The sequence below is a fragment of the Salarias fasciatus genome, chromosome 4, assembly GCF_902148845.1.
Source record: "Salarias fasciatus chromosome 4, fSalaFa1.1, whole genome shotgun sequence".
NCBI lineage: Eukaryota > Metazoa > Chordata > Actinopteri > Blenniiformes > Blenniidae > Salarias > Salarias fasciatus.
In genome coordinates this window covers 580,089-649,978 of record NC_043748.1, presented here as the reverse complement: position 1 = coordinate 649,978, position 69,890 = coordinate 580,089, and the positions used below count along the sequence as shown (strand labels likewise).

The window sequence follows — 69,890 nt, the reverse complement described above, 5'->3', positions numbered from 1 at the left end:
AGCATTTTCTCTGTTTCCTTTGATGTTTTATTATCACGTTTGACCTTTTTGGTATAAAATATTTCATGAGTTGATAAGATGAAGAGTGTCTAACTTAAAATATAATTGGATGACAAAAAAAAACACCTTTCCTACATCCTCACCATCATTTATCATGGGCATGACCAGTAATTACAGTACTTCTTCACACTCTATAAATATTTTTCCCGAATATGTACATTTGACTCCTGCCTATGTACATTTAACACCATGTAATCTAACGTTCTATGTTCAAAACCAGCAGTCAACGCTGACTGCATCCACAACTTTAATTAAGGAACCCATTTTTAGAGCCATAGTTCTTTTGCCACAAAGTTTTTACAGGGAAATTTGCTGCTGTGGTTACAAACGTTATTGTTCCTCTCAGAAAAATGATTAGAAATGTAGACATTTTAAAAGGTAAGAAAAATATTCAGCACTTGTTATTGACTATGCAACTGTAGTTTAATCATGATACCTTTGCAACAAATTGCTTTGAGTATTTCTGAAGAAATGCTGATAGGGAGCAGTAAAAATACATTTTCTGAAATGTGCTCAAGTACAAAAAAAGGCAAAAAAAAGAAGACGTCAGCTACATCATGATATTTTTGGGTACAGCGTGTACAGTAATGAGACATGTACAGCAGTGATGCAGAAGCACAGAGTTCTGAGTCAGAAACTACATTTATTTCTAAATAAAAACTTCAATTAATCACTTCAACTTCATTTAAAACACAGTGATTTTAATTAAAAACACTTATTTTGGTAGTATTGCCATTCAATTGATGTTGATTCAACCTCATCATTATTAATTTAAAGAACAGTAACAAGGTACAAATAGTTTATTACATCTGATTTCAACAGTAGTGATTTCTATTTCCACCCTTCCACCCCAATAGAAATGATCTGAAGTGCAGAGATAACGCGTTATGATAACACTTAACCAGGGTATCTGTGAAATCAGACTTGTTTGATTTACTGCAGCTTTGTGTGGCTGATGAGACTCCTGGAGGGGAGAGGTCATCTGGGTTTCAGAGCGTTTAGTCTGACCTCTGGGAGGAACGGCGATCCAGAAGCCTTCAGCTCAGCCTGACTGCCTCCTCTTCCTCGGCGACGCTCCACCTTTACATGTGCGATTCAGAGGAGAACGGCGCGGCCTTTTGGGCTCTTTTGTTCATAAATGTGAGGAGACAGCAGCAGAAGACCCAAACTCCGGCACAAAGGAAGGCATTCAGGGGCATCTGGGAGGTGCTTCAGAATATCATTACTTTTTACTTTCCTTGTAAATTACTCGCACCTCTTTATCCCCTCAGAAGAAAAACTCCTGTGCCAAACCTCCAGAGGTCTTCCATTGTCTGCGGCACGGCGTTTTGGCTTCAATCTGGCGCCTGCGCCTCGTCCCCGGCCTCTCAGATCCTCTCATACGCCCCACTCAGAAGCAACCAATGTTCTCATTATTATTTCAGCACTTGTCAGGAGAGCCGGGCCAGATGAATCCTTACAAACACAGCCATGCATTCACACATGCGGCCGTTCAGCGAGCACACGTCGGACACTGACGTGCAGCGGAGCGGCAGCATCTCAGGAAAACACCATCAATAAGTAAAACTCATTAGATAATTAGACTTTATTGGGGAAGAACAGCTCAGAAGCAACGCAGGCGTGCACGTTAAAGCTGCAGTGTGATCCATGTTTTCCACATTTTAAAGGATTTGAAGTTGTGATCTGATTCTTCTCCAGGAGGATGCGATGATTAAACAGTATATTTTTACTGGATCTTTATGTAACGTGGACATCAGATGATTCAGCTTTGTTGTCGTTACCACATTTGTTTTGTTTTGGTGTTTTTTTTTTCTCTCTCTCTTTTTTCCAAAATGATTCAAGATATTTGTATGCCTTATTCACTCTTCCAAAGTCTGTATGATGTAATGAACACCAAAAGACAAAAATAAACGCATTTGTTCTGATTCTGTTCCTGTGGATGTGTGAACGTGTCTGCCAAACAGCGCCCGGCAAGAAACCGGACTTTTCAGCAGGAGAAGTGAGTTTAGGCGTCAGATATGTTTTAAATGAACGAATTGTCAAGAGTTCTGCAGTGACGGCTCCAATCCAGAGACAGGATCTGGTTCAGGACATTTCATTTGGGCTGAAAACAGTGAGTCAGATGTGGCGACCCCAGAGGAGACGGTGAAAGCCGGGCCTCGTCATCCTTCTGAATTTATGGGTTTCCAGCAGGAGGTGTCAGAAACGCTCCGGCTCATGGAGACGAGGCTTTTTGATCCTCGGATGTCGCCTCTATGTCACTGTGGAGCAGAATCCAGCAAGCGTTGGATTGTTCAGCCACTAACAGGGATCCTGAGCTGTTTCAGATGGTTATGAGACGGATCAGTTCTACCCTGACGAGGATGTGTTGTGGCTTGTAGAAACACGCTCGTTCAGAAGAAATAGAATGTGTGTTACTTCATGTGAGGGAGATGGCAGACTCCAGGCCTCACACACAGGCTGTGGAGACAATTTACTGTCAGAAAAACCACTAGAAAGTGAATATAGCCTAAAAATGGGACCTTTAAAACACATGAGCAAGACATGTTAGATTTTTAATTTGCCATTTGGATTCACATGAAGCACATTCAGTCTGGAAACCATGAAGAAAATGAATACATCCGGAAGACATGACAACAAGCAAAATGTGAATTCAAACTAATGAAGAATCAACAAGCAAACACTCAAACATGTTTCCTTTTCCATTCTTTAGAAACATGCATTTTATTTGTAAAACCATGACGCTGAGGGGTTTTTGCTGGTTTCAAGCTGTTCTGTAAGCGCGGCTAAACCCAGACAGCAGCTGCTGCCATGGAAATACTGCCATTTCTGGTTTTACCAAAACACAAGTAGCTGAAAAAATAAAAGACTGATTATATTCTGGAGAGTTATAAGAGCTCATGCACACTTCGTCAGACTGAGGCATCTTTTACTTTCTGCTGCAAATTAGTAAAGTGAAAATGAGCCAGAAAACCAAGCAGCTAATCCTAAACAGGCTGAGGAGTTCACTTTATTCTTCTCTGAATCATCTGTGCATTAAAATGTTGAACACGGCCCACTGATGCAGGACGGCAGCATTCAGAGCGGCTCCCCTCCTTCATCTCCGGGCTGATTGGAGCCGGTGATGCACAGACAGTTAAAGCATGCATTCCCTCTCCCCGATGAATCTTTGATGTAAATCCTGCCTCCGTGTCTCAGTGACATAACCTCTTCTGACTTGGCTGGATGTCTATATAACACACTTATTCAGCCTTTCTGAACGGGATGACTGCATCTGGTCACCTGCTCGGACCGAGATGCCAAACATGTGACCAGCAGCCTTAAACTGAGGGGGTCGACTGACTAATGGAATATGTTTATGAGACGGAAACCGCCTGTTCTCAGCAGAGCTCACTGGCGTGTCCAGCGGACATCGTTCTCCTCTGAGCAGACCCTCATCCACTTGCTGAGGAGTGAGCGAGGAGCGCTCCTCGCCGCCCGTCTTCGTCCCCCGGTCTGTAATAATCACAGTATTGTTTGGAGAAGGGAGTCTGGTACAGTTGTGGGCTTTAATCTTGAACTGCATAACAAGAAGCCATAATTACGACGAGCCACACCGCACCTGCAGGCGCTCAGCTGTAGTTCATTATAACAAGAACAAGCACAACGAGGGTATTAATAGGCTGATGCTGCGGCGTCGGAGTCGGCGGCGGCGGCGCAGGAACGGCGTATTAACATGTTCACCCTTCGCTCCAATCAACATGCTCCACTCTTGCAGGTTTGTTGCATTTCAGGGTCTTTTCTCTTCATAACTTCCCGTTTGCTTGTCGAGAAGCGTCACCGCTGACCTTTTACAACAGAGACCTCACTGAAACTAATGAACGGCGCAGGAATCATGACAGAAATAACGGTGATTAAACCAGCAGTGGCATTCAAAGCCCGACAACGATGGCTCTCTTATGAAACTGGGCTTTGAGTGCAGAACGGGGAATATCGCCTCAGCTGAGCAGTGTTGTCTGTGTTCGGCGCCGTACGGCCGTGGAGTCAGTTCTAATCCCCGCAGTCCTTCTGATCGAGGTGGGAAAGACACACAAAAGATCTGTTTTCAATGCCAGACGCAAGTCCCGAAAGGACGCGGCGGCCTTTCTCGTCCCATTCAGTCTGGTTCTGATGGGCCGAGTCACAACAATACGTCCAGACGGGGACGGCGTCTGGATGTAAACAAACGGCTCTCCAGCTGTTCTCCAGCAGGAGACTCAGTCAGGAGGAGGAGGAGGAGGAGGAGGAGAAGGAGGAGGAGGAAGAGGAGGAGGAGGAGGAGGAGGAGAAGGAGGAGGAGGAAGAGGAGGAGGAGGAGGAGGAGGAGGAGGAGGAGGAGGACAAGGACGAGGAGCGACTCGGCATCGACCAGCAGATGAGACAAGATCGAGGTCTGCTGGAGATGATGGTCTTTGGAGAACCAGGGAACCTGCAGTCACCAGGTCCATCCATCCATCATCCATCCATCCATCATCCATCCATCCATCATCCATCCATCCATCCATCCATCCATCCATCCATGCATCCATCCATCCATGCATCCATCCTTTCGTCCATCATCCATCCATCCATCCATCATCCATCTCCTTACAGTTTCTTATGGCTTAAACATGGAGGTAATTTGAACTCAATGCAAATGTAGAGCTTCAAAAGTGAAATTTTAGATTTACTGTTGAGTGCATTGTGGGGATTTTGAAGTCGAACATGAAGAATACAGAATCTTTTGATTACATGATACAAACAGTGCAGTTATATGATCATAAAATCTGGAACGGGACAGTGAAGATGTCGTTTCCAACAAAATATAAAGGACAAGTGTGACAAGGAAGTGCTTTTGTTCTAGATAAGCTACTGTAAAACATTTACAATGACTGTTTTTAACCCGGCATAACCAGAAAAATCAAATAAAATTCAATCAGCGCACACATGGAGAACATGCAAACTGAAGACTAATGACTCCACCACTGTGGCGTCTGAGACCAGTAGACTGAGCTTCAGCAAATGAACAGCACACTGTATACCTCATTTCAATTGCTTTACGCATGGCACATGTAGACACACACACACACACACACACACACACACACACACACACACACACACACACACACACACACACGTAACTCAATTAACACATTTCAACATATCCACAAAATGATACACCTACATCATTTCACACCCACAAATGTGTTTCCATGCAGCACGTTTTCACAGCTTGAATGTGAGGATAATTTGTCAGTCTGACTGTTGCCTTCATCATAATAATACAGCGCTGTCAGACACAAATCCTGTCCCGAGCTGTGTCCCATCAGTCCTGTCCCTGCCTCCCTCGGTCTCTGCTCGTGGCTGTAAAAAAAAGTCTCTTATCCAGTAAATAAATTCAGACAAAACGGACGCTGTCATGAAACAAAGGAGGAATTCAGGAGATAACAGCAAACGTCAAGACGATGATAGTTTTTGGTTCGGGGAGCAAATTGAGTGGAAATGACTCACGGCACATGAAAAGAAAGGGACTTTATCAGAAGAAAAATAAGAGGGAACAACAGAGAAGCTTTAAAGAAGGTAATCATCCTCCTTTCTGTCAGTGGAAGAACAGAAGTGGACTTCATTTCAGAGTCACATCAGAGCGCTGGCGTCTGCGTAGGTTGTGGTTTTACACATTTGAAAAGTGGGTCTATTCAACTCCAAGCCCGGTCCGGTCACCCTGAGTCGCTGCAAACAATATGCAAATGAAGACTTGGTATTCACAGGTTCTGCTCTCACATGTGCTGTTTGGTATCAAGAGCTTAATCGTATTCAGGAGGAACAGATGTCTGCAGAGAAATGACAGCCGCTGCAGAAAAAAGTGAGAAAGTCAGTGGAGGTGTGATCTTCTCTCCACCGTCTGATTCCACTGACTCTGCTCTGCGTCGGGAGGAAACAGGAGGCTGGTCGGCCTGCGACTCCTCCTCGTAAACTACGGTGAATCGAATTACCTGATGAGCCCGAAACCTGAAGGAAACCTGGGAGGGAGCAGAAAGCCAGCCGGGCTCGCTGTCCGTCGGCGCCGAGGTTCTAATCTAATTCCAGAGAGGAATGGAGAGCCAGGTTCCGTCTCACCGTCGGGGTGAGGCCTGCGTCCGCCGCCTCCCCCGGATCAGGAACAGGTGGATCAGGAAGACACGGCGACACCGGCTCGCCTGCCTGAGATGGAGAAGATCATCGTGGGACTCATCAAACCCACAACAAACCAGACAAACAAACAGACGACAGCGGCGCTGTCTAACTGGCATTAACACGCTCTCCTCTAACGAGTGTGTCCTCTCACGGGGACTCGGGACGTCTCAGCCCATTGATTTCCTTTGAAGACCCCCCGATTGACCACACAGCTCTTCACAGTATCGTTACAAACCGCCGCCGCCGCCTCCGCCGGGCCGACCCGGGGTAATTGGTGTCTCCGGCTAAGCACTTTATGGCGTATTAATAAACTGGCAGGGCGCAGGGAGACGTGTTAATTGGCTGAAGTTGGTGGTAGACACCACAGAGCCGGCGGTGGGGGGCGCAGAAAGCCTTATCTCACATCAGGTCTCGGGTCGTCTCTCTGCCAGGCCACCGAAGGGAGGCTGCAGTCGTCCCTTTGTCACCGTCTGTCGTGTCACTTTTGTGTTTTTTCTTTGTCATCTGGAAATCTGCTTTCATGCCTGTGTTTCCTCTGACTGATCACAGAGATTCAGGAGGCAGACATCTGACAGAAAGCTATTGCAAACTGAGAAATCACACACACACCGCGGCGCAACACGTGAGCTCAGGTTTGCTGAAACTTGCTGTTGAATTCCTCATCTGTCCGGGGGCCTTTGAGCAGGGAGCGTTTATCAGCGACAGACAGCCGGAGGAAGTGGACGGCATGAAACCCTGGGAAGAAAAAAATACTAAATTGATCGCACTTTTCAAGTGACATTATCTAAACAAACCTCAACCACCGAGCGGACACACACATGAAGACACACACACACTGCTACCCCCTCGTAGGGGCTGCAGGACTGGTGTTACCATGGGAACGGGGAAAGGTAATGGCCATGTTCTTGAGCGGATGCCGCAGGGGGTGAGGGGCAATGGAGGGGTGTGTGTGTGTGTGTGTGTGTGTGTGTGTGTGTGTGTGTGTGTGTGTGTGTGTGTGGGTGTGTGTGGAGGGCTGAAAGTGAGTCAGACTTTGGACCAACGTTAAAAGCTTTACGCTGAAATTTGCCGTCATATCCTGTCACCGTCTGCCAACGACGACTTCAATGAGTGTGTAAACAAGATCATTCCTATCTTATGTTTTTGTAGGGAAGCGGTTGAGGGTTCCAGTGCTGCCTTGCTCCTGAAGAGGCTGCAGGGCATCGCTGTGGCCTGCTCTTCTTCAACCGCCCCTGGGCTATGAATAAATGATCCCTAATGCAATGAGCTCCCCCTTCCACCAAACTGATGACCATGCCCCTGCGTGTGTGTTTATGTGTGTGTGTGTGTGTGTGTGTGTGTGTGTGTGTGTGTGTGTGTGTGTGTGTGTGTGTGTGTGTGTGTGTGTGTGTGTGCAGGATTAAATATGACTGACTAGCAGGAATAATTTATTGGTCCTATACAGGACTTCCTTAAGTGTCCAGAAAGCTGCAGGCTCTCATTTATATTTGACATATATCAGCGATGCACGTGTGCAAAGTGAAATCTTCTAATTATAACCTGCAGATACTCGGCGGCAGGCATGTGAGACGACACCACGTGACGGCTTCATGGCGTCGCTCAAATCCATGCAAAACTTGGTCAAAGTTGATGAAGTAAGTATTCCATGACGGTTGGTGGAGTCGCTTCACTCTCTGGTAATAAAACGTCACCGGATGCAGAAGTTTGGAGAAACAGTCACTGGTTAGACAACCATTCCAGCTGACAGAGAACAGGACGAAGAGAGACGGCGGCTCTGCAGCTTTGTGTTCACTGAAACATTTAAAAGCTTAAATTTTGGCTGAATATGTTTAACTTGCTGTCATCTAGTTGTAACTTGATAAAAAGTCTCTTAAAGTTTGGCCTTAAGGAAGAGAAAAAGGCATTCTTGTTGCCTAAACTATGATTAAAGTTGCCTATTTCTACAACAAGCAGTGCTATAAAATGAAGACCTGGTGTAAAATCACTAAAACAAATGTAATATACCAAACAACGAAACAGATTAAAATGTATTCAGATGCTTAGCTTGAGGAATTTCAAGCAAAATGACTGAAAAATCACTTTAATAATCAAACTGGTCCAATCTGTTTTCATCGTTGGATATTGTAAAAGTTGCCTGATGAAACGTTGTGGTCTGAGTTTCTGCTACAATAAAGATACTTGAACAGGTTTCCATTTAAAGGCTGAAAATCCCCTAAACCTGAAGAGTATCACACAGATTCAGTAACTGAAACCATTCAGATGTCGGAAGCATTGGAATTTGTTTTACAGTCTGTTTCAGTGATTTCATCTATAGCAGGTTAAAGCTCTGCACGATCTATCTAATCTAATCTCTTCTAACGGACAAATCACTCTCCACAGCATCTTATCGAATATGAAATAATATCAGCGCAACACAAATGAAGTAAAACAGGAGAGATGGTCACAGGTCGTTCAGAAAGTGTGAACAAACATTTCAAATGAAAAGCTGGTATGAAACACCTTTATCCAATACGCTCACATGAAACAGACGCGATCAGAGGCAAAGAAAAACAAAAGCAACGTAAGAAAAGGGAAAAAAGCCGTTCTGAAACAGGATGTACTTCTCAGTAAGACACAGAGAAATTCAGTCCACCAATCAGACGTTCAGGAGTGAAATGGAGTCACTGTTGTGGAAAAGGATTCAAGACGGTTGATGTTGATCTGGTACGATGGTCAGCGACAGTTTCAGAGAACTGAACCTGCAGAGGGACTGAATCCTCTGCCTCTCCGATGGCGTTCAGCGCAACATTTTCAAGCCGTCCTCCAGACGGGTTGGTTTGAGGAGCGTGGGCCGAGCCGGAGATCCGGGTGAAAAGCAGCTCTCACGCCCCTCCTGCTAATGAAGCGGCTGATTGTCTCGCTCCTCTCTCACCCGGCTGGTCACCACCTGATGCTTCAGCTCTTCTTTCATCCTCGTCCTCGTCCTCCTCCTCCCCCTCGCTGCCTCCCTTTGTCTCGTTGCCCACATGATGACAAGAGGGGCCTTTTAAAAATAGAGGCGGTCCACCCAGATTACAGCGTTTTAATTACAGACCTGGAGCAGCAGTGGGGGTGTGCAGGCCCCTCTGCTGACAGCGAGATGGAGCGGGCGGGAAGGGGAATGGGAAGACGGCGGCGGCGGTGGCGGCGGCGGCGCAGTGAATGCAGACCGCGTGCTAATTAGGATCCGTCACGGGGAAAGTTTCATGTGGGAACCGTTTGTTAGGCGAGCGTTGTTGGCTGAGCTCTCCACACAGACACATTACTGTGATTTTCAAATATTAATGCTCGAAAAATATATATATAAAGAATGCCTCATGGTGAGGCCAGCAGCAATTTAAAGCCAGATATGTGTATCACACTCATTTCCTTCATTCACTGGAAGCTATAATGAGGACTGTGTGTGTGTGTGTGTGTGTGTGTGTGTGTGTGTGTGTGTGTGTGTGTTTGCAGTGATCCTCTGCAGAAAAGACTCCAGTTTAACAAACATCAGGACTCACATGACACATAATCATGATATTTCTCACAGGTGTACAGCTGTGCAGTGCAGTACTCATATTAAGCTCTCTTTAATACTGAAGACATGAAATTCATATTTTAAATGTTTTTATCACTGCAGGAGTGTGTACGGTGTCTCACTGCATCACTGCTAGATTTAAAATGAACTGCCTAAATGCTTTATTGTTGCATCCTGGATTATTCTGTTTTAGAAGAAGGTGCAGACTCTTTAAATTCGTTAATTGACTGGAATTTCAAAAAGAAAAAAAAAATTCAAAATGTGGACAAAACAAGTAAAACTACTTAAAATGAGCCAAAACACTTCAATTAACTAAAATATCAAAATTGTTCACAATAAAATGCTGAAAAGGGAGAATGAAACCACTAAACTACAGTACAAAAACAGGTCAGAGGTCATGAAGTGTTCACCTTGAACTGTACTTGAATGTTCAGTAAATTGTTTAAGGTCACTATATCCTATGGTAAATATTTGTGTTATTAATCAGGAGTCTGCAGTCTTTTTAATATTAGATGCAGTTTGTTATACTCTTGTCGACCCTCGGCTCTATTACACACTAAATGAAAGAACAGTACAACACAAAAGTGAAGAAAACCCACACTCAGATCTCACATTTGGGCTTTGACTGAAAGAAATCTCATTTCACACAGGATGCATGCTGGGAGGGTTCGTTGTGACCGTGATGATTATTCCGATTATTACTCCGTGTCTGAAGACCCTGACCCCCGGTTGCTTCTCGAGTTTATAAAAGTCATTTAACTCTGAAAAATCTAGCAGTCTTTACTTTAAGTTGAATCAAGGCTGAGTAGAGAAAGACTCTAATGTGTGACAATAGAAAGAAGAAATCTTATAAACCATCAGTCACTTTTTCACTATTATTTATACCTTATATTTCACCATAATACAGTTTTATTCATACTTAATAACATCCGAGTAAAGTTTTAACTCTAAATTTTCTTATAATCTATTACTATTTGCATGACTTTACAATAAATAAATACAACAGAACTCATCTCCAGTTACCCTTAAACTTCCATAGTCCTCTTCATAAATATTCATGAAATGCAGTGTTTTTACTGTGGACATCAGTAAAATATCATTCAAATGATATAAATCACTGCTCTAGCAAAATCAAAAAGTTTTCCTCTCCTGGTGGAATTAAAGTTTTTGGTCTTAATTAACTAAATAACACTAATTCAAGCCAAACTGTGCGTGGGACAGCATTGCTTTTAAACAAAGCACAATGGAACCGGATGAAAAGCTTTTCAACAGTCGAGTGGGAAAAATGCAGCAGCTTCAGGAACAGATGACAATAAAATAATAATGAAAATGAAAACACACTTGGCTGTTAGCAGATTGGTTCGTTTTCATCAGACACAACATTAACAGTGACTGTTACAGCCTGAGAAATCATGAGTTTCGCTCATATAAAAGGAAGACAAACATCCCCAGAACGATGTCCTGTCTGTCCCCTTCACACTTTAATTAAAGCTGCTCCACCACAAACTCTGAAAATAAATGTATTTTAGAAGGAAAGAAGAAAGAAAAGCGGCGCTGCCAACTCTCACATCCTGAGTAAAATTTACACAAACGCCTCTAAACTCCCACACTGACGCCGCGCTCAGTCTGAGTCCAGGCAGGGAAGTTTGGTTGAACGGCAGACGTCCCGCTCGCTCCCAGGAACAGGTATCATCGCTACCAAAGCCTCAGCCTCGTCCTCTTCAGTCAGATCCTCAAATACTTCTTGAGTCACGAGTTGAAACTGAAGAGAACCAACATGTGAAGTGACTCAAGTCTTTAATTTAGAGCGGAGTTACACAATATTTGGGAGAGACGTAAGAAGGCCTGTTATAATAGCAGGAAGTAGCACAACACTGGAGACGCACCGATACTGATGTGCTGATGAATATTTTCAAAATAAAATACTGCTGATGCCGATAGTAATGGATACTCTGGAGTTGAGGGATGTAAGGTGAGGGAATCCCAGGACGGATGTTTAAGAAGGCGGAGTGCATTTCCAGCTACCTGACGCTCATTTGCATAAATAAGAATCCAGCTAGATTTATGCAAATGAGACGCAAAGAGCGGCGTTCCATCCTTCAGGAAACATTCCTGAAAAGTCTAATTATCTGTTGTGGAACGAAAACAAGGACAGATTCAACAACTGTACAGCTTATTTCAAAAATATTGTTCCCTGAACCGTTTCAGAAATGAAAGAGAACGTTTGTAACCGAGTGTAACCCCGAGACATGCTACATGCTACATGCTACATGCTACATGCTAAAGGCTTTCGGGGCTCACACACTAGATGCCAAACATGCCTAAATGTAACTGAAACACTTATTTTAGTTTATTTCTTGGCAGATACTGGTGCAGCGTTGTCATTGTTCATCCCTAATAAGTCAAAATTCACTCTCATAGAGTTACAACAGTTAGCTCTACTCTCACAGAGGATTTTCTTTCCTTCTTCAGCGGCAGGTCAGTTAACCCTCATCCAGGTCCAGCAGGTCCGGTTATTATTTCTCCATGTATCTTTGGACATTGAAGGAGCAAATCACCCTTTAAATCTGAGGAGGTTTTTACATCTCTTTGTTGTGTTCATCAGGATGAGCACCTCATTAGCACAACCATCACTATAACTTTTTATTGTCCTGTATTTCAGACTGTAAATATAGAAATCTCTCACACTCACTGCGCAATTTAAAGACTGAACTCCGTCCACGGAGGAGAGCTGTTATAAAACATTAAGAAAGTACAGAAGAGGGAGGAGGCTTTTTATAGCCGCGGTCAGGTTTTATTCCTTTGAATTACCAGCTGCTCTGCTTTTGGCTTCCAAATGCTTAATTAAACAAGCAGCCTGTACTGCATACTGTAGGTTAATGTAGTGATCACAGGCGGGGGATTGTGTGTGTGTGTGTACATATGTGTGTGCAGACTGTTTTTGGCACCTTGGCAACCCGTCTGCGAGCGCCTCTCCACTTCAGCAAACAGGTTCCAGTTACACACCAACTATCTGGTGGATAATCTCTCGCAGACGGCGCGGACAGAAGATATTTATCCTCACTTAGAGCTTATTTCCTCTCGCTGCGCAGCGAAATCATTCAGTGTTTGCCAGGTGAAGCTCTTCATCCAGCCCGCCGTGACGGCTCTCTGGTCTGAGACCATCAAACAATAACGTCCTTTGGATGGAGAAATAAAGACGCCATCACTCACTTCCTCCCCCGGCCTGCCACACGGTGGAGGCTCGCCTCTCAAATAGGTGGATAATGCATTTTATTCCCGTGTACAGCGCCTGCAGGCAGAGGGCCTCATTACCGCCCCGTCTCTCGTCCCCGCCGCCAGCCCGGCCGCGGTGATGGCTCTCAGCCGCCGCTCGCTCCGCGGCGGCCCGCCGCTCACGTCAGGGAGGCGACGGCCAGCTGTCACCACCTGCAAACTAAAGAGCCGCCACCGCCTGTCCGTCACACACATGTATTTATGGCCTCCTCTTCAGCTTGGACAATTGTGTTGTGTGTGTGTGTGTGTGTGTGTGTGTGTGTGTGTGTGGAAGAATGTGTGTGTCGGATCTGTGCTCGGCCAGTCAGCCTGTCGTCAGGTTGGAGAAAATAAGGCCCTGACATTTGTAGCGGTGAGAGGAAAACATGTTTTGGCAAACACACACACTGTGTGTCCCATAATGAGCTGATTTGTCAGTAAATCACACACACACACACAGCAGACCCCGGGCCCGTCCCGCCATCGACTGAGAAAGGTGGACGGTTACGGGAAATCTTTACAGACTGATCGATCAGCGGCGAAAACCGGCCTGAAGGAACGTTTCTCCAGGGAATAAACGGCTGTTCTGTAATGAGTCGACGGGCTTCGCTGTTAGAGCTCTGTCTGCTTCACCATTAGATTGATATCAACAGCAACAAATTAACAGAATGTCTGACTTATTTAGTTAAGTGTCTTTATTATAAGCCAAACGTTTGGATCAAAAACAGTGTCGTGCTCGTGATTAAAAAGCAACATCTGATTCCAGCTGCTGGTTTCTGCAGCAGTTATGAAAATGAAGCCAGTTTTACACTGATCGTCTGGTCAGCTTGATGACTGGTTATTCTTTAAACTTGCATTCTGTTAAGTTAATCAGCCATGAAATCATGAAGTACTGTCTTTTGACATGATTAATATTATTTTTTCACATTAGAAAACAGGTAGAATGAATATGAATGAAGGGATGAAAAATACAAACAGGCAACAATAAAAAAAAAAAAACATAAAACACACATTATCCTTTTGCACTATTGCAGCCAGTAAGTCGTCAATTCTATCCTGACCTTTTGACGAAACACTGTTTTTCTCTGTCCATAAACATGCTGTTTTTCCCACCCACACCTTATTGAGTAACCGGAACAGCTGATTCTCCGGAGCAGCAGACGGGACTTGACTGGGAGAGCTTGTCAGAGGATGTAATAACATTTAGGAGCAAAAGTCTTTTCTATCGAGGTTGTTTTTTTTTTTTTTTTTTTTTTAAAGGGCTGTCTGAAGGTTGTGTGTTTCAGCAAGGCTTTGGAGGAGATGTGGAGGAGCAGTGGAGGGAGGTAAAGCACACACCCGAGGCCCGTCAGGGACTCATTACCTCCCTCCCCACTCTCACAGTGGAGGACTGGGAGATGAGGAAGAGCGAGCTGAAGGAAGGAGGAAGACGTCGGGCTGAAGAGGCTCCTGGGACTCTATCACTGAGAATAAATGGTCAAACACAAGCTGCCTCTGCCGCTCTGCGCTGGAGAACCGACAGTGAAACAGACTTATCTCACACTGGTGTCGGCGTGGTCCAGCTGCAGACATTCCCCTTCCCTGTGAAGATGAACACAAACATCATCCTCGTGTGTCTTCATCCAGTCTTTTCAATAAATTCACTGCTCATGATAAATCCTGTCTGTAGTGTGTTTGTTTCCACTGCAGCTCAGCTTCATCAACACTGAGGAGAACACCAGGAATTTATGTTGTGGACCGAATTCAGCATCCACTGAATCATTCACACTGCAGAAGAATAAACCAGGTCTGTTTTTCATATTTAGACAGAGAAACTGCCTCATCCTTTAGCAGACTTTAAACTTTATAACTTTTAAATTGGTTTAACTTCTTAAAGCCCTCTGATGGCTGATATTTCATTAAATCAATCTCTTACTTCACATTTTGTGACAACTCCAATTTGAAAAGTTGCTGAATTATTCATGCAGATGACCGTTCTTCACTCTGGAACCATTAATGCTCATAATTCCAGGCCGTGGTTCCAAAGCGCCGGTCGGCCTGCTGCAGCTTCACGGCTCCTGTCGCTCCAGCAGAAAACAAGGCTTCAATCCCATCCTCATTCTTTATATAAGATGTTTAGATGTTTTATATTTCATATTTCTCAGATTAAAGCAACACAACAACAACACTGGTTTGTGTTGCAAAGTTAATACTTGTGTTTTTAAAGCTTTTTTTGCACTAAAAGGCCATTTTAAGCTCGTATCTTGAAAGTAATTTTAAAAATCCAGATATTATAGTTCAAAACTTCTAAACTTGGAAACGTACAATACAGCTGAAATCCACTTATCACTCACTTTAAATGAAAAAGCAGTATTTCTGTTTCTGATACTTATCAAGCTGTTATGTAAATACATCTCAAACCTACATTTTATTTTGTTATTTTGAAAATGTGCCCAGAGGAGAGTGCTTTATCGCTCTGTTTCTCACTGTTGCATCATTCCAGTTCATCCTTCACATGGAAAGCTCCAAATAATTCACCCTGCTGACAAAGATTGCATTGAACACGCGGTATAGAGATGAGTTTTTTAAACGACTGTGAGCTCTCAGTCAGGCGGCCTGTTTAGATTGCTGGGAAGGAGCTAAATAATTTAGTGAGGTGAGTCACTGCCGAACAAATTTTGAGTGACAATGAGGGGAGGAAATCCAGCGTGGCGCCTCACACACACACTCCCCACCTGAATCTGACACAAGGAGGGTTAATCAGCCATCAGCCCCGGGGCAGAACAGCGGGGCAACGGGGCAGATAAGAGGATGGAGGAAGGCTCAGATGGAGGAGGAGATACTGGCTGTTATCATCAGTCTGATTAAACTGCTCAGAGTCAAACAATCTGACTGATTATTCCACTTGTTCCATCCCGACTGTTACATTACATTTGGAAGAGGTGGAATCAAAACAGCAGGCGAGCAAAAGAGCTGCTTTTATTATGAAAGGCGGAAGAAAAACTGCAAAAATGCACAAAGCTGAAGTCGGAGCGAGCGTTAGCCGCAGGAGGCGAGGAGACTGAGTGAAGCCCTGCCAAGGCCGGACAGACAGACGGACCGACGACAGGGCCGCCCAGAGGAGACAGGGAGGCTTTCAGGAGATGAGGCTTATTGCTGAAAGACAAAACAAGAAAATAAAACCTCTTCCCAAAGACTGGGAGCTTTGAACTCAAGGTTTGAGTCTTTTAACAGCGTGAAGAATTGTTGTAAAGGTTTCTATCAGCCACTATCAGAATGAAAGTAGAAACTGATTTTCCTCAGTAATGATTGCTGTTCAATGTGTATCTTCAGAGAACGACTGTGAGGATTTTTCCATCCACTGTTTTTGATGAATCATCCACAAAAACCTGCAAAAATGATTCTATTTCCAAGAAATCTTGTCCTGTTTAAGTATTATTGTAATATTGGCAGCAGTTATTAGTATTTTGAAAATCTTTTTAATGCTACCGCAATCATTTAATAACTTTTTTTTTATTATTATTATTACATTTGAAATATTTAAGGTTGCTGCAGTATTGGTGAAGCAGCTGTTGAACACCAGTGACTGGAGGTAATGGATTAAACAGAGAAGAGAGAAAACCGTTTGAGGTGGAGGCTCTATGTGAAATAAGGATGCTTCTTCTAAAATATTAGGTATTCTGGTTAACTTCATTGGTCTTCTGGATCACGCTTTGAAGCATTTAATGAAAGTTGCTTTCCATTTGAACCTTATCAGCATTTGGGTCCACCTTTTTTCTTTTCTTTTCTTTTCTTTTTTTTTTTTCTTAAATTAAACACCAAGCTGCTCTTTTCATGCCACTCCTAACAAAACTAACAAAGACTCGTTTCATGTCTCTTTGTTGTCCATATCTTCCAGCTTGCTTACTTATTTTCCTTCTTTTTAGTCCTAAAGCTGCTGCAGGGTGTCCTCATGAAAGGCTGTGGAATTCTTCATCTCCAATTCAGCAAAATATTAAAAAATATTCCTCTAAATTTATTAATCTGATGGTAAATATGCCTAAATCATGTTTTCAGCAAACTGTTTTATTGATATGATCTAACATCATCACGGCTTTGTGTTGAAAACACAATTATTCATTAATATGATCAAAAAACTTTTATTTCAAACATGTAAGAAACATGAAACAAATGCAGCCTGTTAGCTGCTGATCAGCATGTTTATGGTCGGCACAGATAAACCCCCAGCTCTAAACCCAACATGCGCGGTCTCTTCACAATGGGAGCATCTTCCCACAGTGCAGTGCGGCTGCAGACGGCGAGGCTGGAGTCTATTTCCAGTAACGGGAATAATGTGGTCAGAATGGGGTCAGGAGGGGAGGGAACGGCTCATAAAGCCAATGTGAGCAATAACAGCACGGAAATGTCTGCAGCCGAAGAGCAGATCGCTCTGCTCTCCTCTCCGGCTCGCTGGAGGAAAACTTTACCAGTAAAAACTTCTTCTGCTTCGCCACGTCGGGCTCCAGACATTCAGCTGTAAATGGGGAGAATGAGTCTGACCCCCGGGTCTGTCCTCTGCCTCAGGCCACGCCGGACTCCAGGACTCCAGGACTCCGGCGCCATTTCATCGTACTGAAACAGAATTACTGAACAAAAACGCTCTTTCCAGCTTCAGCATGATTTGTTTCCTGTGAGGTTGCTGTTTCTCTGAACTCCTGTTTACCGCTTTCATTAAATGGGCAGAACTCCTTCTGAATGAATTATCTCCAGTCTCATTTTCTACACTATTTTCTATATTAGTATTTCAAACTGTGTCACATCAGTTAAAATAATTCAAGTATGTAATTTAAATGATGATTCATATCCAGTTTAACTCCTCAAATTTAATGATTAAATGTGTGATACAGTGATTATATGAGTTACTGAAACATTTGCTTTGAAACAAATATTCTTTGTTGTTGTTTTGTGTGTGTGTGTGTGTGTGTGTGTGTGTGTGTACTTTAATTATGTTGCAATAAAAATGTCTGGAATGAATGCCAATCAGTCATTTTGCACATGCACATGGAGAACATGCAAACTTCAGCTGGATTTAGTGAGTCAATCACTCAGACAAAACTTACTTAGAAAAAGAAAATTTCTGGAGGAGATTGACAAAAGTGCTCATCAGACAAGTTTTCCTGTTCTGTTTCTATCAATCCGTCACTTTGATCATGTTGATCTACACCAATGAAGCAAAACAATGTTTCCATGCTGCCAGCACAGCTCACGTTAACCTCTGTTCATGTTGAATTTCTTGTCTGCTCTGCTGGAACACTTTGAAACTGCTCTTTAACAGTGTTGCTAACATGAAGCACTAACTGGAAAAAACTGCATAAATATATCGTGCTGAAAAGTCCCTGCAGCTAATTTCATACAAACTCATGAAAAATGCTTTCCATTCTCTCTGTGGAGAGAGTTTCTCATTAAGAAAACTACTTTTTAGAAAATTCTGCAGTTTGCAGAGGAATCGCAATTATGCCCCCGATACCTGGTTAATAAGCCCATCTATTACATGAAAGTGAATTATTTCTTTATTATCGTTTACACAAGTCGGCACGTTTACTCACGTGAGTAACGGGAGTAGTGCTGGTGTTTGTTACCACACAGGTGGAAGCTGCTTCTGCAGCAGGTAAAACTACCAACTCAGCAACTTCCAGCCGTCAGCCAATTAACACAGTTAATCAGTTCAACAACAAACATCCCCACGGTGGTGAGGAGGAGGAGGAGGAGGAGGAGGAGGAGGAGGAGGAGGAAGAAGAAGAGGAGGAGGAGGAGGAGGAGGAGGAGGAGGAGGAGGAAACCTGTCAGGCATCCACTTCTCATCATGATGGAGAAGAGAAGGGTATTTTTTCAGATCCACAGTGTGGATGTATGTAGTGCATTATAGTTACTTCATGAGACATGACACCCTCTGCAGTACCACCACGGTCCAGTAGGGGGCAGAAGCAGCTGTCCGAAGTGGGAATTACACACAGCAAGCATGAGAAAAAACAAACATGTAGACAGTGACCGTGCGTGTTCCGATGCTGCTGGTCATTTCATAACACTGCGAGTCGCATAGCAAGAGCGTGACAGCAGCCGAGACGGATGACTGGAGCGCCGTCTGAGCTCGGCTTTAAATACACCGCGCTGAGTGTCTCTGAGGATAAATGACTGGAGTGACCTCAGAACATCACTGTTATACTATTATTATTGGAAATATTACATTTATTATATTTTATAATGATTTATAGCTAATAATCCTGTATTATTATTTCATTTTTTTTACATTCTGAGCGTTCAGACTGTTCAAAACGGACTCCCCATGCTTTCATCCATCAGTCCCAGTGGAGTCAGCGTGTTGAGCTGCAGCACAGCCTGACCCTGCTCCCAACATTCCCGCTGCCTGGCCGGCGGTAGCAGGTTGGCCGGGTTTGCCGAACGGCAGCAGAAGCAGCTGAGACGTAGGAAAGAATTCCAGTGTCAATTTACCAGATTTGTGTGTGTGTGTGTGTGTGTGTGTGTGTGTGTGTGTGTGTGTGTGTGTGTGTGTGTGTGTGTGTGTGACAACGCGGCCCGTCTCTATTCCCACATTCCTTGGCATCCCCTGGAAATAGTTCCCGGGGTGCAGAGGTTCATCCGCAGTTGGGAAGCTGACTTTCACGGTGACAGTGCAAGGGCGTGGAGGCGTGGGAGGCTGATCGTAAAGATAGGGGGTGAAGCAGCGCTCCCAAATCTCAGATTAAACACTGGGATTAAGGGCTCAGATGTGGAGAACGTGCCGATGCCGCTGTCTTTCCACTGTCTCCAGGGCAATGCCAATGTTTACCCAGCTATTAATACCAGAGCGGCACGAGGCTCCCATCAGAGGGGGACGACTGTGAAGAGAGCACAGCGGAGCTGAGAGAAACTAACATCCAGAGGAGGAATTATCGTTCATCAGAGGAGGGCACAGGCAAAGGCTGATGGGTGGGAGGGTGAATGTCTGGCTGCAGGAGAGCCGAGACGAGGCGATGAAGTGCAGCCATGTCAGGCCCTCCAGCTGGAGAACAGGCCGTTCTGCTGAGAACAAATACAGGAGGTGCAACATGACAGATAAATGAGGCGCTGCAGAGCGGTGAAGAGGGGTTCGCTCGCAGGCCGGAGGACGCTGGGCGAAGGATATTTATAGATCCGCTTTTTCCAATCACTGTGAATGCATCGTTTTCCAACTTCCACAGAGGAATTTTCCATTTAGAGCTTCCAGTTATATCTGATTATCATTACTTCTAGAGGCCAGGCCAAGACAGCAGCAACACACATTAATACAGAATTATAAATCTGAGGTGTGGAGTTTGTATGTTCTGCTTTCTTAGCTCTGCCCTCACAGGACCAAATCGGTTTCCTTCATCTGGTTCCTCAAACGCTGAATAACAATCCATCATGAACATTACAGACAAAAACTGTGAAAAGTCCTCAAACTGAAATGTGTTTTCCTAATTGAAAGACTTAGACTTAAACCATTTAAGAAGCACCAAAAATCTAAATTCAGAAAAAGAAAATGGAGCTATCGTCACCTGAGTGTCTTTTAAAGTTGGCCTTGATAATAATATGACCATAAAATCCGTTTCTCATTGTCATTTTGACCAAAACCACTCAAGGTTTGGAATTTATAGCTAAAAAACTAAACCGTCATGCAACATATTTCTTGCTGGCTTTTTATTTATTAGCATCATGGTAAAACTATTTAATGTGTCATTTGGATTTAAAACTATTTTGACACATTACTACACACTTGTTGTGGTGACGCATCTTGATGTTCTGTGATTGAAGCTTATTTTATATATTTTCATCTATCAAACCATGTTTCAGTCCAATGATGGATGTTTTATGTGTGGAGTTTGCATGTTCTCTCTATTCCTGCATAGATTTCAGTACGGGGTACGGCGTTTTCCTCCCAGAGTCCAAACACAGATGAGTGTGAGTGTGTGTGTTTGTGTGTCTCTGGGATTCCCCTGAGGGGGAAAGGCGATCTGTGTGTGGCGTGAAGCGCCTTTCCCCAGGAGCTGGCTGAGACGAGCTGCAGCTTCCTGCAGCCCTGGTCTGGATGAAGCGGATATAAATGATATAAATGATATAAATGAAGGCCGGACGCTCTAGATGCAGAACGTTCCTCCATGTTGCACATGAAAGAACAGGCAAACAGACGATGGAATAATGAGTGGTTCAGCTTTTATTTGTAAAAATAATAAATATCTAAGAAAAAGGAAATCTTTCATCATCGGTGCACACATTTCAAATTCATTCACAGCTAAAACAGTCAGTGTCAAGCTTACATATGAGCTGCCACTCACCTAGGAGGCAGATTGATGCAGTACAAAGAACAGCTTATTGGTTTTTCTAGGTCGGTTTAATTAGAGGTGCCGTTCGGCACACACACACACTCATACACTCACACACACACGCTCACACACACACACACACACACACGGATTCAAACTTCTGTACAGCTGCAGTGTGAGCAGATGAAGCCAGTGCTTCCTGTACTGTTGATTCAAATCAGAGACTGGCAGGAGCTTCTGGAGGGTGACCAACCCCTCCACCCCTCACCCCTCCACCCTCCCCTCACCCCTCACCCCTCCACCTCACCTCTGACTCTCCCTCCATCTTTCACTCCTCTCTCTACCTCCTGAATGCCATCAGACGCTGACGGTACCTTCAGCCCGGTGACTCCTACAACGCTTCCATGTTGCGGATATTTGCACGAGGCTTTGTGGAGGAAAAAGCAAGGAGAAAAGGTGGAGCTGCAGGTGGAGAGAGGTCAGCTCAGGCTGGGATCAGCCCTGACCTTTCACCCCGCTCCTCCCTCCACCAGACCCCGCACCGACCCGGCGTGACCTTTGGACTACAGACCTACAGGATGCTGCTTTATGATGAACGTCACTACAGATGGATCTATTTACATCTCGTCTTAACCAACGCCGACATGCTCTGCTCGCTGATCGCCCTCTCCCAGCTCTCATCCTCCTCGCCTCGCCCCGGCGGCCCCTCCTCCTCGCCCGTCCTCAGCCCCTCTGCGCCTCCTGGGACACGGAGCGGCCCAGAGCTTTGGGCGCCTTGGCGAACTCCATGAGGGTGGGCTTGACGGGCGGCAGGTCCCGGGTGATGTCGTCCACGGTCCTCTTGCTGGGGCAGACGCCGTCGGGGGCGGGGAAGGGCTGCAGGTCGTCCTCGGCGTGCGGCGCCCCGCGGCCCAGCCGGACGCCCAGCTCGGCCGGGGTGAAGATGGGCAGTGGGAGGGTCTTCCTCTTGGGCAGGAGCTGGTGCTCCCTCACCCCCCGCTCCACCGTGCCCACCCTGAAGACCCCCGAGGGGCAGCTCTGCGTCAGGGGACGGGCCCGCCACTGCCGGGACAGGGTCTCCCGGCGGGAGTCGTCGTTCATGTTCATGGTCTGCCTGTGGGCGAGAAGAAAAAACTAATCAGAAACTGTCCAACTCTCACCGGGAGCCTGCAGACCTGCAGCAGGACGGCTACCTGTCCTGAGGCTGAGTCTTCAGGCTGACGCTGTGCCAGTCGGCGCTGTAGCTCTCCCTCTGAGCCTTGTTCTCCTCCCGCAGGCTGCAGGTCAGCTCGGCTCCCACCACCTCGCCGTTACTCTTCTGCATCACCGAGCAGATGGGCATCGTGTCCTGGTCGGGCTTGTTCTGGATCAGTCCTGAGTCCTGCTCTTCCGGCTGAGCTGCGGCTGTTTGTTGTCCAAAGGGTTTTTTTTTAAAAAAAACACCAAACCAAAACAATGTGAGATGCTTCAGCTGCTCCGACGTCCAGGCCGACACCGCCTCTGTCTCCAGTGTCCCGCCCGGGTCCGTCCCCGGCCTTTATAGATGCTCTGTTTCTATTCCTGATCCGTGTTGTCACTCCACAATCAGCGTGTCCCGACATCTGACACCGGGCCGCATGCGTCTCGCTCCCGGACAGCTGGAAGCCGCTCTGAGGGGGGGGGGGGGGGGGGGGGGGGGGGTAGGGGTAATTGGCCCCAAAATCCCCTGATTCTCAGATGTTGTGGCCGCTCACTCCCGTAATCAGCCGGCCCGACACTTTCCACTTCAGCTGTGTCTCTCCGGAGGAGATTACAGGAAAATGGAGACAGACACAAACACAGCAGGAATCTTAATCAGATTTCAGTCTTGATTTACACACAGCCGCACGTGCGGCCTAACGAATGCAGCTGTTTCATACACAAAGGGTATTTTGGGTAAGTGGGTTAAGAATGTATAGATTAAAGAGCATCTCAGCTGTCACACGGAGGTCGAAGGGCCGAGTCGACGGAGTTAGTTCATTAATCCCGCCACTATTTCAGTTGGTAACAGAGTTCAGGGGAGATTAAGCCACAGCTGGGCCGCATGAAAACACCAGACCGCCACTCAGACTCCAGGACAGAGTGTTTTCTCTGCTGATTCATTACCTCTGTGGCAGAGCGCCAAGCAGCCATGATCAAGTCAGGCCCTGGACCGTGAAGCGCACACACACACACACACACACACACACACACACACACACACACACACACACACACACACACACACACTCACACACACATTCACCTCTGACAGTAAATCCGCCCCGGTGTGAGGTTACTACCGGTCCCTGTCTCTGACTCATTCATCCACTTCAGGTCGTGAAATCATCAAGAAACGCAGATCAGATGTCGAGCTGATCGTCCCTGTGACAGGAAGCACGACGGAGGCGTCTCCGTCCAGAGAGCGCGTCACCGGGAACACTTACACAATTTAATGTCAGACAGCGCCGCGAGATTCAGCTTGGGATTTAATGCTTAAGGTCAGGGATCAGAACCTCCTCTCTCAGAACCTGGACCTACTGTACAATAAAAGACTGATTTTTTATCAACTGTTTGCTGAAAATAAATGGTAAGATGCCATCTGTTGGTGCTGGGTATATAGTTTTATCACTCTCTATCACAACAAGAGGATTTCCATTCTAAATATGTGAATTGTCATGAAAAAATGAGTCATTTCCCCTCTACTCATGTCTTTTTATTCAATTAAAACGATAAATTTAACTTTTATATTTGATTCAATTAAAATAAGTGTATACCATTTAAAACAAAATGTGTTGAAAAGTGTCAACATGATCAAATCAGACTCATTTTCAGATTTATAGACTGAAAATCTCTCAGTGTGGGACACACGCCTCTTTAGATTTCCATGAAAGTTTCTACAGTTCTGTTGTTTCATCCTGTTCTCTGCTGATTCTCACCTGTTGCTGTGAAATAACACATTAGATTAAATCTGACTGACTCGACAGATTCTGTGTTAGAAAATTAATACATTGCTATTATCACCAGTGTTTATGATTCGATATGAAGTCATTTCTTTTTATTATTGTTTAATATTGTTTCATGTTTTCATGTTAATAATATTATAAGTGAGATTTTCATAAAATAAACGTTCCTAAATCACCCAGTGTTTTAAAACCATTATAAAATGTGTGAAACACTGATCTCCTGGTCCTTGATTGTTCAGATCCTTCTCCCAGGCCTGGCGTTTCGTCTGAACGCTGTTGGGGTGATCAGAGCTGAGTTACGGCTCCTCGTCTGCAGCTGTTTGATTGAAACGCTACACTTGGGGTCAGTTATTGTTTCGAACTCGCGCCCTGTTGACTTGACCCGTCCCTTTGTCTGTCGGCTGGAGTATTTCACTTTATTTCAGCCGCTTCTCCTCTCCGTCCAGCCCGGCGTCTCTCGCTGTCGGAGCGTCGCCGGGGTCATCCGTCCGGCCGTGTTATGATACCATGGCAACCACAAATGCCAGATGAGAAACCGAGTATCTCGGCATGTGAGCCTCCTCTGCTGCAGGGCAAAGGTCAAACTTTAAACTGGATCAGCTTCAGACTTTGCATATTTTTTCTACCTGTTCTTTGAATTTTCTCAAGTTAAAACCTGAAGTGAGCGTCACCCTCTGCTGCTGCCTGGGGCTGAGACGGGCTGTAGAGGTGAGCCGTCCCTCCTGTCCCTCCGTCCGTCCCTCAGCTGGAAAGAAGTCTGTCTGTGTTGCATAATAACGCTGCCACAGCTGCCAGTAAGCGACATTTAAATGGGCTGTCAGCAAGAAAGAAAGAAAGAAAGAAGTCTGAGAGAGAGGGAGGGAGGGAGGGAGGCGGACGACTGCTGCAAAGATGACACAATATTATGAGAGTGTTTGAAGAAGGAACAGAACGATTTAGAAATGAGAGTGAAAAAGTAAAGATCAGACACAATCTGAAAGCTCAGTGTTGGAATGAAGGACCGGGAGCATTATCATCTTAAAGGTTTTTCTCCTTGTGGCTGTTTATGAGCAAAAAAAGGGAAAAAAATGATCAGAGGTATGGTTTATTGAAGGTTTTAAGGGAAATCTGCATTTTATTTATTTTAATTCCGGTAACACTTCACTTGAAGCACCCGGTATAACACATTATAAGTAGTTTTAAACACTCATAAAGGATCATAATGCTTTATAACCCACTGTACAGCACAGGGTTAGTGTCAGGGTTAGGTCCTGATGTTGTAATCATTTATGAGTGTTTATAACTATAGCTACACGTGCTATAATGGCATTATAAAGCTTTATAAATGTACCAATGTGTTATACCGGGTGCTTCAAGTAAGTGTTACCTCAATTCCTCATTACTTATTACCTTGACAGTAAATTCAACAGTTTTACTCAAAAGTTGTTATTTTTCATCTTTGAAAGAGAAGAAAAAGAGCATGATGGGAAAGTAAACTGTTTGGTCGCACTCTGAGAGTAATCCACCATCTTATTTTAAACTTGTTCTTGAGCCTTAACATATTAATGAATTAACTGTTAAATGTTGTGCTTCTGAAATAACTAGATATAACTCTTGATGACCACAACAGAAACAATTTCTGGGCTGTATTTTTTTAAAGGTACGTTATTGCTATATTCAAAATAAGTATTTTTCAGTGGGTAAGAGACTCTCTCTTTATCTGCCGTCTATTCCTGAGTCTGTGGCGCTATCAGGCTCGGCGTTGTGCTCAGACATGTGCTCCCGACCACCGAATCTCTCTTACATAACAACAACACCAACCGACAACAACACCAACAAACAGCTGAGCGCCAAAACAAGCCGCCGCGGTCCCGGAGGGCCGGTCAGACGCCGGACAGGCCTGTGCCACCGAGAGAGCCGGCCGTGTGGCGCTGACCTCCGGGCTGCAGAAAGACACGCAAACACAGGCTTGGATTTCACAGCTCACACGCCAGTCCCTCTGATGTGCTGAATAAAAGCAGGAGCATCGGTCTATTCGTGGCGTGATGAAGTGTAATGACGGGGCAGGTCTTCCACCGGGCAGCAGATACACTCTGCAGGACAGGCTTTAAAAGGTGCAGCTTTATTTTGGCCAGAACTTCACAACAGAAAACGCACAGAGATCTTCGCGTGTTCGAGGAACACACTCGAATTCGACACCCAAAAGTCACCTCACTCACACACACATACACACACTTTCACCTGTTGCTCTTCATATAAAGATTCATTTAGAAACTGTGATAATTATGTTCTCTTGATTAAATTCTAGGAAACGTTGCCGCAACCTGGAGTGCCGAGGATGTTCAGGAGTTATTCTGAAACTCTGAGGGAACTTGGGCTGTTTGTTTAGTGTTGCTGCCGATCATGTGATGATCTGATGATCACAGGACAAAATGAGGGAAGAGGCTCTGCTCAAAAGAGAACATCGCTACCCTGAAGGTTCCCAGCAACAAACAAAATTACTTTCTTTTGCAACTATAATTTCATCTTGGGAGCTCCAAAAAAAAAAAGAAAAAAAATTGTCTAGTTGTGCAGTTTAGGGCTGATAAAATGTTCTCAGCCTCAGCAGAGATTTCAGGGGCTCCAGGGTTGATGACTACTGCCCCCTGCCTCGTGTTTATTGTTACTGCAGCCAGCATATGTCTTGTTATTATCATTAATGTTTTAATTTTAGGATCTGTCACTCAAGTCTCCATCTTCTCTTCCGCTCTCCTCCTCATCATCGTCATCCTCCTCCTCGCCTCTGCCGTTCATGGCCTCCACCCTGGCCAGCAGCAGGGGCAGGTTGATGGCCAGGCCCGGGGTCTCCTCGTCTGAGTCATCCCTGGGGGGGTAGAAACGCTTCGCCTTCGCCAAGAAATCCTCAGCGATATCCAGGTACAGGAGGCGATCCTGGGGAGAGAGAGAGAGAAGGAAGGAAGACAAGCTGAGTGAAGCGAACACAAGCAGCAAAGTAAGCAAAGGGTGCTTGGTGCTTCCCTGAGCTTCATAAACTCAAACGTCAGAAAATGCAAACAAATCAAGGATTTATGCTGAAGTCTGGAAGAGCCGGCCTCCAACGATCTATTATTATAAGAGCTGCACAGGTAGAATTTGACTCTAAAAGCTACTGAGACATTTTCTAACTCTGGCCTTCACAGGACAGCTGGAAGGTCCACTTTTAGTCCGAGGTCCAGGTCAAAGCCAGGACCCGGTCACTGGATGAATGAAGTCTGAGTTCAGGGTTCAGGGTTTGACGGCCCCGCCCCTCCTGCCCCTCCCGCCCCTCCCGCCCCTTACCAGGATGAACAGATATCTCTCGGGGGGCGGCTCCCTGCTGTTGAAGACGGAGGTCTCGGAGTGCAGCGTCTGGAGCAGGGCACGTGCAGCGGGGGCGTTGCGCATGCGGTCATGTGAGGCGCCGGCGGACACCGTCAGCAGGGAGTCGGCCTCAGCCATGAACCCTGAAAACACCACAGGTTACACCTCGCCGCTTCGCCTCAACAGTGCAGCCAGGCCAGCTGTCGTCTGCCCGGGACTCACCCAGGTTTTCCAGGATGGTCTTCCACTTGTCCCTGACCTCTCGGCGAGTGTCCCTCATGGCTTCAATGTCAACGCTCAATCGACGGTAACCCTACAAGAAAACATCACTCCCTTAAAAAACTGTTCTCTTCCTGCATTGGGAAATGTCTGGAGGTTGAAGGGGTTCGAGGAGAGGTTCCTAAAGTGTGGGAATAAACCTTATTGTTCTGTTTTCATACAATTATTAATAGTTTACCCTCTACATTAACTTCTTGATCAAAAATTGACAAAACGACCTCACACTGAAAACCCTCTGGTCAAGGCGTCACCCTGCTGGTATCCACTCCCTCCTCTGATCCTGGTTCTCAGTGAAACAGCTCTGTCTCGAGTGTCCCTGTACCGTGGAGCCCATGCGGGTCTTGTTCCTGGCCTGCAGCAGGGAATAAAGCGCCCGGTCGTCCTCTCTCTCCGAGTGGCTGGGGTCTCCCGGCTCGCTCCAGAGATTGGTCTCCTCATCTCGACGCTTCTGGACCTCGCGGTTGAAATACTCCAGCGGATCTTGACTGGGTGGTCCGCCATCATTCACGCACATACAAGAAATAGTTACACATGGAAATCACTCTGTGACATAAACTCTTGAGTACTGACTCGATTGATGGAGGAATTTACTCTATGCAGATGACAACTGACTCTATTTGTGTCCTATGTGATGGAGAAGCGTCTTTCTGGTCATCTTACGGTATTAGAGGCTGCTTTTCGTCATCGTCGTCGTCGTCACCGGCGCAGCAGCAGCAGCAGAACTTCATGCAGAACATGCGGAAGGCCGAACCCATCGCTCACAGCCAAATAATCCAGCGGGAAAGAAAGCTTGGGTTCGGTTCAGGTTCTTCAGTCAACAGCAACAACCGAGTCCGGTGACTTTCTGAGAATGTCCCGAGGCGATTGTTTAGCACAAAAACATACGTGGTCCAACAGAATGCACCTATCTGGGACGACCTTCAGAATAAGAGCATGTCTGCTACATTACAAACTAAAATCTTCTGATCCGCCTCAAGAAGTTCTTTCCATCGTCCGGCAGCTGGCTGCAGCTCCTCATCCAGCAGCAGTCTGTCCTCCACACCATCGGCGCCTCTCGTCAGCCTTCCACGCCGACAATGAGAGCAGTGAAATCCTGGAGATCGCCGATCAAGAGAGAAACACACAAATTCACACACCCTCGGCCTCAGAAGACAGTCACAGCACAATCATGTGAGCTCCTCCGTCTCTTGTCCTGCGCATCGTGTTCGCCCCGAGGACAGCAGAGCTCCCGTACTGCAGCACTAACAACACATTCTGGGAAACTAAAATACCGGCTGATATATGCGATTACTTCAACTGTACATCTGACAGTGTAAACTTGGAAAACACTCGTTTTCTGTCAGATTCCAGAAGCGTCTTTTTGGACAAACGAGAGCTGAAGTTGGGAGACTTTGTGATGCTGTGAGACGGTCCGAGCAACAGTCAGTCTGACTGTAAAGCTGTGGCTGGTTGTTCTTATTTCAGCGGTGAGACTTGAATGCCTCATGACAAAGGGGCTCCGGTCACACGGTCCGACTGTTGAAGACGTCGACACTCCCATGAGTCAATGCAGGGAAATTCGCAGAGACATTCAGAATTGCTGAATGGGATTTGCACCCCCAAAATTACTTTAAATAACACAAAAGATGGATGAAATCAAATAACATTCATGTATTTTATTGGACACAGGTTAAGACACTGTGAGAACTGTCGAGGTGGATTTAAATTAACATGGTTTGATAAATGATTTTTAGATAAATCCTTTCATAAACAACTATGGAAGTAAACAGTAACTTGAGCAGGCGTTCTGTGCATATACTACACCTGGCTGAAAGAATGAAAAAAAAAAAATAAAGATGCAAAAGGCTGATGTGTTGTATCACTGTGACAAAGGCACCAAATTAATAGCTTTGAAACTGAACATGAAATTCCTTCTGTAGATGTTTTCTGAAGGCGGTGTGGATCAATTACACACCGAAATGTGGCTCTTTCATGTATTTTTACATTTGCTTCACCTCCAGCTCACATTTCAGCCTTTTCTCAGTCTAAAAACAAGTGTTGTTTTTTTTTTGTTTTGATTTTTAAACAGCGATGAGCTGGGAAGCTGAAGGGGACGTCGTTTTCATGGCTTATAAAGAACGTGACGCTTCATCATGACAGAAACCACAGAAAAACCTCCTTCAGAGCCACATCAGGATGAAAGAGACGATGAGTTCATGTGTTGTACCACAAGGCCACTTGAGGTTATTGGCACAACGATTAGCTTTAGCATGTACACAGCTCCTTCATTCATTAGCATTAGCATCGTTCTCTCAGCGTGACCGACGGCGTTCTGGCTGGACTTCCGATTTGATCTCAAGCAGAATTAAAAACATACAGTAATACTTGATTATACGTTAACTGATGCATTTCGTGCACCCCGAAACGGGAGAGCAGTGGTGTCTCCCCCTAGTGGTGATCAGGAGACGGTGCACGCCCCTCTCTGAACAGTCACAGTGTTGCAAGGACGAGTCGTCTTTTCAAAGTGATTCATTCAGAATATAGCTGTGAAGGGCAGAGATACGTGTGTGAACACATCCTGGAAATATTCTACAAAATAAAAAAAACAGTATCAAATCAAATAACAAAAAAGTTGCGATAAGGCTCAGAGAGACAGCGGCTTCAGTCGCTCCACTGATACAGTTTTTATAAAAGGACTTCCACCTCCGTCCGAGTCTGACAGAACGCTTCTCACAGCAGGTCGGTTCCAGGTCGATGCACGTGGTCACGATTCATAAAAGAGTACAGAGAGAGGGGGAGGGGCCGAGCGCCTGCTGCCTGAGTCCGTCTCTTCCCGCTCAGGTCCGTACGGGAGCAGAGCGACGCCTCCTCGGCTCTGAAGGATCACAGGGGGCAGCGGGAACCGTGATGCCTCCTCCCGGCCAGGCGGTGGCGGCGCCGCGCTCTCTGGCCCGCGTTACACATGATGATGGTGGTGGTGGTGGTGGTGGGGGCGGAGGGACGGCCGCAGGTCGGCGATCCGCTGGCGTAAGTGCGTCATGAACTCGAACATGGTGGCGGCGAGGCTCTGGTGGATGAGGTAGCGCGGCAGGCGGCCCTGAGGAGACGCAGCGCGGCGTGTCAGTCCTCCCAGACCCGGTACAAACCCCCAAAACTCGCGGTTTCCTCACCTTCAGGTCGGTGTTGAGCACCCAGATGAAGGTGCAGACGGACGGGTTGCTGCTGGACTTGAGGACCACGAAGCCTCCCGGGCCGTTTTCCCCCCTGCCACAGAACAAACCGTCGCTACGGTTACCGGCTCGGCGACGGGACGCGAGAGCGGAGGCGGCGGAGGCCTGACCTGACGAAGCGTCCGCTGGGAGGCTTGGCGTCGTGGCTGGTCGCCATGCCGGCCGACATGTAACAGTCCCGCTTGCGCTCCACCCGCCGGACGTTCACAAAGTCTCTGCAGGGAGGAGAGAGAGCGGGTGAGCGGGCGAGCGGGCCAGCCCGGAGGAGGCGGCGAAGAGCAGGTCGACGTACCGGGCAGACACGACGCCGCCCGCCGCTCCGGACGACACGTCGTACGACACCAGGGTGTTGTCGTCCACCCTCTGGAGGATCTGGAGGAGGAGGAAGCGGGACGTGGCGTTAGGTTCCGGCTCGGCGCCGCGCGGCGGCGGAAACGTCCAGAGTGCGAGAGGCGGCGGTCACCTGACAGCCAGACACCGTCCTGTTCCACTGGACCATCTTCTCCGGCTGCAGGATCACCTCCTGGTACACCAGCTCCGCCGTGCACTGCATCAGGGCCTGGAACCACGGAGCCGGTCACACACACACACAGCAGATCCTCCGTCACTTTCCCAGCCGCTGATCACCAGCTCCCGACGGCGGCGTCCGGCCGTTTCTGCTGGTAATCGTTACTTAATCCGGCTGCTGCTTCATGTTAGTCCTGCTGGGAAAACCCCTGAACTGCTGCACACACTTCACCGCCACATCCGGACAAGGAGGCCACTGTTCTGCGACGCGCCGGCCTGATCGGGACCGTGTTCAGACGCAGGTTAACTAACTTTAAGTGGACTGCAACGTCTTCATTTTATCTGCTCTGCTCATCCTGCGTGTCACTGTTATGAAACACTTTGTAGTGTTGTTATTTAATGTTACCATGACTACCTAAGAAAGTATTACTGTTTAGTAACTACACACACAAAAAAAAGGCTCAAATAGAGGTTATTACCAAATCTGCTGAGTTTCAAACAACAAAGACGCATCAAATATCCAGCCGAAATGTAACAAATGTCAGTTTCGTGGTGACTTCCTGCTGCTGTACCTTGAGAATGAAAGTCTTCCCATGGTAAGGAATCTCCAGGGTGTACACAGAGTCTCCCATGTCCTGCGGAGGAAAAGGAACACGGTGTTTTCACGTCTGGCATCCGGTCTGATGAAAACCTGAGTCACGGAGCGTCTGAATCTGAGGAGGAGCCGAGATCGTCCCTCCAAAGTCCAGATTCAACGCTTCAGCTTCGCTTCAGGTCCAAACGGAGTCAAGTTACCAAGAGAACAGCTGAGATCAAGTCAGTCAAAGAAAACAACATTCATACGGATTTTCCTTCCAAAGCATTTCTGTGATATAGATATATCTAAATGAGGGTCATATTAATTCTCTTTTTCCCCATTATTTCAGATTTCTGTTGAGTAGTTCATTATTAGTTAATCCAGTGTTTATACCAGTAAACCAGCAACACAGACATTTAGTTACAGTTCTTCTTTTTTACAGCAACACAGTGTTTCTTTGAGATGCTCAACATGAATTCATAACAAACATTTGCAAAACTAATAGATCCAGTAGAGTAATGAATTTGACAACAGGCTGCTAGAGGTTTGAGGTGTATTTTTATTTTTTTTAATTTTGCTCTTTTCAACAGATTTGATTAAAAGAACATAAAATTAGGCCGTATGATTACATTTATTCCCACATCTTTAATAAGCTCAGGTTCCTTATAGCAGTAATTACCTATTAATTATCTGCTAAAAGCTAAAACACATTATGGATGTAATACTCAAGTCCTGAAATGAAGCCTTAAATAAAACATCGGCTGCTGCTTTTACAGCCTGGATTAATGTAAAAGTTTAACGATGTGTTTTATTAGATAGAAAAACCACCAAGAGCGTTCTGCTGGGGTTTTGACCATTAATCTACACATTATTAATCTACATGCTTATTACTTAAATAATTATCATATGCTTTAATCATTTTTCTTCAAAACAAACACTGATGTAACTTCTTACAGCGTCTCTCTGCCTCCTTTCTCTTTTTACAGCGTTCATTCCTCCTCATCACTTCCTGTTCTGTGGCTGCGTTGAACTGTTTATAGCATCTCAGTTTCCTCAAATCGTCCCCTGAAAAGCTGACTTCTGTCCTCCAGTGGAGAACAGCGCTGGGTTACAGACTCGGACGGAAGCTTGAAGGAGGAACGATCCTCCGTCTCAGGAGGAAAATACCCGCCTGAGAGTCAGAATCAGCACAAACCTGCTGGAGTCCTGTCTGGAGAGGGAAACCACTCGCCGTTTGTACTGACATTCTCTCTTTTTCTCAGCTCATCTCATTAAAAAAATAAATAAAACTGTTTGACTCCTCGCCACAGCAAGAGCCTGTAACCCGACACTTACGTTGTTTTTCTCAAACTTCCAGTTGTCCTCCTGGGAGAGGATCTGCTCCACCACCGTCATGGCTTCCCGGCCCTGACGCACGTACTCTTTCTCCTGGAGGAGGGAGACAGAAAGCAGGGAGGCGTCAGGTCCGACCGCGGCGCCGATCCCACCCGCTCCCGTGAGTCCCGGCGGTACCTGAGCGGTGACGGCCCGGCGGCCCAGCCCCTCCTCGTCCAGGTCGTCCTCGGAGCCTGCGGGCGGCGCATCGGGACAGATTCAGTTAGCGTGGAGGAAAACGCACCTGCTCAGGGACGCGGTCGGTCGTCGTCACCTGCCACGGATTCCGGCGGGGAGTAAAACTGTCCATCTGAAACGGCTCGGGGGTAGATTATGGGGGCCCGTTCGCACGCCGCGTTCACCGCCGCCAGGTAGGCTGAGGACACGGAGACAGAGGCGTCTGAGCTCTGACTCCTGGAGGCTGCCGAGGGAAACTCTCAGCCGCTTCTCCCTTTACCTCGCTCGTCGTCGGCCTCCTGAGTGAGGACCTTGAAGTCCAGAAACCACGTCTCCAGCCACGCCACCACGAAGGAGGTGATGGGGATGACGTAGCCAAAGGCATTCTGGGAGAGGAGCTGCGTGGAGAGAGACAGCAGAGCAACGGTCTGACGCTCTGCGGCTTCATGGAGCTTTATAGACGACATGAAACCAGCTGAAGCTTGAGCATGACGATATCTCAGCACGCTTCTGTTTCACGAACAGGAAAATCAAACCGTTATCAGCTGGTGCAAGATTGACGAGCAGAAACGGAAGTGAAAATACTGAAGTGGTTTTAACACACACACACACACACACACACACACACACACACACACGAGAGTGTGAGAAACTCACACTGGAGACGATGACCTTCACGACGAGGAAGACGCTGGTGACCAGGGTGGTAACCTGCAGAGCGGAGAGGACGACCAGCGGTCACATCCTGATACCTCCGACACGCAGCGTCGCTGCAGGATTTCTGTTTTTTTATACGACGTAAAGCCACAGACTTACCGCGATGACCCACCAGTGCCTCAGCCGGAAAGCGGCGTAGCCCACTTGCAGGCACAGGAAGCGAAAGACGGCGAGGAGCTGAGACGGACAGAGGAAGATGAAGTCACGCGCCGCTCATCATCTACAAGGCTCTCATGTTTGAATTTTAAACTCTAGGATGTGATCGACGGAAACAAATCCCATTATGTGACATTTATAGAAGATTAAAAGCATCAAATGGATTAACTCGAGCAAAATCACATGAAATAAGTCATTTCCTTCCTCTCCTCTCTGCATTTTGCCATTTTCTTGCCACAGCAGACCATTTTCCAAACCCATCCATCTCCTCGCTGCCTTCATCACTGCAGCCACGACCCTCCTCCTCCTCATTGTTTTCACTATACGGCTCTCAAAATCTGACCAAACCACCGAACTCCAGCTTGTCTGAACAAGGAGGAATTTCACAACATGTCTTGAAACATTGCGTAATTACTGCTCTTATATAATATTATGTAACAGTGTCCTACAATCTAAAGTAACAATAAAAAAATACATGACTGTCTATCTATGTAATACATCTGATTTGTCAATGGAGCAGGAGAAAGTACACGATTAAAAAAAAAAAAATACAAAAAACTGCAGACTTCATCAATCCTACACAACCAAAACCAACATTCTGCACAATTATCTAACCATAAGATCAATAAAGGAAATGTGACAGCTGGTCAAAGAGCTGAGACAGGATTCAGCCTGTATAACAATAAAAGAAGGACCGGGACGACACACTGAACTTTAGACGGACGGTGGATTGACCCACTTACAAAGATGTCAAAAAAGGAAGATTTGTAGTTGTAATGAACAACCTCATTCTGTAAACTTTCCCAGATTGAGCTGGAAATCTAGAAAAAAAGAAAAAAAAGCAGAGATCAAATCAGAGAGAAGTTCAGGGTCACAGACTGCTGCTCCCGGCAGAGGACGGACGGAGACTCACGTTCAGCTCAATGATCCAGAGGAGGGAGATGAAGAGGAGGTCGAACGTCACGAAGAGGCAGAAGGTGCGGCGCACATCGGAGATGGCCTTCCGCTCGGCGGGGGGCACCATCAGGTACGGCGAGGGGAGCGACAGCGACGTGGAGTAGGAGGCGTTCAGGGAGCCGATGGCAGGCAGGCTGCCGGCCAGCTCGCCGTACTCCACGCCCGGCATTCCTGCTGTGAGACAGCGCAGGTCCTCTGGAAAGAGACAGGACAGTCAGCCTGGACGACCTGCGACCCTGTGGGGGGGCGAGCAAGCAGGTTGAACAGACACTCCGTCAGAAACACAAGTCAAACGTAGAGAAGATGTTCAGACACCCTTCAAATTTTACACAAGCTCCTGACGTTCTATTCGGATCAGAATGTGATCATTTCTCGCTGAAGAATCTCTTGGATGCCAAGTTCTTGGTTTGTCGTCCAAGCCGTTGGTTCATCTGCATTTCCGCACTGCATCTACACTTCCTGGATATCTGGTGACATCAGTTCCCTTCCTGGCAGAGAATCTGTACTTTCAGGTGTGTTTCAGACATTAGGGTCATTGTTTTGTCTCTGGGGAAATTTCAAATGTGCTGCCTTCACACAAACATGAAGCACGTCAACAAAAACTGTCTTTTAATGTGAAGCACAACTCGTACTGTACTGGCAGCAGTGGCGCACAGCAACCTGAAGCATGGACGGGATCAACTGCAGCCAACACTACCTCTCTAATCACTGAGTGGTTTTATAGCTCAGATAAACAGATCTTGATCTCACTGACCTGGTTTCCCACGATTTATATTTCGTGTCAGGTGGTGAGGAAGTGCAACTGGGATACAGTCATAAAAGCATGGTTTTCATTTTCAAATGTTTCAACCAAATACGCTGAATTAAATTGTGCTGATAACCAATACAAATATCTTACATTATATATGCCTAAATGCTTCATTAATATATGTCCCTCCCTGCAGAGGTTTTGAAATTTCTTTTCTATAGAATGGATTGAAATGAAACTCACACTGGCACATGATCTCTGTCAGCTGACTGTGGAGATATACAGCTAAAAATAAGTGTCAAAGGTTTGTCTTGAGGGATTAAAGTCCCGTTACAATATGTTTGCTCCAGATTAATGAGGTCTTGCTCCTGTGCAGGAGTTTGACAGGTGAAGATGCAGGATGTGACTCACGAAGACAAACACGCTGAATCTAATATGCTGAGGATGTTTAGAACTCTACTATTCATTTTCAGGATGCCTGAGCCCTGACGAACTGCCTGTTTTCCTGTCCTCCAACTGAGACAATGACCACTGACTCAGCCATTGAGCGCTGAGTAGGTTTCATTTCTCCTCTCAGTTACGACCTGAAAACAGACCCACATCTGCAGAAATCATTGATTTTGTCTTTTTTTTTTTCCCCTGTTGACTTGTTTAAGTTTCACGTCTCGTGACTTGCAGACCCCTCATTTAGCAGCTAACTCACCGGAGCCAGCCACTGGTTAAACAAAACAACAAAACACTGCTGCGACATATAAGATCCATGAAAATAAACTGAAATTAAATAATTGTCAAACATTTGATGCCAACTGTTGTTAGCTGTTAGCTTCCACCGGGTAACCAAACAAGTTTGTCATGCTAACTGATGGGCCATAAAAAAAATAGAGCACACTCCCACTACTTGTTCAAGCGAGCAGTCGATATGAGTTAGCGAAATAGAGAACATAAGTAAACATCGTTGGTTAAAAGGTAGAAACACATTTGAAGCGTAAACTGACTTGATTTAGCGAACCACCATCGTCCAGCTCGTCTTCCGGGCCGACCGCTCGAAGATGAAATGTCGCAGTGAGATGATTCACTCCCTCACGGACAAATCACGTCTCACGCCGTCCCGGTTCGCTCCGACGGAGCGTTTAGAGTTTCTAAACTGATGAAATTGTCCGCTTTTTAATGGTTTTTCAAGGGACTTCACAGAGTGATGATTTTCAGATCCCCTCCCATAGCAATATGAATCAGGACGATTGGACCTGGTCAAGTGTTTAGGACAGAAATCATTATCTTGACGCACCCAAAGAGTATAGATACCAGATATTCCAGCCTGAAGTGTAATAAATAATCGATACAATGCTGTATTTTGCTGAATAATATAATTAGAAGTGCTTCAACCTCATACTAAAGCTGATTACATGTGGTTTTGTATCATATTATCATACTGCATCAAAAAAAAAAAAAAAAAATCAAACAGGCTATCCCAAAAGAAGAGCATGATCTCATTAAGCCACTTGGATAAGGTGGGCAAACATCTTCCAAGAAATATACCCAAAGTCTAAGTTAGCCTTATTTCATTTGCTTTGAGATGCCTGCCACGCAAAGACGCAATCCACACATTAAAAATAATCAAACCATTTCTGCCGATAAATTCAGAAATTATGTTATGTGTAATACACACAGAGAAAAAGTACTGGACGCATGAAGACAGAGAGGTGTGTGAAGCTAAATCAAGGCCATGCAATCTGAAAGTGAAAGAAAGTTTTTGAAGTTGAAAAAAAAAAACCCATAAATAGGAATTTAATGTTAAAAAAAGATCCTAATCTGAAAAAAAATTAAAGATACATCTGAAAAAAATAACACCTTAAACGTAAAAAAAGGTCTATTGATGAGTGAAAAATAAAAATAAAGAACTTAATTAAAAAAAATCAAGAGCTGAATCAAAAATATTCAAATTGAAACAACTTCACACTTATTTTTGTTTTTGAATACAGCGTTTATATGTATATATTATTTTTAATTTCAAGATCAAAACTTAAACATTTGACAAACCTTTTGGCCTAGATTTAGCTACATAGAGGTGGAAGTACAGATTGAAAGTCAAGACGGAAACAGAAATAAACCAGTTTAGACTGCAGCCAGAGAAAATTATTTAGTTCATTCAGTCTTAACTGATTGATTATAAAGGTGTTTTACTTCCAAGGTGTCACAGGAGAAACAGCTCATGATGGGTAATAACAGTAAGCTCTTTCTTGATTATGTCAACATTCCTGTTACAAAAACACACAGTCATGTATTTGTTACAGATAAATACCCAAGGACTTTCCAAAGTCCACAATCAGGAAGTGGAAAGAACATTATTTCACTAAACTGGCATTGAGCAAGTCCCTCTCCAAAGACTCGTGACAGAGGACTGAATCTGTCACTGATGATGATGTCCAGTGTGATTTGTCGGAAAAAGCAAAATGATGAACATACCGGATTTTCCATATTTTCCAATAAAGTTGTATCCTCTTCCTAGTTGTCTGCTGGTTTGTTCCTGTTCTGTCTGCTGGTCAGGTGAGAACTGTTCTCCCTCTACCTCTACCCCCTACCTGTGCCCTGCTCTTCCTTTGACCTTTGCCCTCTGACATAACACCTGTGTCCTGTTACTGCCCCCATGTGTCCAAATAAAGCAAGTATGAATGGCTCCTAAAGATATTTTAAATGTTTTTTTCTTTTAAAGAACATAGTGTCTGACTTTAGATATTCAAATAATACTTTAAGAAGTACACTAGTGTCTCTACTCCATATGGTTTGAAAATCATGCTACATAGCAAAAATCACACACGTACAGGTACATTTTTGAGAAGTTAGCTTTATTATGTATATAATAATTTCCCACTATGGTCCTCCTGAACATAAAGCCCGACATGCAGCTGTTCTCACTGCGTAGCGTCAGCCGTCATCACACTTGCTTTCAACGTAAACACCATCAGCCATTAATCTTCTCAGTCTGCTTTGACCTGTGGACACTGGTGATTTGGCTTGTTTGGTTTGTTAACAAATGATTTCATGTCAGATTGATTGAAGATAACAGTGGCGAGAGCTCTCCCCTCATAGTGAGAAGGTCAAGGTTCAAGTGTCATGTACTTCTCTGGTTTGATCCCACAGTCCAAAAACATGCTGTGAGGTTAATTAGTGACTCTAATTTGCTTTGAGGTGTGAATGAACACACACACACACACACACACACACACACGCACAGTCTTGTATTTCTATCCTTGTGGGGACCGTCCATTGACTCCCATTCATGTCTAGCCCCTAACCCTGACCCTTACCCTAACCCTAACCCACACCACAACAAAGCCTAACCCTAAAGAAATGTTTTTGCACTTTTACTTTTTTCAGTAACAACAACATGGTCAAGAAAACACTGTTTCTCCTACTTAGGACCGGAAAAAGGTCCCACAAGGCACGTCGTTCCACGTTTTGCTATCCTTGTGGGGACATTTGGCCCCAACAAGGATAGAAATACAAGAACACACACACACACACACACACACACACACACACACACACACACACACACACACACACACACACACACACACACTCACTGAACTGAGATGAATGCAAGATCAGAAACTGCTGTGGAGCTACTTTCAGTGCAATATGGTCAAAAAAATACAATGTCAACACATTCTGAATCAGAAGTAGTTTAGTGATGCCAGTTTTAAAAGCATTAATCGTGATTAATTAAGGGATAACTGAGGTGGTCGGTAAGCTCCTCCGTGGCAAGGCACCGGGGGTGGATGAGATTCGCCCCGAGTACCTCAAGTCTCTGGATTTGCACGGGCTGTCTTGGTTGACACGTCTCTGCAGCATCGCATGGCGGTCGGGGACGGTGCCTCTGGATTGGCAGACTGGGGTGGTGGTTCCTCTTTTTAAAAAGGGGGACCAGAGGATGTGCTCCAACTATAGGGGGATCACACTCCTCAGCCTCCCCGGGAAAGTCTATTCCAGGGTACTGGAGAGGAGGATCCGACCGATAGTTGAACCTCGGATCCAGGAGGAACAATGCGGTTTTCGTCCTGGTCGTGGAACACTGGACCAGCTCTACACCCTCCATAAGATGTTCAAGGGTTCGTGGGAGTTCACCCGACCAGTTCACATGTGTTTTGTGGACTTGGAGAAGGCGTTGGACCGCGTCCCTCATGGTGTCTTGTGGGGGGTGCTCCGGGAATACGGGGTCCGGGGCCCCTTGTTAAGGGCCGTCCGGTCTCTGTATGACCGGAGTAGGAGTCTGGTCCGCCTTGCCGGCAGTAAGTCAGACCTGTTCCCGGTGCATGTTGGACTCCGGCAGGGCTGCCCTTTGTCACCGGTTCTGTTCATAATCTTTATGGACAGAATTTCTAGGTGCAGCCAGGGCCGGAGGGGGTCCGGTTCAGGAACCACAGGATTTCATCTCTGCTTTTTGCAGATGAGGTTGTCCTGTTGGCTCCATCAAATGGTCCATCCTGGACCATCATGCACTGGGGTGGTTCACAGCCAAGTGTGAAGCGACAGGGATGAGGATCAGCACCTCCAAATCTGAGGCCATGGTCGTCGACTGGGAGAAGGTGGCTTGCCCCCTCCAGGTTGGTGGAGAGACTCTGGCCCAAGTGGAGGAGTTCAAGTATCTTGGGGTCTTGTTCACAGTGAGGGACGGATGGAGGTGAGATTGACAGGCGGATCGGTGCAGCAGCTGCAGTGATGCGGCCGTTGTATCGGTCCGTCATGGTGAAGAAGGAGCTGAGCTGAAAGGTGAAGCTCTCGATTTACCGGTCAGTCTACGTTCCCACCCTCACCTATGGTCTTGAGCTTTGGGTCATGACCGAAAGGACAAGATCCCGGATACAAGCGGCCGAAATGAGCTTCCTCCGTAGGGTGGCTGGGTTCCCTTAGAGATAGGGTGAGGAGCTCAGCCACCAGGGAGGAGCTCGGAGTAGAGCCGCTACTCCTCCACATCCAGAGGAGCAGCTGAGGAGGCTCGGGCATCTGGTTAGGATGCCTCCTGGACGCCTCCCTGGGGAGGTGTTCCGGGCATGTCCCACTGGGAGGAGACCCCGGGGAAGACCCAGGACACGCTGGAGAGACTATGTCTCTCGGCTGGCCTGGGAACGCCTTGGGATCCTCCTGGAAGAGCTGGAGGAAGTGTCTGGGGACGGGGAAGTCTGGGCATCTCTGCTTAGACTGCTGCCCCCACGACCCGGTGGTAGAAAGTGGTAGAAAATGGATGGATGGATAATTAAGTTATGAAATTATGATTAATCTCATAGTTAAGGTTAGGGTCAGAAACTGTCTCAAAGAAAATAAATAGAGAAAACTCATGTTCCTGTTATTGAAACTTCATTGTTTCTTCATTCTGTTCAGTCCAGGTGAATTATGAGGATTAGATTCTTCATTTGAAGCTTGAAGATGTTACAGACATCCTCCTGTGGCGTCGATGTTCTGGACTGTTCAACACCAAGAGAGAAACTGGGACTGGTCTTCCCTTGAGCATCTCAACATAAAAATGATTCAAATTCCATATAGTGACAGTTTTCTGATGTGAAACTGCTCCATTGAAGTTAAAACGTTCCGATAAAGACATTTTGGTGCAAAAAATGGATGATTTTTTTTCTGTTGATTACAAGTTTAGAAATGGTGCAACTAATCGTGATTAGTTGTGGTCAGAGTTGTGATTAATTTGCTTAAAAATTTAACAGATTGACGGCACTAAAATACTAAAAGGAAGAATTTTCATTGGAATCAGTCTAATTTTAAATGAACTTGGTTAATTCTGCAATATGTCTGGAAAGGCTGTGGTCCCTCCTCTGGTCAGAGTAAAGACACAGTCATCAGCATTTAAAGGTACAGACACCAAACAGCCCGTTCTCAGCAGGGCTCACTAGACTGGCTGGAATTCAGGACCGAGACTGATTCAAGGAAATCTACTTTGAACCTCTGACACCTAAAAACTGTACGATATGGGACTTTTAAAGTGGTTTTCTGCACAACCGTCAGACCAACGGTCTTCCCCATGACTGTGAATTCTTCTAAACCAAACAAGGCACAGACTTTTTAAAGGCTCAAGACCCTTTTGCAGGTGTTTTGGAAGACTTGCCTGATTGGTGTGACACTTTGAGCCGACAGTACTGAAGCTTTTTACAGTATTCTAATTGTCTGTGTTATTATTAGGCTTGAGGTTTTAATACGCTGTAAATCATAATCAGCAAACTTACAACAAATACATGCTTAAGATATCTCACTTTGCATGTAAAGAGTCAGAATTCTCTGAGAAGTGCCTGTGTTTTCTGCATACTGGTCTGTGTGTGTATTTTGTGTGAGGTACGAAGAGGTGCTCCTCCATGAAAAGCATTTTGTGCAACATGTTTTATATCAAAAGATAATAAAGACTGATTGCTCGACAGACACACAAACCCTCCTCTTCTCTCCACCCACAGTCTGCAAACACGATAAACACACACTGAACAAGTCCAGTCAGGGTGAAAGGACGAACAGAAAAAAAAAAGTTTATTCTGATATTACATAGTTGCTCACTTTAAAACAACCACATCACATGGAGGAAGAAGAGAATGGAACATGAAAGAACAAAAATAAGAACAAGCGTTCATACATGGCAGTTTTCCTCTGACCTGGGTCCAGAGAGGAGGCGGAGGACAGACGTCTGCTCGTCCTGTTGTCCCACGCTGAGCGCAGGTCAGAGGATTGAAAAGTTCACAAAGTTTTATATACAAACAGTGACGTTCATTCATTCTGTGGCACAGCTGAAAGCCTTAAATCACGCTTTTGTTCCATTTCATTTTTAATTAATTGAGATCGAGGCTGACCACAGACATTTGAATTGTGGTAGAAAAAGAAAAGTTGGCTGAAATAGCAAAAGTTTTGGCCCAAACGTCAGTCGTCCAGCAGCCCTGGAGAGCGATCTGTGTGTGTTTGGCAGTGAAAGCAGGACTCTGGACTCTCAGATTAGAAAAATAGCTCTGACAACAGACTCATGATATACAAATTATGAGGGAACAATTCAAAAGGGGACATTATAAAAGCGTCAATATACAAAGCACTGTGAGCACGGAGAAATCCCAAATTAGAATCTGAAATTTAGTTTTTCACCCCTCCTTAAAACTGTGTTTAGCTCCTGATAGATCAGGCTTGAAATGTGAGACGCGTTTAAAAAGTGGAGGTAGCTTTGACTTTAACTATCTATCGGAAATAGAATCAAATCAAGAATGGTCCACCTTGAAATCTAAAAGGAACAAAACAAACACAGACTCACTGAGATCAGAAACTGAAAAACAAACATTTTTGGTGTTTATTATTGAATTAAGCACGGGGTTATAAAGTGATACTCCAAGCCAAATATTCAGAGCATTTATCTCTTAAGACAAGACATGATTAGTTTAAAAAATTCTAAATAATAGATGAAAGAAAGTTATATTACTCAAATGACTGAAATGTGATTTGTTAATTTAAAAAAAACTTTCATAGATTAATAAAAGAGGTCAGCTTTCAAGCTTCCAAGAGGTTAAATGGTGCGTTCAAGTACCTGGGAATTTAGAGCGTCGAGAAAGTCGCTTTCACTTTTCCCGATCAGATGAATGGCATGGGGGGGGGGGGGAACGGTGTCATTGTACTTATCAACTGACACACAAATAAACTTTTCTGTGGAATCCAAATTATTGACAACTGTTTCTGCGCAAGTATATATGTATACATACATATATATATATATATATATATATATATATATATATATATATATATATATATATATATATATATATATATACATATATATATATTTTTTTTTTTCCCAGGCTAATGAGACATTGCTATTTTCACTTAAACCGCACTGAGGTTGGTTTAAAACAGAGAAATTCTTCATGAAATATTTCTTCCCAGTGCTAAAGAGCTTTACAAAACACACCACATTCCAAGTGGGAAGTTCTGAGTTAAAAAAAATTCCAGGCGCTCAACTTGGGAGTGCGATAATTCCCACCGCTCATTTGCCCATGAACGCACCAGAAGTCCCAACATGAAGTCCTTGATTGAAGCTGGAGTAGCACTTTAAACCCCTCATACTGGACTCTCACCAGCAGGTGGCGCCACATACAAACATGACAGATGCTGAGATGCTGCAAGTCAGTAGGCTGAAGAGTTCTACATAATGAGGAAACACACACACACTCACACACACCCCACACAGTCAGAGTCCTGCAGGTGCCACAACTTTTTTTTAATCTAAATATATAAAGTTTCTGTTGTGTTTCTTGCCATTTGACCCCTCCTTTTTTAAGTTTTGTGCAGATAAGAGTAAGAGGAGAGAAGGCCGAGCTGACCTTGACTCCTCTGCCTTCATTTCAGACAGTGAGGGCCAGAGTGGCGTCTGTCGTCTGCTCTGTCAGTAGCTTCACTCCCCACCTGCTCATCAGGGCCCGGCCATACACAAACGCCCTCTCTGTCTCCTCCTTTTTAATCCTCATCTCCCCCGTTTCTCTTTAGAGGTGAAGTAGCACAGAAATCTTTGATTCCATGACAGCATCTTGTCGCTCTCGCTTCATTCAGACTCAGAAATCCACCATAAAGTTACAACCAGCTTCTTAAATTCTTTGAGAATTTCAGATCTTTATCTAAACACCACCGATTTCACCGTCCCTTCCCTCCGTAGCTCCCTCTCTCTCAGTTACACCCCCGGCTGTTCTCCTCTGTGGATCCCGCCGGCTTGCGTCCCTCTTGGTCTCCCCCTCCCTCCTCTCCCTCGTCGACCTCCTCCCCCCGGGCGGCCGGGGTCTGCTTGGCCGTCTCCCTCACGCTGGACAGCTTGTCCGGCTGCTCGGCGGTCGCCGTCTCGTGGTGATCTGTGCGGGGGACAGGGAGGTCAGCGCGCTGTGTGTTGGTGGAGATAATTCTGGAGGAAGAAGGACCTGCTTGACCCTGAAGTACCAGATAGAAACCTGAAACCTTCGACCTTTACACGGAAAAAGAAAAACAAGCTGCCATCACTGCCTGATAGAGAAAATCATTAGTTTGAGTTCTAATTGACACGTCTCAGTGCTGTTTTCTGCCAGAAATGATAATTCTGTGCCACAAATAGCTGGAAAGAAAACTGTGTTATCATTAGAATCCCATTCTGAAGCAATATGTTATTAGAGACGATGGGACACTCTTGAATTAATGAGGATTATAATTGAATACCTTTGTTGTCATTGCTGTGCATCTGATGAAAGAAGATAGAAATGTAATGTGATTTAATGGTCTAAATCGGGAGGTCTCAACCTTCTCTTCCTCCTCATTAGCCTCTGCAGACCCCGTCTCACGTCTGCCTTGCTCAAACATTGGTCACAGCCACTCATCCAAACAGACAAACACAGCCGCCTTTCAAACGAAGACAGATGTCAGTTTTCCAGGCTTTCTTTGACGTGTGCAAATCTAATTTTAACAATCTGGTTAGGAGACGTAAAAGATTGAAAAGTACTACTGCACATGTTGTGTTTTCATTCTCATCATTGGTGTTTGTGTTTCATAAATGTTGAGACATTTTCCACCAGTGTTAAAAACGTATCCATGTTCACGACTAGACTCTAATCAGACTCCAATCATATGATAACCAGCAACCTGATTATATCAAAAAAAGAAGAAAGATAGTAGTATCTTTTTATCTTAGTCTTCCTATCTTAGTAGTATCTTTCTATCTCTCTAGCTTGATTCGCCTCTCTGTGCTCCAGCTTCCCAAATCCAAACTGTGTCATCTCACTTGAGAGGGCCAATGAGGGGTAATCTGTTCAGCGAACACGGGACCTGATCAGGATAATTTACCATCCTGTTTGGCCACGTCGTCTCTCAGCGGGTTTACACAGAGGGATTTACTTTGACAATATCAGAGCAATAAATCTCAATGAAATGCCCATCATTGTAATGTGACATAAAGGAGATTACATGCAGGAAAGTTAAGTTCCTTTGGATTTATGCTCTATTTTTGTTTTCGTTTTTTGTGGAGATGAAATTAGAGTCGATATCTGGACTCGTGATTTGACCCAGTGGAAAGGGGAGATCTGGGATCATCGATCCCATCGGGGATCTCTGGCAGATCCCAGGTGTGGTTTGGAAAAGTGACCTGAAAACAGTTACAAGTTACACATGGTGGAGTTACTTCACTATTTGCTTCAACTAACTCTGTGAAAACAATACAGAAGGTTTTCCTTTCTTTTTACTCTTTACTCTAATGACCTTAAAGATTTATACTCTGATTCAACACGTTGAGAGTTTTTTTTTGACACTGAAGAACTTTTAAAAACTTTTTTCTTTCTGTGTAATGGAGAAACATGGTTGTATCTTTTAAGGAGAGATAGAGTGTACAAACATCCTGCAAGATTAATGTACTGGAAGGAAGATCCTTCAAAAACTGGTAGCAAAATTCTTGTCACTTTCACCTAAAAAAATTACTTTAAGGACTTTTGGTTTTTCACTGTTAAAAAGACTGAAATAAAGTTGCATTACCTGATAATTCACAGTGCTAAGGTAGTGTTGTATCACCTATGCTGCTTATAGCATACAGTCAAATAGCTTATTGGTATCTACTGTGGTGGGTTCTTGTAAAAGCATACATTTCTATTCTTCCAATACTAGTTATTAATGAATTTTCATGTGTCAGTGCTACTTTAACCATTTCTCTTTGTTGGTGCTACTTAAGTTTTAGGCCCTTTGTTGTAATCATACTTAAAAAAGAGATTATCATTACTTAAACATTTTCCATGATGATCCTCACTTTCAACAGCTGATATTCAATGTACATTTGACTGTGAATAATAGGTAGGCAGGTAGGTAAGTAGATTGTTCAGTTGGTAGATTGGTAGGTTGGTCGGTAGGGCGCTAGGTTGGTAGGTAAATGTATAGTTAGCTAAATGTAGGTAGATTGGAAGGTTGGTAGTAAATTTGTAGATTGATCAGTTGGTAAGTTGGTAGGTAGATAGGTATAGTTAGGTATAGATAGGTAGATTGGTGGGTCAGTAGTTTGGAGAGTGGTAGATTGGTCAGTAGGTAGGTTGGAAGGTTGGTTGGTAGGTTGGTAAATTGGTAGGTATGTAGGTAGGTAGGTTGGTGGGTAGGTTGGTAGGCAGGTAGGTAGCTAGCTAAATAGCTAGGTAGGCAGGCACAGTTAGGTATAGGTAGGTTGGTGGATTGGTTAGTTGGTAGGTTGATAGACTGTTAGGTTTGTAGGTCGGTTGATAGATAGGTTGGTAAAAGGTTGTAGACTGGTCACTTGGTAGAGTGAAAGGTTGGTCGGTAGGGCGTTAGGTTGGTAGGTAGGTAAGTAGGCAGATATAGTTAGCTAAAGGTAGGTACATTGATAGGTCGGTAGTTTGGAGAGTGGTAGATTGGTCAGTAGGTAGGTTGGAAGGTTGGTAGGTAGCTAGATAGCTAGGTAGACAGGTTAGGCACAGTTAGATATAGGTAGGTAGGTTGGTAAATTGGTAGGTCAGTAGTTTGGAGAGTGGCAGATTGGTCAGTAGGTAGGTTGGAAGGTTGGTAGGTAGGTTGGCTGGTTGGTTGGTAGGTTGGTAAATTGGTAGGTATGTAGGTAGGTTGGTGGGTAGGTAGGATCGTAGGTTGATAGGTTGGTGTATAGGTTGGTCGGTAGGTAGGTATGTAGCTAGATAGCTAGGTAGACAGGCACAGTTAGGTATAGGTAGGTTGGTAGGTAGGTAGGATTATTTAGTTGAGTTGGAAAAAACTAAAAGAATCAGAGAAGAAAAAGCATGAGTCAGTAGCAGTTGTGTTTTCGGGCTTTTTAAACAGGGTCAAAGTGTTTCTTCCTTTGAAAATGTTGTTGTGTTGCTGCTGCTGCTGCTGTTGTTGTTGTTGTTGTTGCTGCTGCTGTTGTTGTTGTTGCTGCTGCTGTGTTCCCAGCCAGTCCAACAGAGAGATCCCCTCTCACCAGAAGCTTTGTTGGGAGATGCCTCCTCCTCCTCCTCCTCATCCTCCTCCCCTTCACAAGGGTCTTCCATAGGAGGGTAGACACCTAGGTGCTGCATATGCGCCTCAGCCATCTTCTGCACAGCTACACACAGGTAGAACACCAAACACACACACACACACACAAATACACAAATGGACAACCACACAAACACAAGGACGCAGACACAAGGATAGAGGGATATGTTGTTTTGGTTTTACCACGCTTCAACACTGTCAGCTTCTTTTTATCAAGCCTCACGGGGGATTTTGAAAGCATGCCAGGCAGGCAGGAAGCCAGTGAAACACATGCACAGACAGACAGACGGCCACTACACACTGTCCCACACTCCTTCTTTTAATAGTAGACTCTCCACTGTTGTTTTCCATCCCTTCTCCCACCCTGTTTGCCCATCTGCTTGTTTGTATATTTGTCTTTCCTCGAATGCACTCTCTCCTGGCAGTCCTGAGTCTCTCTCTCTCTCTCTCTCTCTCTCTCTCTCTCTCTCTCTCTCTCTCTCTCTCTCTCTCTCTCTCTCTCCTCTCTCTCTCTCTCTCTCTCTCTCTCTCTCTCTCTCTCTCTCTCTCTCTCTCTCTCTCTCTCTCTCTCTCTCTCTCTCTCTCTTTATCTCTCTCAGTCCCTCTTTTTGTGATGTTATCTCACTTCCTCCAGGTCACCTTGGCTTCTCTCGCTCTCTCATGCTTTCACACCCTCAGACACACAATGCAGCTGTGACTGAAGCGGGCCTCATCTCTCTCTCTCTCTCTCTCTCTCTCTCTCTGTGTCTTCCAGCTTAAGGTAGGTTATGCAACCACAAATGCTTGTGAGTTCGCTCTCTCGTCCCCTCCCCAATGGAGGGCAGATTTCTGATGCGGGCTTCATTATATCATCGCTCGACATGTGACGCCGCACACCCCAGAAATCCTCCGTGTTTTAATTCTTTGCACCAAAACAAAGCGCGGCGGCCCGCGCTCACGGTAACGGCCCTCCTTCGTGCCTATACGTGCGCTCATGTGTGCGTGTGCATGTGGCACAGCTGTATACACAACTGCCTGTAATCCTGGATGATCCAGACTTTCCTAGACTCACACTCAATGTCTCACAGCTGTCACGCTCTAATCTCCCTCTTTCTCCCCTTTTCTCTCCGCAGCGCACACAATCAGGCCTGACTGAGCAGCGGCGCACAGAAACACGTCTGTGTATATCATAAATGTGCATGCAGAGAGAGGAAAATACTGCATATCTCCCCATCTGTCAGGTGCATTTTGTTTCTCCTTTGGATGAGACTGAACGCGGCGAAGCACGGCAAAACAACACGAGCAGGGCTTACACAGGAGGATAAATTACAACACACTCAGCCGCCACCTGTAGGCTGTACTCACCTCTGAGCGATGGAGGCTGATACACATTGGGATTGACCCGTTTGGGTTTCAGGACTCCGTTTTCTCCCACGACCCACTGAGACAACAAGAGAGACACGTTAGACCTGGTTTTCTGTCATTTTTACCCCCTAATGATCGCCTACAAAGGACCTGTAGGACTCATTAATATCTCTGCAGTTCAAAAAGAGGGAACATTTTGACATTTTATGCTTTTAAAGGCAATTTTATTCTGTCTTTAGATACATGTTTATTTTTTCTTTACATATTTTAACCCCTTGAGGCAGATGTGATCACTTTAGTTTAATAAATTGTTGTGAAGCACATTAAATGGTCGAGTGTACACAAACTTAACGTGCCTAAATTTCACTTAGAGCTAAATTCATACACAAAGCAAAAAGCAAAGTACTTTATACAAACTGCATAAAGTGCAATAATGCGGTTTATGATGCCTTCAAACCCAAGAGGACAGAGTTATAACTTCTGTCATTTGTTGAATTTGTTCATTTTTGCAGCGTTGTTACAGCCTTTATCAGAAACACATGGGAAGAAACATCCAAATGGCAGATTGAAGCTTTGTTTTGTGACGCTCTTTTATCAAAACATATTTCAAACTTCTATTTTCAAAGTTTGAGAAGGAACTTAAAAGACTGTCTGCTTGGGTTTGAACTATGACTGAAAGCACAATGAGTGGGGGAACACGAAATGATCAGCCGTAACATTACGACCGGGTGCAGGCCTCTGAAGCGGCTGTTTTTACTCCGTATCCTCCTGCTGGTCTGCTGGAGCCTCATGGAGTCGTAATGATGTGACGACTGATCGGCGAGAGCCAGTAAATGAAATGCGAAGTGAGTTCTGCAGCTGACGTCTTACTTGGATCGGCGGGATGGAGTCTCGAAGGGTCGGATGGGGAAACAGACACGGGACACAGCAGAAGAGAAAGCTTTGACTTCACCTTTACCTGATGTGTGGACTGATCGTCCTCGGGCGACGTCTGGTCCGCTACTCTGAAGAGCGTGGCCGGTGTGGGCCTCCTGCGTCGGATCTGCACACAAACGCATGAACACACATCAGTGAGGGCCAGCCATGAAGGGATGAATAATTAACCTGGATGACGCTATGTATTATTAATATTTCCCTGCACAGAACTGTGTCAGTCAGATGGAAAACGCTGACACCGGTGAACCCTCGCCGGCTTCATTAGCGCTGCGCTGCGATTGGCTGACAGGCCCGCAGCTCGATGGCGGTCGGGTCAGAGCGCACGTCTGAGTCAGTAGGACAGCCGAAGATTCAATGACGGCTCTTCCTGTTGTGCAACGCCGTCCATCTAAACTGATATTCAACTTATCGATGAACAGAAGCGTTAGCACTTAGAGGCTATCAGAGATCGATACAGCCCTCCACGTCCATGCAGAGATGGATTATCACGCGTCCACCATACGTTCGCCAACCCGAATAGAAAATCAATGGATCGGGGTTCATTTAAAGAGGCGGATCCGGAGCGTTCCGCTGAGGCTCCCAGGTGAGGCGAGCTGCAGCGCTACGTGACGCTAACGGCACAGGCCGCCACTGTAAAGCTCTGACGTCTGTGTTCCCAGGAACAAATGCACAGTTGTGTTCCTATACAGCTCCCTACAGAACCTCCTCCCCCTCTAAAAAAAAGTTCATTCAGTAGTAAAAAAACGTCTGTTCCCTGTGCAGACTTGACTTAAGCACTGCCAGGTTCATAGCTGCAGGAGGAACTGCACAAAGCTCCAGTGTGAAGGCGGACGAGGAGCAGGGTTCAGCTCCAGCTCTGCGTCATTCCCTTGTGCCGTTCGCTTGTTCTCTCTGGGTTATCGCCCGCACTTCTGCTTCCACCCATAATTTGGTGATCCCAGTGCAAATGAGTGCATGTGTGTGTGTAAACGCCTGTCTCTCGGCGCTAGCTGCGTTAATAACGCTCTTCACGGACTGCAGCTCGCCCCACCTGAAATAAACCAGGTAGCTTAAACTTAATTTACCAGCTGATGTGATAACTGCTGGTAAATCAGCTCTGTAACGTCATTTTAGCCACATTCAGAAACCATCACATTTAATCTGACTTTACAAGATATAAAATATGTTCATAATGCAAAAATAGTCTTCAGCCATTTGGCAATGTGGATTTCAGAAGTCAAAGCGGTTAAGTCGTGTTTTCTCAGATTTATAAAAGCGGGAAATGATCTGAATAGAGGTTAGCAGGAGCTCACACTCATTCAGCTCTAACAGTCTCTGTTTTCCATGTGGCAGCAATTTTGTTTTATTCAGTCCAGCTTTTCAGGCAAAGGAGGGTGTTTGTTACTCGGAAAATCAGTTAGTCCTTGGCACAAATATCATAAACAGAGAAAGAAATGACAAGTGAGAAAAGACTGGAAAAATAACTTTCACTGCAAGAAAACAACTAGAGGAGTGTTTTGCAAACATTTGAATTGGCAGCAGGTGAGAAACATGACCGAGCGTTTTAGAGACGTTGGAGTAAACACGACCAGAGGTTCACTAATTTGATTAAGGAAAAAAAAAAGTAAAATTTGAAACAGATTCAAGATCATTTCACAAGGTAAAATTCAGAGTCACAGTTTTCTAAGTGTGGTGCGACTGTGCTTCAGAGACAAGATTAATGCCCTTTGAATTATTGAAAATAAAAAAATATGGATGGAAAAGGAAGAGGAGGAAGAAAAAATGATCAATTATTTTAATAAATCAAACTCAATTCATCTCAAGTGTAACATGAACACATTAAACTTTACTAATTGAGGTAATTCATCGAACCGCCCTGGGGGGAAGTTATTCCTCTGCATTTAAAACATATTATTCACAGTTAACCCCTGTATGCTGGCTAAAGGTCATTAACTGTTCAGTCTGTAGCAATGTGTGAAGTGAATTCCTGTTTTCATATTTTGGAATTAGGATTAGAAAATGACCCAAAAGCCTCCAGAGGAGTGTCCTCTGTGGAAGGAGCCGACCTTGGCCGCGACCTGACCCTCGGCGCCGCTGTTTACCGAACCACAGAAGATGACGGGAGGGGCGCGCGGCATCGCGGCTCTATTTGGAGTCAAGCGGCCGCGTACGGAGGGGCTGTTTGTTTCTCTTCGCCGTGTTCCTGCGCGGCGTGCGTCATCACAGCCGGCCACATGTTGCCAAAGCAGAGGCTTGCCGGGCGCGCGGTGGAAATCTGCCGCTGTCAGATTCGACGGCGCAGAGTAATCAGGCGTGGATTTCACCCTTATTTATGACACCAGGCGCACATTTTAATCTCATCACGCAACTTCCAGCTTCCCCGTCTCCCCTGGATCGCTCCTGCCGTCTGTCTTTCTCCCGTTCTCATCTCACTTGATCCCCGGCCTCCTCCATGCTGCCCATGTCACATATCCAGGATTCATTCCTTGATGGGGAAATTGCCCTCGCCCGCTCCACTTCTGCCCATTTTTCATCTCCGGAGTGCGTCACCACTCGGATCATGTTATTATCCCGTAGCTTGATGACCTTTGTGTCCGGTGCCTCCTCTGTTTCAGCTCACGGCGGCGGCCGTCGGACCGTGCTTCCTGTGACCTCCCCGCGGCGCCCCTCTCGCCTCCCGCTGCTCGGCGCCCCGCTGTCCGCGCCCGCCTGACACCTGCTCCTCGTCCTGGAGGAGGCTCAAACCGAGGCCCCCCGGCGGAGACGGCGCGCACCAGATGTTACCGTCAGGACTGAGTCCTGTGGAAACACTGCAGCTGAACGGCAGGAAGCGCCTTTACCTACAGCTGCACAACGTTCAGCTAAAAAACACACAACTAAAGCAAACATTGTCAGGGGTCCATCTAATTGCCCCCATTCTGCTTTTCTTTAATGTGTCACAGTAATGAACCATTCAATCTGGAGAAGTTGCAAAACCCTGGAGTCAAAACTTCACTTGCTGAAAATAATCCAGTGTTTGGCACATTTTCCTGAACCAGGTCAGTCAGAATGCTGCTTGTCCCACCAGCAAATATTGGATTGAACTTTTCCCAGCTACCAATGAGAGCAATATTTACGACCATAGCTTCTTCTTACATACAGAATTTTTAGTTTCTGGAACCTTCAGCTGCTTTCCTCACCCAACTGATGACACGGTGGTGTAGTGGTTTGCACCGTCATCGCACCGAGGAAGTTCTTTCTGTGTGGCTCCTCTGCGTGTGCCCGGTTTTCTTTGGTTCCTCACTTCATCCCACGATCAAAAGACTTGGTTGAGAGGTTTTGGCTCCAGGTGATATGAGAGGTTTCTGGGTTTTATCAAACTTTTACAAAGTCAGCTTCAAGAAATTTAAGAGGCGTCTTGCAGACCGCACAACTTCTGAATTGTCCCCCTATCTAATGTAACACGTTGTAGTTGAAGCGATGTAGCTTCTCTAATATTGATGGATTGTTGGTGATCTTTCATTAATAATCAGTGGACTGGGTGAGGAGGAGGAGGAGGACTCGGTTGGACTTTAGCATTTCGGATTTTGGACTGAAATTCACTTCCTACTGGAACAAGACTCAACCTGTACACAGACACTATGACGAAACATTGTTGTCATCCTGTTATTCAGTCTTCATTTTCTTATAAAATGTTAAAAAAAAAATCATATTCTAAAGCTCAACAGAGGTATAACAGTTTTATATTCTCAAATACAGGCTACACTTCCAGTATGATTGTCTGAGGTTCACAGTAACTGGGACAGCTGGTCGTTCAGGGAGAGGCCGTGGTGGTCGTGCTCGCCGTCATGTGCGCCGCTGTGACATTGTCGATGCCAGATGACATAAAAGACACATTGTGACTCTGGTAATTTTCCAGCCTGAAAGCCACCCTGCCCGGCTCTGTCTGCGTTACGTAATATTGTATGCGACTTCCTCATTTACGGCAACACTGGAGCACAGCGTGTGAGATTACTCCAGCGACGCCTGATCCTCCCCGGCCCCTCCCTCCTCTGTTTCTATAAACCCCCTGCCCCCAATCTGCAAAACCCTCCCCGCCGCCGCCGGGCTCGGCGGGGCCGGGCCGGGCCGGGCCTGCACTGCGTGGGCCGCCGTGGCCTTTCGGGGGCTCGGGGGGGCTCCGGGGCTCACACCTGCAGGCCGAGCCCCAGAGAGGCCGCGGCGTCTCGCCGGGCTTCACGGACAAACAGTTCCAGAGAAAACAGCGGTCGAGCACATTTCATTCATGTGCTGACGGTGCAATGCGTGCAGCGCGCGCGCTGCGTGGAGTTAGGAGTCCCTGGAGAACTTCAAAAGGTTCTAGACTTCCTTTTTTTTGACATTTTCCAGGCAGAACTGGTGCCCTGCATCATAAAGGACTGGGACTTTCTGGATCCTCTGAACAAGTTTACATCAGATGACGTCGAAAAGAACCAAACGAAGTGTCAGTACGAGGAAAGAGCACCATAAATGTTGTCTTAGGTCATAATTCTAGAAAGTTCCAGGCATCCTGAAAGAAACGCATCTGTCCTAACATCAGCATCGTTTGGTTGATGATGAGCTTCCACCCTCGGAGGAGAGAAATCCTTCATTTCCTGTGTCTGAATGGAGACGCTGGAGTTACAATCGACGGCTGCACCTGACTCCGTGCTCTGCCCTTTACATGAGTCACCCGTCGCTGTTGACTTTGCATGTTTGTGACCGTGCACATGTGCACGTGTGTCAGCGAGCTCCGTCTTGCGGGTCGGGCTGCAGAATGTGGGCCCGCTCCCCGGGGGGCCTCCTCTGGTGGCGGGGGCCTATTAAAAGCAGCGGCGGCAGTAGGACACCGTAAACTAGATCGCGGGCGTCTCCGGGGGGGCTCCGCGGGACGAGACAGAAAGAAGCCTCTGCTCTGACTACCGCGCGTCTTGAGAGGCGCTCTGGCCTCGGTGCAAAGGCGGCGAGGAGCGGCACGCCGCCCGGCCGGCCCCGGGTCCCATCAAGCAGTCTCTGTGACGGCGCCCGGGTCCACGTGCAGGCGGCGCTCTTTGATGGCCGTAAACCGAACTCCAGATGGATGGATATGGATTCCGCAACATTGATTTGCAGCTATGGCATCTGCCTGCAGGCAGGTCAATACATCACGGAGATAAAGGCTGGTGTGTGAGCACCGCATGCCGCACTCCGCAGCAAGTTCAGCCCAGATTATATCGAGGGGAGGGGAGGGGAGGGGAGGGGGGCATTTCCACATGAAGAACGAGACACTTCAGCTAATTCTGCTCACACTGAATCTTTCTCTTAAAAGGTCACACGTTGTCCCAGAAGTCTGTTCTATATGCTCCCTGGATTTATTTTTTAAAGTTAAAGAAATGAAAAAAGAAACTGAGAGAAGTATGAACAAAAATCTTTTCGCTGCATCCTGCTGGGTGTAAATCTGTTCCCTCGCTCTTTATCTGGGTTCTCCAGGTCAGAGGCGCTCCGCTGCACGTTTACACTCCGCCTCTGCCGCGGTGATCTTCGGCTGGACTGAACTCAGAAGAGCAGCTCAATTAAACCCCGTCGTAAAGCGCCGACCCTTTACTGTCCTGAGCGGCTCCCCCGGCGAGCCTTTCAACAGAAAAAGAAAAAAAACCCTCACACGGGGCCGCAAGTGCAATTTAGAAATGGATTCAGTGATAAAGTAAAGTGAGAGACGAGAAGCATGTATTTGAATCATCATTTTTTTACACTCTTAACCTTAAAACGTAACACTTTGCTCTGAGTGGTTCCTGATGAAAGGCGACCTTTCATAACGTCATCCTATCTGCTGTAAAGGGAATATTCTGGTAAGAGTTCAGGGAGTTAAAGAGTCAGAGGTCGCAGTGATATGCTTTCAGTGAAACAGTTCAGCAGTGAATTCTACGTTATTTGTGTTTTATATTCTCACCACTTCAAGCCACTATTTGAAGCAATAAAACAGAATACAGGAGCACAGATATTCTCCTGGAAGCAGGATTATTATTTCCTGCATCAGCTCCTTAGAAGAGTCATCAGTACTGCAGGACTGAGGCGTCTAATAAATCTGCTCCTACCGAGGTCGACCCGACATTAATCTGAAACTCATTCACAGATAATTAGTCCAATAATATCTGCGTGCTGTAAAACATTGCTTATGGTAAAATGTCTCAGAGCCTGCAGCCATCATGGAAATGAAGTTACCTCAAGTTTACCGTTGGAATGATGATCTGAAGGTCTTTTATTGGTTCAACAGGCCCAGAAGAAACTCAAACGCAGGATTAGAAGCAACTTCCCCTGCAGGATGAGCGGCCAGCGTTATTAAAAAAGGGATATTATGTTTTATTACATGAGGTTTAACAGATTTACCTGTTGTTTGTTTGTTTGTATGAGTCGCAGTGTCAGTGTTTCAGTGAAGTTTGACTTCAGCGTGCTCAGCGAAACGGCAGCGGTAAAGAATGTCTTTCATCATTCATGGTGAAACAATGCTGCTTCTGTAAAGACGAGTTACAGAAACACCCTCTGAAGTTTCCACAAGGTCCAGGACAGGGCGGCAGAAACCGGCCTGCAGGTTTTCCGGGGTTTTCTGTGTTCTAGTGTTTCGTGTCTCTGAATCAGCCGTCGGGTTGCAGGTAGCATCTGGAGGGGCTCTCCAATGACCCCTAAACAGGAAATGTAATTACGCTGCACCCGGTGGCAGAATGATATCATACTCAACACCACCCCCCCCCCCCAACCCCCCACCAGCTCACTCTACCCCCCCAGCATTCACGTAATTAGCTGCTGGTAGCTGTTTGGCCCGTTGTTCCAGGCGCCGTTGGAAGGAAGGTCTACCGTGGCGTTGCGGCTCCGACGAGGCGCCGCCGACTGATGAGTGACAGGAAGCCCCCCGCTGGGCTGCGGTGGGGGGGGGGGGGGGGGGGGGGGGGGGGGAGGCCACCTGCCAATCAAACCTCCTCACAGAAACACAGGAATAGAGATATTTCCACTCTTCCTTCCCCAGCGCTGGAATTGAGGCGCGTTCCAGGGGAAGGGCGCGTCACAGAGGTCGACGGGCAGGTCAGCAGAGGTCAGAGTGACACATCCACCACGTCATACCCGCCCACAGGTAACTCACGGTGGAAAAGCTTCCTGCAGATCGCCGCTCTGCGGGTCACTCACCCGGGTTTTACATGCAAAAGGGTCCAAACTGTGGCGTTTCAGCATCAGTCCAGGTTTAAATCAAAACGTATGAGAGAAGAGCATACATCTGATCGGTGAAGCTACAGACGTTAGCTTTGCATCTCTACCAGCTGAAAATACAAGAGTATCACTGTTTTGGCTCCAAGCTGTTCCCTCCCACTCACGCTGACTCTGGAGATGACCTGGTGTGCCTCAGTCCATTGAAACATCCAGACAAACTGGAAAAAAACACACGAGAAACAGCAAATGCCCAAAAGAGATTACAACCCCCAGAGCAGCAGTGACACAACGCCGCGTCTCCTCCGTGTTGATGAAACAGGGATCGGGACCAATCCCATTTGTTTGGAGTCACGCTCCAGCGCTCGCCTCGGAGTGACCGTGGATGGAGGCCGAACGCCCGGGTCCAGGGTGCAGATTCCGACCGGCTCCCCATCGGCCTCGGCTCTTATCTGGAACGTCTCCGTCGCCCCGCTAATCCTCTCCTTCTGCGCTCATCACAGATACGGCCGCTGTTTGCTTGTGGAGGGTTAACAGATGTCAGGAGCGAGGAGGTGTGCTCAGTCTCAGCGCTCATCGTTTCAAACGTGCCTTCGCTTCAGAAGCAAACACTGGGCGTCATGGCACAGTTTCAGCTCACTGTGTACACTGTACTCAAGGGACAAATCACTCTGCCCGTGCTCAATATTTATGTTTTTTACTGTTTATACATCACACACACACACACACACACACACACACACACACACACACAGGAGCCAGGAGAGCATGTCGGGCTGTTTAGGTAACACCATCATTAAGAGAAGATCACTTTCTCCGTCAAACAGAAATGATTAAATGGAACAAACAGCTTTTCTTTCACAGAGGCGGGGATGAAGAGTGGAAAAACGAGTGTGAAAGGAGAGCTTGTGTGTAGCCGCCGCAGACAGATACACACCGTGAGCCTGCCGCCACACACTTATTAACTAATTAAAATGGCTGGTTTGTCAAAAACAGGGAGGAACAAACATACGTAAGCCAGAGGAAACAGGGGCCCATTGATCGGAGCCACGCTGCAAATACAATGCGGAGTTCAAGCGAGGCGATCCGTCTTGTTTTTTTAATCGTTTCTCGCCAATTAGTCGCCAGCAACACGAATGACAACAAACTGCCTCGAGGCGGGCAGCTTGGAAGGGAAGGTAGAGACAACAGTCGAGATTTTCATAAAATGAGGAGACGGTGTGAAAACTGCTTGGGTCAGCTGCAGCGCCGTTCCTGGCTGATCCGCTCCCAGCATGCATTGCGCCGTCCGACGAGATGTTCTCTCTGGGAGTGCATGTTGACAGTCCCCCAGACTGCTAGTGTTTACCCACAAACACTCGCTGCATCAAAGGTCGCTGTTTGATGTTTAACCCAGAGAGTGGAGGGGGGAGGGGGGTGACGGTCCGGTGAGGGTGGGGGGGGGTGAAACACACCTTCCAGAGCCGTCACTGGTCTAGCATGGGCCTGCTTCTGTCGTGGCCCTTCTAGATGAAAATAACCTTTCTGTATCATTCTCCACGCCACTCGTTTTCTAAACTGTCGGATAACAGGTTGCTGACCCGTCGCAGATCGACTCTTTAGATTCCCTTTCATTTTTTGAGGTTCTGCTGGGTTCAAGCGATCGACATGAGAGGTGCGGCTGCTTGTTGATCGGTCAACGAGGCGGACCTGAAGGGAATCAGGACGCGGAGCATCTATGACCCTAATCTGAGCTCATTATGTACATTACTCCACGTCACTTGCAGAGAACGTCAGTCCGGTGTGTGAGAGGAGGTGAGCGTGATGCTACATGGACAAAACTAAAATATCTGGATGGCGGATTGCAGAGGCCTCATATACATTTACCCTCACTGTGTACCGTCTATCTGTGGCTACAAAGACTAAGTAACGCAGTTTAGACTGGGATCAATACTTTACCTGATTAATGAACAGAAGCAAGTGAAGAACGACTGATTAAAACAAAAGCAGTGGACTATCCCAGATAACCTGGATGATCATGTTTTTCCCATTTTGGCCTTCTACTTTATTCTAGCCTCGTTTAAAACAAAGTGTGTTTCTTAGAGAAGCGGTGCAAAACGTCAGTGACGAGCTGAATGGCCTCTTCTGTGTCCAGATGCATTTTTGCTGCAGAGAGCTGTTTCCCGGGTGAATAAGAGGGATCGCTAAGAAAGCGCAGAAAATGCGCGGTATTATTATCATCCACCTCGGAGGCATTTTCAAGGAGCCGCTGTTCTCTCCGCGGCGAGTGGGAGGACGGTGGAAGCCAACCTCAGATCAGAACCATAAATCTACAAACAGATCGCGCCGTGTATGTAAACAACCTTTCGGATGGAGGGAACCGTCCATTAACGCTGACCTTTCCGACGCTAACCGTGGGGGAGCGCCGGGCGACATAGCTATACAGTCTGTCTCCATGGCGACGGGGCCCCAGCACTTCAGGCGATGGCGGTTTAGGGGGTTTTAAATGCCAACGGAAAATTAACAACAACAACAATAGCAATAAAAAAAAAAGCAGGTAAGGAGTTACTTGGTAGAGTCATTGTAAGTCGTTAGCAAAGAAGACGGACTGGTGGGCGACAGTAATTGCTATGGGAGGGGAAGGGAGTGAAATGAGCGTCAACTGTTGTTCCTGCCTACACACACACACACACACGTCCCTGGAGTATCCCATCCGCCCCGGGTAGATGTTATCTGCCTTTAAACACACATAAACACATCCTCTCCTGAAAGCTCCTTCTGTTTCCCAGACTCCCCTGCAGCACATTTTTTGTTCGGCTGTCACAATCGGCATTCGTCCACCTGCAGGTCCGGAGCCTTCAACGGCCCACTGGGGTCCTGATATTTATGTTCTCCTGCTACATCGATAGCCGCTATACGGTCCGGCGAGCAGGAGAGAAGGTACATCCAGGGCCGGGCCGCTGGACGGACGCCAGGCGGCCGGCCTAAAAATAGGTGAACGCCGTTTGGCCATACGGTGATTGAGCAACAAACGTCCGACCGGATGCAGGAGGAAATGAGAGGATTTTTCAAAAAGGAAAAGCACACAGCATCCCACATATGGTGGAAAGATATCCTGTGGTTTTCTTGGAAGAGGCGATAAGGATCAAACCACGACGAGAGAGCAGAGGAGATGATGAAGCAGTGAAAAACATTCCACTGTCAGTCCGTAATAGAATCTAAATGAGAAGACGAGATAAAGAAACTTAAAGTTAAACCTGAAGCACTTTTAAAGCTCGTCTGAAATGCCAATATGTAACGATCATTCAGGATAAAAGGATCTTTTATTCTTTTTCATAGAAATTCACCTTTCTGTAAGTTGTGAATCGAGGACAGTCACCGGAGGATTTGACCTCTGACAGGTGAGCTCAGGGTTCATTGTTTCCATCTTCTTTTTCCTCCTCTCTCGTCAGGCCCTCAGGAGGACTGAGCCATTGGCCTGGATCTCTCAGAAACGGTCCCTACGTTGGCCCACTTGTCCCAGATCTAAAATAACCATCACCAGCGACTGGAGCCAAGAAAGAAAGATCAGCGCTGTCCTGACTAAAATAATGAGCACAAAACCTCCACAGAAAGACGCCGACTGTGCTGAGTCAGTCATAAGACACTGCTGGAGCAGAGCAGAACCGAAGGATTTTATACAAAAGCCCTGGATGGAGGTCATCCAGTGACAAACAAGCGAAAGAAACACAATAGCAGCCAGACGATAAACCAAATGTCAAGGGTGTTGAGCTGCGCAGAAAGAGCAGGCTGGGAAGATAATGTCAGTGTTACATTGTTAAAGAGGTCAAGATGAGATGAGACAGCACGACTCTAATCTCATGAGGAAACACTGAGGGAAATGTCATCACAGTTGCTCAACGGAGCGGCAAACGCCGAAACCCAAGTGCGTGAGAGACCTGTTGAAGGGTCACAAAAGACGCTCTGAGGTGGGCACACTAAATGTGAATCCATTAATGCCTTCACTGGTGGGACAGGTGGAAATTTAGCTTTAAATCTACATAAACAACAACAATCAGCATGATTTTCCCGCCGCCTGCTCACCATCTCCACTTGCCGGGGGTCCAGGTTGGTGGGTGCAGCGGAGGGCATGGCAAACTGGATCTTCTTCCTCTCCTTGGGCTCCCCCTCCACCTCGGTGGACACAGACGGCTCCATGGCTCTAGATCCTGGGGGGGGACGAGGGTGGGTGGGGGTGGGGGGTCTGACTCCAGCCGGAGAGGAGAGGACGCTGCCGAAAATCTGTGAAACCCCCCTGGGGGAACCTCCCACTGATGGGTCAGTGCCACTCCTGGAGCCCGGTCGTCCCTCTCCTGACTCCCTCTCCTCTAGAGGAACATCAGACTTCAGCCTCCTCTTCCTCCTCTGCAGCAGGGTTCCTCTCCTCTGCTGCGACTTTCCCTTTGTCACTCCTTTTGCACTCCCTTAAAACCTGAGCAGCAGCAGTGAATGAGGCATGTCCCTGGATCCGGCGGTGAGGGGCTGGAGTGGGCGGGCAGAGGGTGGAGGGGGCGTGGCCAGGGGACACGGGAGGGTGGAGATATGAGCAGACCGGGGAGGAGCCTGCGCTGGGAGGGGGGTGGAGAGGCTCCGGTTCTCCACCCATCTGAGCTGAGGTTGATTTGTAATCAGAAAAAAAAAAATAATAATCTCATCCCATCAGCTGAGCCTCTTTTGGCCTCTATTTGTGAATGAGAGATTTATGCTGAGAGAGGGAGGGAGCAAGGAGGGATAAACCAGACTGGAGTAAAGCAGGATGTATGCAGGAGGGGGCATAAACCCCCAGCGATGTGACGACCATCGCCGACGCTAAGCCTCGGCTCTGATGGAGAACTTTACAGATGGAACAAAAGACAATTTACAAAAACAATCTGTTGGCTTCTTGGGTTTGACTGTTAATGAGAAGAATGAAATCCAGAGAAAACATGAGACTTAAAGCAGAGCGAGAAGAAAGGAGAGGATGCCGAGAGCAGAGAGTGACTGGTTTGTTCAGAGCGAATTTCTGGGGCCTCGCTGTTGTTTCACTCACATGGCTGAGGGATTTGGACAGTACCGAGCGCTGGATTTGGCCCTCGGGCAGAGTTGAGCTTTGGCAAGAGCAGCAAAGGGCGAGAGAGCTGTAGTGGTGGGAGGAAGAGGAGGAGGAGGAGGAGGAGGGGGAGAAACAAGGCCAGTATAGTAGAGGTGCTGTACAGGCAGATCTAAGGTCAGGGCGGGTACAGTACTGTGGGAGCACGTCTGTTCAAAGAGTCAAAAATCTATTCAAGTATTGAAGCAGGCGTGTCAAAGTCATTTTAGTTCAATGGCCACATAGAGCCCAGTTTCATCTTCTGTATAATATTGTGCCAATAAACTTTAAATTAAGCATCAAAGTTTCTAATCTCAGAGTAAACCTGATGAAAATGTCGATATTCTGTCAAAACACAAACAATTACAACTGGAAACGACTCCAATCTCAACATAAAATCAATTCGAATTTAACTTTTTGGTGCAAAATACAGTGAAACATCTTCAAAACAACTCCTGTTTTTCCAAACTTGGCCGGATTGCAGCCTCTTGAGGGCTGATATTGGCCCACGGACCTTATGTTTGCCACCCCAGTCCAAGGTGTCTGGAGGAAGGGGCTGACGGTTTGACTGTTCTTCAGAGCGACATGCCTCCAGCCGGCTGCCCGGCGCCCGTCCTTCATTTGCATTTGAAACTGATTCAGCATCAGAAAAAAAAAAAAAAAAGCTGCACACAAAACCCAGATTGTGTGAGTAGCTGCAGAATGTTTCCAAAGAAATTAAAACCTTTCTCAGTCTCTCACTGCTATTTTTGTCCCTCGGCGGTTGTGTAACTTGCAGTGCATTTAAACAGGAGTTGTGCAATTTTTCACGAGGCCTGCGTAACGGCCTCTGTGTAAGCGGCTGGCAGGCGACGGACCTCCAGCGCTTAATGAAGCCAGGTGTTGAGCAATTACTGCTGAATGACAACGCAAAGGGTAAACTTCTTTGTTTTGAAAAGGCAAAAAAAAAAAAAAAAAAAAAAAAAAAAAAGTCCAAGAAAAGCCGTTCTGGGAGTCATTCAGGCCTCAGAGAGATGCTCTGCTGCCTCTTCGGGGGGCTTCAGCTCTGAGGAGGTCCAGGTTTGGGACTTGGCCTGGTCTCATATGTGCAAGTGTCTGGTTGGAGGGCGGAGTCTCGTTGTGACCTTTTAAGTGCAGCAGTCACTGTGGTTCCATGGTGTTAAAACAATTCAGAATTTTATTCATGAGCTTGGTGTTTACGTGGGAAAAACGCTGGGGTCTGTGAAGCGTTCTGATTGGACAGAGCGGCGGTGGCGTACTGACGTCTCCCGGAAGCAAACAGCTTGTTTCTCGTCTTTCTTTCTCGATTAACTTTAACGCCACAGCTTTGAAAGAAATCCACGTTGTTAAGCACGCATCGCTTCGCTCGTTTCAATATGTCCAATTCTTCTAAAACTGCCGCTAAATAAATCGTGGAGACGCGGACCGCGGCCGCCATCTTGGAAAACAGCGTCATCACGACGGAGCATGCGCAGAACGACCAGAATGGAGTCGCGCCTAATTAGCATATAATTCTGTTTCCAAAGGAAGAATGAAGTTTTCAGGCGTTTACATGGTCACTTTAGAGCGGAATGAGGCTTTATTCGGATTTATAGAGGAATAAAAAGTCCCATGTAAACACACGGTCTGTCTCAAAGATGAGAAAGGGTTAGAGAGGCGCTTCAGTCTGATGACCTCTGGTGAAGATGCCTGATTCTGAAGCAGCATTAGAATCAAAAACTGCTGAGTCTGCAGTGGTGATCTGCGCTGACAGGTGACTTTATGCACATTCCCCTTCAATCTTTCTGCAGATTTTGACGATTTATTATTATTATTTATTTCAGGGATCGATAAAGTCAGAATCTGATGATATATTTATTATTTTCATTGTTCCTGCTTCGTCAAACATGCAGATCTATTCTTATGATGTCTTCATACCTCATTGCACAAAACAAACAGAGAAAATGCAATAGTGCTTATTGATTTACTGGTATGACCCACTTAAGATGGAATCAGGTTGTATGAGGAAATAGAAGGAGTTATCAAACCTGGTGCAATGAGAGTTTACTTTACAAAATGCAGGATGCGCTAAAAGGTTTCTCTTGTGTTCATTTGGTTCCGAGCTTCACAGAAACCATCGGCGTTTTCCTGCTTTCAGCATCACACGGCCTTACGCCTCCTCTCTGTTCACACCACCTCCGAACTACACATCATGTGACTGCGACGCATGTGGCAGCATAAATCAGTACGTAAATACACTTGTGGCGTTACATTAAACTGCTGTTGACCTTTAGTCAACACGTTTCGTCCTCCGCTCACACTGCTTGAAGACGGACGCCAGCAGTCTCAGTTTTCATCATAAAATCCCTCCGTTTTATATTCTCAGAGTGTGTGTGCTTCTTGGGGATGCCTTCTCCCTGTATTTTTTATTTATTTATTTTTTTGCATTTTTTACATTCTTTTAAATAAATAAGGGTCAATAAAGGAAAACGTGGAGGATGAAGCTCTTATTGATTCTGTTATATCACTCTGTTTTTGTTCTCACAGGACCATAAGTGTAACTGCAGTCTGTCTTAAAGAGCAAACGAGGGCAAAGCCATGATAAAGCCCGGACAGTTCACCAGTCCACCACAGAACAAACACAGAGACACAGATACACAATCACACACTCACAGTCACATGTTCGACTTGTCTGTTCACCTAAAACACGTATTTACGGAGCTTAACTTGACTTGATGACTTCTGCTCAGCTTTCTTTGGACAACAGACCCCATAAAGTCGGAGCAAAACCCTGCAGGACGAACCGAGACACGAAGTGCAGATAAGCACCAAGCAGACCGCAGACTGAGCAAATCTCCCACTGCGGACGCAAACTGGATGATCAGCTCTGATCTGAAACTTCAATATAATAAGAGGCATTTAATCTTCCAGAATAATCACCGCTTTCTGGCAAAACATGAGAGGATTTAGCAGGAAAAGCCACTGTGAAAAAAGATGAAAGAAATCAGTGAAAACAAGATGTGGACGAGCAAAGAATAGAGGCGGAATCGCTGTTTGCAATTAGAACAGGTTAAAAGTGAAGTCCCAGCACGTTCCACCGAGCACTGATTGACTGAATCAGTCTGTCCGTCGCATGTGTGCTGGATTAGAGCTGCAGCAAATCAGATTTAGGGCACCAGTAAATCAGATTTTTAAAAATTCAGACAACACATTCTGTCGGTGGGTAAATCCTGCAGTAAGTCACCGGTCCCTGAGGGGTTTGCTCAGATCGCCTTCCAGAACAGGGAGCTGGAACATACAGAGACACCCGCTGATGAAACAGAGCCACAGCAGTAAAAAAAACCCATGAAAGCCTCCTCTCCTCTCCTCTCCCCTCCCTTCCAGTTATTAGACAAACTGTCAGGTAGAGCTTTCAAAGCTGCGAGGAGCCGGAGCAGCCAGGCGCTGTGAAATCCTGGGCCCGTCTGTCATATTAGCAGAATGCCTCCACATCGCTGACACACTGACAAGTAGGACAAATCGCTCTAATTGGAAACCAAATGGATGTTCTTCACTAGATGAGCTCATTTGCACATAAAGGGATTAACGGGGAAAAGCACTTCGTGTAAAAAAAAAAAAAAAAAAAAAAAAGCCTTGATTTTCTGTTTGCACTGCAGCTGATCTTGATATTTGTGTCTGCCTCATTCTGAGCCAATTGACCTGATTTGTTAATATTTGATCTGGTATTTGCTCTCCGTTATGTAACAAGTGTACCTGCGGTCTGATCGCCCCAGAGGACGTCTCCATTTGTTAGTGGCTGCAATTAACTCAGATTTGTGGCCTGATGGTTCTTTTCCAGACACTGACTGAAGGCATCTGTATGTAGAGCCACACACACACACACACACACACACACACACACACACACTGGAGACCCTCCAGCTCCAAAGACAGATTTCAGGAAAGTGTGTAATTCCATCTCCTCCCATACAGGGTGCCTGCTACCATGTGACAGCGACAAAATGCGTCTTTATGTCCTGAAGGTAGACACCTGATCTGCTGTGAAGACCCCACACAGCGGGGGGTCTGCGGCCCCCTCAGCGCCAAAACCAGCCTGTCCTCTCAGGTTCCCACCAGATGACACTCAAAACAAAACACCTTTAGCTTTCAAAATAAAAGAAACAGGATATTTAGTCTCTCTATATTTATCAAACATTTTGTTGTTATGATTATTTTTAACATTCATTGTCTCACATGAACCACTTTTCTTTTTTTAGTCAATTTAACTGAGTTAATAACAATTTCAATGATTGTAGTCATTTAATCTTGTCTTTTTGCCATTTAACAGTAGCAGTTTTTGAATTTTTAACTTTTTCCCCTTTTCACAGGAGCATTTTAGTTGTTTTAGGGTTTTTTTTTCCTATGTTACAATAGCACTATTAGCCACTTTTGCTTTTTTTCTCATTTTACAGAAGTCGTAGTTGATATTTTAACTTTTTTTTTCCATTTTAATGTGGTAGTTTTAGATATTTTAGCTTTTCCCCCTCATTTTTTATCATCAGTTTCAGCCATTTTGAGCTCATAAATAACATTTTGGATGTGAAACTGTCAAACCATTCATTTGCCAAGACAAAAAAATCAAAAACAAAATCACACAAACAACAAATCATTTATTTTCACATCATTTTGTGAAAGCCATACCGCAGGAGAGCTCAAATGCAGGTTTCAGGCCCTTATAGGCTGTTTAGTCTGGAATAAACAATGTTGACAGGGTAAACAGTGTCAGGTCCAATTATCAGTCATCCGAACGCCCCGTTCGGTGGAAGCTGCTTCTCTCTGCAGTAATAAGCTGATCCATCCACTGGGGAGTTCAGGCACAAAACAGCACTGTAAAAGGTGAAATATTCCATTAGTCAGGATCACAGAGCGGCTTTGTACAAACATAGCAGGTGGTAATTCAGCAGAGGTGCACAGAGAGATGTGTGTGTGTGTGTGTGTGTGTGTGGGGGGGGGGGGGGGGGGGGGGGGGCTGTCAGTCAGCACCTCTCCTGCTCCTCATTCATCCATCCTTCATTCACTTATGTAACTCCATCGCACAATGAGCACGTTGTGTCTGCAGGACAGTCTGATCAACCTGGGAGAAAAGCTGCATTTCCATTTTCCCTCACTGAGCTCATCCAGGGTGCAGCTGCGCCACCTGCCGCTGGACTGCTGCAATCACAGCACTGGAATCATACAAAGTCGTGTTTTTTTTTCCATTTAAAGTAAAGTTGAAAAAAAACTTCGATAATTCTGGCCTGCACGGGACAGATGATATGTAAATAGAGGTAATTCTTCACTGCCTGGAGATGCTGCTGTCCTCCTCCACCTGTCCACGGAGCCTCGGCTCCCCAGGACAGGTTTGCTGGATGTGGGATGAGACGCTGCAGGGCCGCCGGCCTGCATGTTGTCAACATCTCTGCAAAAAGGCTCGTAATGAGCCTCTCATTGAATCAGCCTGCTCTGTGGCTGCCTGTGTCAGCTCTTTTCAGGAATTCAATGATGAACAGCAGATCGAGACAAACCAGTGAGCTGAGATACAAAACTCCCCGAAAGGCCGAGCTCATCCACAAGAGACAACATGGAGCCAGAAATGACCACTTTCTGTAGAGGAGGTGAACTTCTCTTCAGATATTTCCCCACAGCAGCAGCAGCATCTCTTTTAGAGCACGACCTTCAGGTGACCCGACTGGAAACTCCTCCGCAGTCTGGAAGATCATCTGGCATGAAGTGGAAGAGGAGAGTCACTGTTCAGCATAAGAATCTGCAGGAAACGGATTCTTTCATTTCAATGGAGATTAAAAGCTCTGAGGATCATTTTTGCCACTTTATAGAATCACTCTGTCACACATGGAGACGCAGTGGTCACCGCTGACATTCTGTTTGTATGTTTTTCCAGATCGTCTCCAGATATTCTGGCTTCCATGCTCTCATCAAAGACATGCTTGTTGCATAAGGAGACTTAAGTTTTGTGCCTCTCTGTGTTTTCAGAGTGAAGTTTGTCCTGCCTTTGGCCCAGCGGCATCATTCACAGCTGGAAAAGTTGAAGCAAATTCAAACGTAAGCCAAAGGTTTCTGAATGGAAGCGAAAAAAGGAGGGAAAAGGCTGATGTGCCAGAGTCTCCTCTTCTACTGAGATTAGATGAACAACATCCAGCAGGTGGCAGCATTCTGTTACATTTCCCTCCTAGAGGAAAAAAGAAGCTCATCTCATGTTTGATCAGAAAGGGCTTCCCTAATGGGGGTTGAAATTAAAAGTGAGGCGATGAGAGTGAATTAAAGAGTGTCACTGCAGACAGATCGCTCACACGGCGCCGTGCGCTCCTGTACAGCGAGAACACGCGTTCTCTGAAGTAAATGTCAGAGTGAGCGGCATCATTTCTAAACCCTGATGGTGTCAGTGAGGCGTGGAGAGGGGGAGAGGAGGACCGTGCAGATGTGAGCATGCATGAGGAGAGCCGGGAGCGAGCGGTGGGCCGGGCTGGAGACGTAGCAGGTGGAAGACACGGCGAAGGCAGGACGAGAGGAGGCCGTGGCAGTAGGGCAGTGATTTAATTAGCACCCTCTACCCCCTCCAGCCCTTCACTCATAGCATCAATAATGCATGGCCCCTTGTTTCCACTGCCATAATTAATCCTCTCTTACTATAATTAAAAGCCAAAAATCCCACAAGATGGCTGAGCTTGGCCGGGCGAGGGCCAGGGTTGGCACAGGAACTGATGGAAAACTCCAGAGCCTCTCACACACCCCGTGGACAGACAGACGGACAGATAGAGGGACGTGTTGACAGGGAGATCAATAGCTGCATCAGAGGCGGGGAGGCCCGATCCAGAGGCGCGGTGCAGGCTGGGTAAATGAGCGGCGGCAGGCCGGAGCTCCAACGAGTGAGAAGAACGTGACGGCAGAGAAGCAGCCAGGCATCCATCAAGCTCAGAGGAGGACGGATGTACACCCACACACACACACTCACACACACACACACACACACGCTTACAGAGGCATCCTGCTCCCAGATGAGGCTCGTCTCCACTGCAGCCAAGCCAGGCGAGAGGAAGAGGAGGAGCTCCTCTGA

The 69,890-nt window shown here is 46.2% G+C and overlaps 4 protein-coding genes across 6 annotated transcripts; all 4 read right to left on the bottom strand.

Moving 5' to 3' along the window:
* Positions 1–21,194: 21,194 nt before the first annotated feature.
* On the bottom strand, positions 21,195–22,818 carry tcap (titin-cap (telethonin)). Its single transcript, XM_030088925.1, has 2 exons — positions 22,515–22,818; positions 21,195–22,435 (listed from the first exon to the last, which is right to left on the bottom strand). The coding sequence occupies exons 1-2, from the start codon at positions 22,661–22,663 to the stop codon at positions 22,045–22,047; spliced, it is 540 nt and encodes a 179-aa protein (XP_029944785.1). The 5' UTR covers positions 22,664–22,818; the 3' UTR covers positions 21,195–22,044.
* Positions 22,819–26,972: 4,154 nt separating this feature from the next.
* LOC115386638 (melanoregulin) lies at positions 26,973–28,636 on the bottom strand. The gene is made up of 5 exons (XM_030089039.1): positions 28,542–28,636; positions 28,204–28,366; positions 27,825–27,915; positions 27,582–27,745; positions 26,973–27,194 (listed from the first exon to the last, which is right to left on the bottom strand). Exons 1-5 carry the CDS (start codon positions 28,634–28,636, stop codon positions 26,973–26,975), a joined length of 735 nt encoding a protein of 244 aa, XP_029944899.1.
* Positions 28,637–29,521: 885 nt separating this feature from the next.
* On the bottom strand, positions 29,522–37,351 carry stard3 (StAR related lipid transfer domain containing 3). 2 transcript variants are annotated; one of them, XM_030088915.1, is made up of 15 exons: positions 37,299–37,351; positions 35,512–35,750; positions 35,342–35,419; positions 34,542–34,619; positions 34,383–34,436; positions 34,006–34,123; positions 33,823–33,924; positions 33,687–33,742; positions 33,510–33,602; positions 32,170–32,232; positions 31,554–31,649; positions 31,383–31,462; positions 31,201–31,305; positions 31,031–31,124; positions 29,522–30,957 (listed from the first exon to the last, which is right to left on the bottom strand). In XM_030088915.1, the coding sequence occupies exons 2-15, from the start codon at positions 35,722–35,724 to the stop codon at positions 30,817–30,819; spliced, it is 1,371 nt and encodes a 456-aa protein (XP_029944775.1). In that variant the 5' UTR covers positions 35,725–35,750; positions 37,299–37,351; the 3' UTR covers positions 29,522–30,816. The 2 variants fall into 2 exon arrangements, with proteins under 2 accessions (XP_029944775.1, XP_029944776.1); XM_030088916.1 differs by having other exon boundaries at positions 35,512–35,791; positions 37,299–37,335.
* Positions 37,352–44,113: 6,762 nt separating this feature from the next.
* Positions 44,114–62,206, bottom strand: ppp1r1b (protein phosphatase 1, regulatory (inhibitor) subunit 1B). Of its 2 annotated transcripts, none has more exons than XM_030088923.1 (5): positions 61,798–62,205; positions 50,606–50,689; positions 49,648–49,723; positions 48,248–48,370; positions 44,114–45,170 (listed from the first exon to the last, which is right to left on the bottom strand). In XM_030088923.1, the coding sequence occupies exons 1-5, from the start codon at positions 61,909–61,911 to the stop codon at positions 44,992–44,994; spliced, it is 576 nt and encodes a 191-aa protein (XP_029944783.1). In that variant the 5' UTR covers positions 61,912–62,205; the 3' UTR covers positions 44,114–44,991. The 2 variants fall into 2 exon arrangements, with proteins under 2 accessions (XP_029944783.1, XP_029944784.1); XM_030088924.1 differs by lacking the exon at positions 44,114–45,170 and adding an exon at positions 48,086–48,156 and having other exon boundaries at positions 48,209–48,370; positions 61,798–62,206.
* Positions 62,207–69,890: the final 7,684 nt, after the last annotated feature.

Excerpts from the sequence above, each read along its gene's own strand:
- tcap (XM_030088925.1), bottom strand. The coding sequence starts at position 22,663 with ATGCCCATCTGCTCGGTGATGCAGAAGAGTAACGGCGAGGTGGTGGGA. Across the intron at positions 22,436-22,514 it reads AAGACTCAGCCTCAGGACAG|GCAGACCATGAACATGAACG; the intron begins GTAGCCGTCCTG and ends TCTCGCCCACAG.
- LOC115386638 (XM_030089039.1), bottom strand. The coding sequence starts at position 28,636 with ATGGGTTCGGCCTTCCGCATGTTCTGCATGAAGTTCTGCTGCTGCTGC. Across the intron at positions 27,916-28,203 it reads AGACCCGCATGGGCTCCACG|GGTTACCGTCGATTGAGCGT; the intron begins GTACAGGGACAC and ends GTTTTCTTGTAG. Across the intron at positions 27,746-27,824 it reads GACCATCCTGGAAAACCTGG|GGTTCATGGCTGAGGCCGAC; the intron begins GTGAGTCCCGGG and ends TGGTGTTTTCAG.
- stard3 (XM_030088915.1), bottom strand. The coding sequence starts at position 35,724 with ATGCCGGGCGTGGAGTACGGCGAGCTGGCCGGCAGCCTGCCTGCCATC. Across the intron at positions 33,925-34,005 it reads GGAGGCCGACGACGAGCGAG|CCTACCTGGCGGCGGTGAAC; the intron begins GTAAAGGGAGAA and ends CCGTGTCCTCAG. Across the intron at positions 33,743-33,822 it reads CCCGCCGGAATCCGTGGCAG|GCTCCGAGGACGACCTGGAC; the intron begins GTGACGACGACC and ends CGCCGCCCGCAG.
- ppp1r1b (XM_030088923.1), bottom strand. The coding sequence starts at position 61,911 with ATGGAGCCGTCTGTGTCCACCGAGGTGGAGGGGGAGCCCAAGGAGAGG. Across the intron at positions 50,690-61,797 it reads ACCCCCGGCAAGTGGAGATG|ATCCGACGCAGGAGGCCCAC; the intron begins GTGAGCAGGCGG and ends GTTTGTGTGCAG. Across the intron at positions 49,724-50,605 it reads ACGATCAGTCCACACATCAG|TGGGTCGTGGGAGAAAACGG; the intron begins GTAAAGGTGAAG and ends TTGTTGTCTCAG.